We start from the raw sequence: 72,089 nt of genomic DNA on the forward strand, positions 1-72,089 counted from the left end.
TATACAGCTAATAAAACAAATATTTTCATTACTTGTGAAAACTGAGAGCATTTTCTTCACACAGTCTACACCGTATGCAGTTAACTCTCGGCAGAATACCCCCTAGTGCTACTTTTTAAAAAAATAATTAATTAATTAATTAATTAATTTTTGGGGCTGTGTTGGGTCTTCGTTGCTGCACGCAGGTTTTCTTTAGTTGCGGGCAGCAGGGGCTACTCTTCGCTGCGGTGTGTGGGCTTCTCACTGCGGTGGCTTCTCTTGTGGCGGAGAATGGGCTCTAGGCACGCAGGCTTCCGGAGTTGCAGCACGTGAGCTCAGTAGTCGTGGCTCACGGGCTCTGGAGCGCAGGTTCAGTAGTTGTGACGCACGGGCTTAGTTGCTCTGCGGCATGTGGGATCTTCCCGGACCAGGGATTGAACCCGTATCCCCTGCATTGGCAAGCGGATTCTTAACCCCTGCACCACCAGGGAAGCCCCTTTGTGCTACTTTTGAAAGTGAAAATTTTTGCCTTTAATGAAAATATGTGCAGCTGGTTTATGTAAAATGAAGGCTAGGGAAATTATTTCAGGTGGTTTCAGACACTAACTTTCTCAGTAATTTTATTTTATTCGTCCTCAAAAATTGCCAGAGAACAGCATAACACAAAATACAGTATTTTGTTTCTATTGAGAATACCAAACTGAAATACAGGAGACTAAATTTTAAACACTGCTAAATATTTCCCACTTCTTTCATTTTAAATTAATGGAAAAAGTAAGGGATTCACATCTGAGAAATGCAAATCAAACCCACAGTGAGATATTTCCTCATACGTGTCAGAATGGCTATCAACAAAAAGACCACAGATAACAAATGTTTGTGAGGATGTGCAGAAAAGGGAACCCTCCTACACTGTTGGTGGAAAAGTAAATTGGTGCAGCCATTATGGAAAACAGTATGGAGGTTCCTCAAAAAACTAAAAATAGAACTATCATATGAGCCAGCAATTCCACTCCTGGGAATATATCTGAAGAAAAGGAAAACACTAATTCAAAAAGATACATGCACCCCAATGTTCACTGCAGCATTATTTACAATATCCAAGATATGAAAGCAACATAGTGTCCATCAACAGATGAATGAATAAAGATGTGGTGTGTGTGTGTGTGTGTGTGTGTGTGTGTGTGTGTATATATATATGAATATTAATAAAGAATGAAATTTTGCCATTTGTAACAACATGGATGAACTTGGAGGGTATTATGCTTAGTGAAATAGGTCAGAGAAAGACAAAGACTATATAACTTATATGTGGAATCTAAAAAGATAAAACGAATGAATAAAACAAAACAGAAAGACTCACAGATATAGAGAACAAACTAGCGGTTACCAGTGGGAAGAGGGAAAGGGGAGGGGCAAGATAGGGGTAGTGGATTAAGAGGTACAAACTTCTATGTATAAAATAAATAAGCTACAAGGATATATTGTACAGCACAGGGAATATAGCCAATATTTCATAATAATTTTAAATGGAATATAATCTATAAAAATACTGAATCACTATGCTGTACACCTGAAACTAACAGAATATTGTAAATCTTCAATTAAATAAAAAGGAAAAGTGATTCAGAATAAATCTTTGGAAGTACAAGGTAAGATATGACCCTCATTGGGTATTCTTCATGATTTGCCCAAGGCCATGGCGGTGCGGACACTGAGAACTTGTTTCTCCTCAGTACCACTCCCAGCTGCCACCTCACCCTCCATCCACACCTGAGGAGTCATGGTGGTGACAGAAGTAGGGCCAGGACACAGGAGGTGGGGCTTTAGGTGCTGGTTGCATGCTGACATGACATATGGTTTTTATTTGGAGAAACCTCAAAATAGGAAATGAAAAAGGTAGATGCAGCGGGGTCTAAATAGGTAAGAGATTTGTGGTAGGGAGTGGCCTGTGGCAAAGAGGACCTGAATTTACCTGGAGAAGCCGGGTGAAGCGCTCCTAGGACGGAAATGAGCATTTGTTAATCTCAGTGTGTTCACGCATAAAATGTTTATTGTGTCCCCCTTAAGACCCAGACACAGTGCTGGGCACCGGGGATACACAGATTAATAAAACATGGTCTCTCTGTCAAAGAGTTGGCACCCGAGTGGGGAAGGCGGGGATGTAAGCAGTGAAGAGTCTGAAGCAGCCATGGTACAAGGTACAAAGGTGGAGCCCAGCAGGAATCGCCCAGCCCTGCCGGGGAGGGTCAGGGACCGGCTCCTGGGCTCGCTACATGCGCTCAGAGTGCGGCAATGACCCCTGTCCAATGTGTGCACTCGTCTCAAATGGCTCGAAACTTAAATATCGTATTGTTGAAAATCAGACCTTGATCCGACTTCAGGGGTTAAATATTCAACTGGTGATGCGCAGATTAAAATGTGTACACGTTGAAGCACTGAGAAGAAAAGCATTGGATGCGAGAGGACCAAGTGAGAGGCAAACGAGGCAGTGGGTCCCCGCGGCTCCAGGTCTCTCCGGGCAGAGTAAGCTCACACACACCCAGTGTAACCCGAGCCCGGCCCCTCCTCCCCCGCGCGCGCCCCGGCCGGCCGGGCAGGTCAGGGCGGTGCGCTCTGAGTCACCGGAATCTAGGTGGGGCGGGCGTCTCGCGCCCGCGGCCAGCCCCGAGCCGCGTCCTCCAGGAGCCGCCTCCCCGCGGCCTCCTCCCTTTTGTCGCGCTGCCGCCGCTCGAGGGTCACTCTCCGCCGGCGTCCGAGCCCCGCGCGCTCCTCTCCTCTCCGCCACCACCGTCGAGATGCTGGGCTGCGGCCTGGCCTGCGGGCGCTGCAGGTGGATCCTGCCCTTGCTCCTGTTCTGCGCCATCGTTTTCGACATCATCGCGTTGGCCGGCCGCGGATGGCTGAAGTCGGACAATGACAGCCAGGAGTCCTCGCTGTGGTTGCGGTGTACCTCACAGGGCCCCTGCGACAGCCTCATGGAGTATGGTGAGTGCCGCCTCCGTGAAGTCCTCCGGGCGGCTGCTGGGCGAGCGCCGGCGCCCTGGGAGTGCGGAAGTCGCCCTATGAGAATGGACTAAACAGGGTCGAGAAGGGACTGAACAGGGTCGGGGGTAATGGGTGATTCAACAAAAATCTCTTTAGAGCCTAGGTTCATACATCCGAGCCGAACAAAATAAAGCAGTAGCAGCTTTCAGTGGCCAAAACCAGGCTCGACACTGGAAGAAAATGGCCCTAGTTCAAACTACATTTATTCGTAGGGTCTGTCGGTACAGCCAAAGATGATTTCAGCCATTTGAAAAGGGTTTGATGAGTAAATATAATGAACAAAGTATATTTTCTTGGAGACCTACTGAAATTTCTTCCCATTTCGCCACCTATTTTATATTTTAAAATATGAAATATGCCTTATATTTTAAAATGTAAGTATTTAAAATGCGTACTTTCCCTAATGTTGCTGTATTATTCGTTTAACTTGAACTAAGTGAAAGCATCCCTTCTTCCTTTAAAAAAGCCCTTTAAGTCAAAGTTTCAGCAGTGACGATTTCAGTAGGTACTGCAGTGTTTAATGCTTCAGGCTAGTTCTTGTTGGTGTGTCTTTTTGGCTTAGGCCAGGCATTGTTTAGAAAACTTTATTTTAATCTGATTTGAAATCTAAAAAGCAAACACATCTTCTACACCAGCGAAATGAAGCAGAGTTGACAATTTAATATATCGCAGATAGAGTATTTTATTTTTCCAGCATGCAGGAAGCCTCAGGGACTACCTGTTATTATTACGCGGGACTGGAGAGGAGCTCGCTCTGGGCTGGTACCACCCCCTGCTTTCTCGTAGACGGGAAGAACAGCCAGGGTCTATCGTCATTAGGATTGTGTGAGGGGTCCGGGAGAGGAGGGTTTAAGTATGAGAATAATCAGAAGCTTAAAGACAACTACTACTGAATGGAGCCTTACCAACTGAGTTTAATAGTTTAAAACTGAGAAAGAAGGCTACCCTGCTTTTTTTTCCCATTCTCTGCTAGGATCTCTGACTTGCCCCGCACCTCCAGAGTGGCCCAGGGCTTCAAACCAAACTCTGTTTATTTCTGGGACCCTGTATCAGGGGCTTGGTGCTTTATCTTATCTACTGCGGAATTATTTGGAAGTTCTCCCCAAGAATTTACCCCCCAAAGGAGGCATGGTTCTCCTTAGCAGGTAATAAAATGTAAAGACTAAATGGAATTCTTACTTTCCTTGAAGTCTGTGTTTTTCCTCTCTTAAAGCACAAACAACACACCTGCCAGGGTTTGTATTACCCCAAGTCTTTAAGGTTTTCGAAGGGAATTAATTTCTTTGAAATAATATGTCTCTATCTTCAGGTTAAAATGCAACAGAGTTCAATATCTTGTAGGGGATTTAATAGACTTGCTTAAAACAGATGTGTTTTTAAACAGACTTTGATAATCGTATCTCACTGCAAAGACTAATACAGACCCAAAGAATATTCAGCGATCCTGGGCATATGAATTAAGAAGGTTAGTGTGCCGGCGGGGAGAAGGGTGCAGGCAGAGCCTAGATCAGCACTATTGCTGGGACATGATCTAGCCTGCACAGCTCTGGCTGTGACCACAGCCCTCTTGTGAAAAACGCACAACGCAGTTTTTATTTTTCTTGATTTGCAGGATGAACTCACCTTCCTAGGGTGTGGCTCTTCTAACCTCAGGCTGATAGAGTGCTTTGATATAGAAGGGAGTAAGCAGGTTTTGTTTGTTTTCTAATTTTTCTAATTTTTTAATTAGACAGGAGTCTAAAGCATTAACTTCTTTTAATTGTAGAGAAAAGACGGATCCAGTGTACAGTTGATGTTTCAATTTGATATAGAAATTGGTCTTTAGAAAAGTTCGGTTTTCCAAGTGAGTCTTGAGGAATCTAGTACTGCCTTTGTGATGCAGCAAGACTGATTTTCATAAGTGGTCGGTGGCTTTCACATTCCAATTTGGTTATTCCGGTGACCTTTGCAAAGATAATCAAGTGCCAAGAACGTGTTAGACGCGGCTTTTGCTCAAGCCCTAGAATCAAATCATGAATCTAGCACCCACTGTCATTAGGTGACCTTGGAAGAAGAAAACAGCTATGAATTCACCAGGAGAGGTCCATCCCAGGCTATTGAAGTCAAAAGTGAGTTGGAGTGATTATTATACTTCCACTCCGTCTCCTGCCATGGACAGTTGGCTAGTTTTGCCTCACAGGTGTAGACATTGTGTATTCCTATCCCGTAGGTTGATTATCTAGGCGTCTCTGAACTTTTGAGATTTTCAGATAGCTGCAGTTAGGCCTTGCCAAAAACAATACTTTCACATGAGGTCATATTGTATCTAAAATACAGTAAGCAGTTTACACATACTCCCACGTATGTACAAACACAACAAGGAGTAAGGTTGATGGCTCTAATTAAAATGATATATCAATATTGAGAATTAACTGTGTATATCCACTTTTTAAAAAATTCTTGCTATGTGCTAGAAAATAAACCTTGTGATTTACCACTGTAAACTACAGTATTAAGAAAGTATACCTGTTTATTACAAAGTGCTTCACTATCTCTTTTATTTGCTAACATTTGTAACAATATGTTCATTTTGCTGGCAGGTATCAGCAATAATACTAAATAATAGAGACTTTTTTTTATAAAGGTAAATAGTTCCATAGAATTATGTAAAAAGCAGAATGTTATATCCTTCACTGTCATTAACTTTTTTTTAAAGAATTTCAGATTACCATATCACCTCATTTTTCCTCATCAATGAATCAAATTAAACACTGAATATTTTCTTTTACATAATAGTAACAACTAAATAAATACAAATTCTTGTTTGAATTTTTAAAACAGTCATGGTTTCTAGTCCTCAAAATTGGAAAAGAAAAATCTAGATTTAAACATTGAAATGATCATTCAAATTTCATATATAAAGAAAATGCAAAGTTAGGACTTCCCTGGTGGCACAGTGGTTAAGAATCCACCTGCCAATGCAGGGGACACGGGTTTGAGCCCTGGTCTGGGAAGATTCCACATGCCGCGGAGCAACTAAGCCCGTGGGCCACAGCTACTGAAGCCTGCGTGCCTAGAGCCGGTGCTCCGCAACAAAAGAAGCCACAGCAACGAGAAGCCCGCGTACTGCAACTAGAGAGAAAGCCTGCGCACAGCAACGAAGACCCAACGCAGCCAAAAATAAATAAATAAATAAAAGAAAATGCTAAATTAAATTTGAATCCATGTTCACAGATAGTATTTTTGCACTCCTGGCACCTTCTTTTACAGTTTTAAGAAAGAGTACATCAGGAGGATATTTTCAGCATCAGAGTTGTAGATTTCAAGTCCTAAGCAAGCTCCGACTTGTCAGGGTAGAGACTAATGAAGATAAGTTTATGCATAAATTACAGGGACAGCCGAGATGAATTTATGCTCCAAGAATGACGGCGGGGAGTCAAGTGTGGCAGCATTGGAGAGCCTTTGCCTTGAATTTGAACTCAGAAGTGCAGAGCCTCATTTTTACCAAAGATACCACATTGATTGTTTTTTACATGAAATCAGCCTTGGATAAGTCAAAGAATCAGGTTAATATAGGAAATATTTTTAGATCATCTAGTCCTATGGTTCTTAAATGTACGAGAAATGAGAAAAATATCAATAAGTGTGAAGTTAATAGTTTTACATTAGCCTAAATTCAACTTAAAGGATTTCATTTTGAGATTATGTTCTTGTGGCTTTTTTGCAGAGGGGCAGGGGCAGGTATTCAAATGCTCTTATTTTATGAAATTAGGCATTAGTAGATAGATTAATCTTTGCGGGCATGTGTTCACATTCACTCATAGTAAAACAAAAAGTTGGACACTCTCAATTGATTTTCATAATTAAAAAAATATATATGTTGATTTATAAAATCTAGACGTCTAGGAACCAGTGATCTTGACCATTTTACTCCACATTTGCCGCGCTTAGCACTACCAGAGAGCCTCAATTCCTGATTTGTCTTTTCTCCTTGTAAATGGCCAGAGACTCCTAGACTATTAGAACTAGGAGGGATGAATAGTGCACCTACTCAAGCTTTCTCCAAAGCCCACCTATCAGCATCGCCCTTGGTTGATCTGAACTTCTTCCCTTTGTTCAGCAACTTAACTCAATTTTCTCCGCGATGCTATTTGTTTAAAAGTACCTCTCTTACACTGACAAGAGGTGAAATGTGCTTCTCTGTAAATTCTTCTTTCCAGCCTTCTTCCAACGGACAGATTTTCAAACATTTGAGGGTAGATTCCAAATTTGCTGCTAGTTATCTTGTCTGAGTTCACACAGAATTTCCTGTATTTTCCCATCTTCCCGTGTAGGATGGTTTCCCCACTCAGACTTTAAAGAAGGCCATAAAGGGGTAAAGTTCCATAAAAACCAATGGGAAAGGGTTATCATCTGGCTCAGTTTCAGGGGAAAATGTAGAGCATGTAAAGAATCTCACACCTACTGTGGAATTTCTCCCCAGAGACCCCGGCATCATTCTTCCTTTAAGCCATTCCTTTCCTGCCTTCCAAACCATCTGCAGAATCATTCTTCCTGTGTCGATTTTTTTGGAGGCTTTTCCTGAGTCATCCTCCAGATTTTTGCTACTCGTGTGTTACAGACCAGCAGTATCAGCATTATCTGGGAGGTTACTGGCTACTCAGCATCTCAGGTCCCACCTACTGAATTGGAATCTGTATTTTAACAAGGTCCCCAGGTGATTTGTAAGCACTTTTTTTTTTTTTTTATAAAGAGGCTCCAAATTTCACTCTGTATTGGTAAGGAATATTTAAAGGTCAATTTTTTTTTTAAATTTATTTATTTTATTTATTTATTTTTGGCTGTGCTGGGTCTTCGTTTCTGTGCAAGGGCTTTCTCTAGTTGTGGCGAACGGGGGCCACTCTTCATCGCGGTGCGCAGGCCTCTCACTGTCGCGGCCTCTCTTGTTGTGGAGCACAGGCTCCAGACGCGCAGGCTCAGTAGTTGTGGCTCACGGGCCTAGTTGCTCCGCGGCATGTGGGATCTTCCCAGACCAGGGCTCGAACCCGTGTCCCCTGCATTGGCAGGCAGACTCTCAACCACTGCGCCACCAGGGAAGCCCTGTAAGCACTTTTAAGTTTCAGAAGCACTGGCCTGTATTACTGCAGATCTCATTGAATTGAATATGCAACAGTCTTTTTGAATATATCATCCCCGCATGTTTATATTTATTTGTAGATAACATCTTTTTTTTTTTGAACGTGGAGTATATATATATATATATTTTTTTTTTTTTTTATTGGAGTATAATTGCTTTACAATGGTGTGTTAGTTTCTGCTTTATAACAAAGTGAATCAGCTATACATATACATATATCCCCATATCTCCTCCCTCTTGTATCTCCCTCCCACCCTCCCTATCCCACCCTTCTAGGTGGTCACAAGATAGCATCTTTTTTATTTTTTCAATTATGGTCTTGTCCCATTTTCAGTTCTGCTTGTGTATGACATAAAGAACTTTATAGAAACAATAGGAAGGAATCTGACAAAATCTTGTATTCACTGGGTAGGGCTTTCTGTATTGTTCATAGATGAATCCTTTGTTCTGGAAAGGAACCATCCTCTAGTTGGGTGACAATTTGGAATCTGCAGGGCACTGAGTAAGGGGCTAGGCCACAGACTGTTTTGGTCAATGTTTGGTGCCCACATGTAAAACTACTGAAGAATGCAGCAAATCCATTAAAAGAAATACTAATTTGGGATGAAAAAGTAATGACAGTCTCCAAAATATCACCCACGATATAGCAGTAGTGCTCTCCTTGTCTTAAAATAAAAGTTTATTTATTTTTTCTTTTCACAAACTTAACTTTGATTTATGGTTTCTAGCTTGATATTCAAGGTATTTATTTATTTTTACTTTTATTGCTCTTTTCTTATCAGTTGATTTTGCTGGTCTTTTCCCAGCTGTATTTGCCTTGTAACATCATGTTTTAGTATATAATCTCTGGAAAAACGTATAGCATTATCCCTCATACAAAAAACTTAAAAACATTTTTTAGAAAAAACTCAGAATTTCATTAGTAACCAGTGAATGGTTTCCATGTTGTTGACTTATGTTGAATCTTTGCAAGCAATAGCAAAATCTGATAAGCCATTCATTACCTAAATGGATCTTTAATGAATCTTATCTAAAAGTGGATTTATAACGTTGCTGGTTTCTTTGATAACATAAATTTCTTCAAGTGGTACTTAGAAAATAAACTTAGGACAGAATAAATTATATATATATATATGAAACACCAAATTTATCTTCCCTTAAGGAAACAAAACAAACAAACAACATTCCTGCACAGAAACTCTGTTTACCTGGAGTGCAGCATGCATTTGTGGTCTCAATTCAGAGAAAGATAATTGACAATGAGAATCCTTCCCCAATCCCCTACACACACACACACACACACACACACACACACACACACATTCTGCTTATTTGAATTTAATGATAGTATTTAATTGAATTTAATGATTGGCAGTAACCATGAAAAAAATCTATAGAAATGAGACTATAATTGACAGTAGGTCACATACTGAAAGTTACATGCTCCTTTTTGGCAGTGCTGCAATCTGTTTTTAAAAGGAGATTAATCATCTATCTTAGTTGTTCTCAGATTTTAGTATGGATGTAAGAAATACCAGTAAAATGCAGATTAGGAAAGGCAGAAATTTAGTGTATAAAATATTAATGAAGGACAGACTTGTCTTCAGAATAGATGAAGATGGACTCTCTTCAAAGAACTGAGGACCATCTGTTGATGTTGAATCATGAAAGAAGTAGCTTCAAGATAAGTTTTAAAAATTGATGTTTTTCCATTGGGGCTGGTAAATAGAGTACAATTTAGACCAAGGTATAATATAAAAATATAAATATATAGTTCCCAAAGGGTTGGGTAAATTTATAGATATTAGACTCATTCTGGGTGATTAAGAGAGACCAAAGCACTTAGCCTACAGATTTCTCTTTTTTTTTTTTTTTTTTTTTTTTTAAGATGAAAATTTTAACCTGTGAGCCTTTTTTTTTTTTTTTTTTAATACTTTATTTATTTATTTATTTATTTATTTATGGCTGTGTTGGGTCTCTTAGTTTTCGTGTGAGGGCTTTCTCTAGTTGCGGCAAGTGGGGGCCACTCTTCATCGCGGTGCGGAGGCCGCTCTTCATCGCGGTGCGCGGGCCTTTCACTATCGCGGCCCCTCCCGTTGCGGGGCACAGGCTCCAGACGCGCAGGCTCAGTAGCTGTGGCTCACGGGCCCAGTTGCTCCGTGGCATGTGGGATCTTCCCAGACCAGGGCTCGAACCCGTGTCCCCTGCATTAGCAGGCAGATTCTCAACCACTGCGCCACCAGGGAAGCCCCCAGATTTCTCTTAAGTTTTCAAAATGTATGTCATGGAGAATTGCCATTTTGTTAGTCTACATGGCTGTTGGTTCCCTTCTCAGGCAGAATATTGGGCTGGGAGGACCCTGCTCAGACCTGGCAGGATCCATCTCATCATCTTACAACAAAATAGTCATGGACATGAGACAGCAGATTGCCTTCCTTGTTATCCATCAGTCAGGACCTTCAAAACCATGTCAAGATTTGTATCTTAAATGATAGTTAAGTGAATCAATGTGCGTGTTTCCACTCTCAAGGAGCAGGTTTTACACGTTCTACTTCCAAGGCAGCCTTTCTCCAGACAGACTGTTGCTTAACTTTCCATTTTGATTTTCTTTAGACTCAGCATTTTAAATAAGGAAGACGCTAATCAAGTTGATTTAACGTAACATAGGAAAAGTTCTTGAAATGATCTGTTTATATTTACTTTCACCTGTTGGTTTTAGGTTAGGTGAATTGGCTTACTATTTCTTTTATTTAATTCCGTTCAAGTACCTGCAACTAAATGTAAATTACACCTCAGCGGTAATGTCAGCGGAAGCAGTAATAGCAATAATCTAACTTTGTATTAATCTTCCTCAAATAAACAGGTAAAATGATTGATGTTACTCTTTATAGCAACATCATACATCATTTATTTAGCTATACTTTAAAAACCTGAATCTGTGATTGTTAAAGTTTGAATACTAAATATGTTCCCTGTTAGGATGTTTCTCCTGTTTTTATTGAAAACTCACATTCTGCTATACAATTGATCTTCACTGTCTGCATTCCTCTGTATGCTTATATAGCTGTGTTGCCTTTTCATTGAACAGTTTCCAACATGTGAACTCACCTTAAAAGGAAAACTCAGTGTCTGCTTATTGGAATTTAATGATTGTATTTAATTGAATTTAATGATTGGCAGTAGCCATGCAAAAATCTACAGATATGAGACTGTAATTGACAGTGGGTCACATACTGAAAGTTACATGCTCCTTTTTGGCAATGTTGCAGCTACTTTTATAAGAAGATTAATCATCTCTCTTAGTTGTTCTCAAACTTTAGTATAAATGTAAGAAATACCAGTAAAATGCAGATTCCTTTCCAACTCTGATTCAGTATATCTGGAGGGATGCATAGGAATCCATACTTTTTATAAACACCACTGATGATTTTGAGTCAGTGCTTTATGGGCTAGACTTTGAGATGGTCTGATTAGTTAATGTTCTTTCCAAAGCATGGTCCCTTTTCTCTGGAAAGTTACCTTACTCGAAGGACAAGACAAAAATGAGAAAAAAAATGAGACTTGCTCAATCTCACATTTTGGCTTTATCCATGTCTATTTTAAAATAAAACATTTCTATTTTACCTTGGTCTTACTGATCTCACAGGAAGACCAAGACATGGAGGAAAGTAATAAAAATTCTAAACATAAAACTAGGCCCGCTAAGGTTACTGTCATGCCGCCATCCTGACCAGTGCCACTAAGGGGTAATTTGTGTGAAAACATGGTATTTGAGCATGTAAAAAACATTGAGCATGTGTCGTTTCCTTAATTACCTATTATACCCCAGTCATCCCTGAATCTAGATGAAGATTTGGACGGAGTGTGGAGGCTAGAGAAGGGAACAGGGGAGCTCAGCCCAGGTTTGTCTCTAACAGTTGAAGATGTAAACATGCAGTGGAGAACTGAGGAAGAGTCTTCATGTGACAGTGTAGAACCTTGAAAAGGTCGAATAAAGTGAAAACTTGAGGTACTGGAGAAAGCCACAGGAATACATGAGGACATTTTTGAACAGAGAGGGCTGGAGAATTAATAGCTCCGTGACTTTTCACACAAGAGCTCTCAACCTCACAGTAATCTTGAAAGAAGGCATTTTAGCCTTGGTTAACAGATGAGCAGCCCGACAGTGGCTAATAGGTAATAGAGGCAGGGTATAAATGAGGGCGAGCTGGCTCCCAAGCCTTTGTTCTTTCTGCTGGTCCTTATCTTTGTCTAACATTGACCAGTCCAATGACCCAAAATTAAGTGAGGATATGTTTGCCAGCCAAGCTCGGTTAAAGCTGGAGTAAAACCAGTGCCGAGGTACACGCAGCTCTCCTTTTCAAATGCAATAAAGAGAAATAGGTTAAGGTTGCATGTTCATCCATTAATGAATGAGTGGGTAAACATAATGTGGGCTATCCATACAATAGAATAATTATTGGTCATAAAAAGGAATGCAGTCCTAATCCATGCTGCTCCAACATGGGTGAACCTTGAAAACATTATGCTAAGTGAAAGCGTAAGACAGTCACAAAGGCCACATAGTATATAATTCCGTTTATATGAAATGTCCAGAATAAGCAAATTTATAGAGACAGAAAGTAGACCAGAAGCTGAAGGAAGAGGGGAGGAGGAGGAGACTGCTAACGGACATGGGGTTTCTGTTTGGGGGGATGAAAATTTTGGAATTGTAAGTGGTGATGGTTGCACAACCCTGTGAATAGAGTGAAAACTACTGAATTGTACACTTTAAATGGATGAATTTTCTAGTATGTAAATTATATCTTAAAAAAAAAAAAAAAAGAGTCCTGTTCTGGATTCAAACAGTCTGGAAATCAAACTTGGCTGCCAGCTGTGTGGCTATGGGCAGGTTATCTGGACTCTCAAAGGCTTAGTATAATCTCACTTCTAAAATAGAATTGATAACAGAGTGTGAACCTTAAAAAGTTATTGTGAGGATTCAGGTTGCTAAGGCATGGCGGGTTCTTAGCCTAGTGCCTGGCACAGAGCGATTACTTCCTACATGTCAGTTACTACCTCTAGAGAGAAGGTTGTGTGGGAAGAGATTTTACAAATCAGTGCAGTTTGAACAATATGAACTATTGGCTGGAATCCTTAGCTTGGGAGTCATGACTCTTCTCTTCTCACAGGGGCGGAGCAGAATGACCCAGGGCTAGAGCTGCTCACGTAGATCTTCAAACCTAGAACTCAATTTCCACCTCATTCTTATTGTTCTTAGGGCCCATGTCAATAATTGAGAATTATTGTGCAATAAATTCTGAATACTTCGCAAGTTAAAATTTAGGCAAAAATTTAGAAATGTTGTTTGCACCTAAACTTGTTATAAAAAGCACAGCTACTTTACAATTAAATTGTTTTATTTTATATCTCTGCCTAGTCATAAGTACTATGAGTTTTCAATAATTATTTTTGCATGGGACCAAACCTTAATATGGAACAAAGATCCTTTTAAAGGTATTTGAAACAGTTCCTGAAAAGATTGTAATTTGGATTGTTCCATAGTAAAAATGTTGTTTATTGTGGTCATGTTATCGTAGAACTTGAGTGACTCTAAATTTTAAATATACCTGTTTATATGCCAGTTTATTAAATGAGATACAGTTTAATGTAGTTTACTTTTCATTTCGGAGGTATGAACATTTGCCCCAAAACCGAGGGGATAAGGCATTACTGCATATCAGTCTGTTAATGTCCTACCTATGAATTGCCTATTCTTCCCTTAAAATATGGAGATGCTTAAGTATTGTCTAAAGAAAAACTGTTCTTCCACCCAAATACAATTAGTAGAAAGAAAAAAAAAAACCCCATTGATGCTTTGATAAGTAATTTTTCAGTTTGGCTTGTCTGTCTTACTAATTGGCTGTTTCTTTCTCGCAGAGTGGGGAAAGGCAGCTGCCGCCATGCTCTTCTGTGGCTTCATCATCCTGGTGATCTGTTTCATCCTCTCTTTCTTTGCCCTCTGCGGATCCCAAATGCTTGTCTTCCTGAGAATGATTGGAGGCCTCCTGGCCCTGGCTGGTAAGACTGTGCGCCAGCAATCCTTTCTTCCTATCTGCAGTGGACATCAATATAATAATGTCCACGCCACAAAGAAGATCTCTGACAATACAGTTCCTGCTCTGTTCTCGGAAGATGTGTCACCAAAGGCAGAAGTAACAGAGGAGAGATGTATTTTAAGAGCTGGATCCCTTTTATCCTCTGCCTGAGACAGTGTTCCATGCCCCCCATCCAAGTGAGGAAGGTTGTCACTCTACCTGCTGCTATCTCTTGTAGATGACCCCATGTCCTTGACAGCCCTGCCCCGAGGGACCAGGGCTGGAAGTGCAGTGTCTCCCTAGTGGTCCCAGGCTGGCCTCCCATGAGCCCCATGCCGGAGGGGACTGGAATGTCCCTGAACCATTGCACTTGTTGAAGGCGTTCTGCAGTCTTAGGATGTGGTGGGTCACAGAAGGGTTTTCTGCAGTGGGATGGGGGATCTGGGCGGGGCCAGATCTGGAACTGCCTCTTTGCAGCTTACAGCCAGGGTTGGGGGATGGGAAACTTAGTGATGCAGCTGGGTGGGGCTCGGAGAGAACATTTATTAAGGGAATATAAGAACTAGGAATCTAGGAGCAAGAATCTAGAGGCAAGAATTATTTGAAATTTTAGGTGGGCACCTGGCAGTAGGGAAGTCTGCCAAAGGAGCAGGACCCCAGCCACAGAGCTGGATTTAGATGCACATCTGGATTTCCTGAGGCGGGGAAAGAAGAAGAAGATGCTGATAAGGGCAAAGCGAGGCGGCCATAGGCCATTTCTCAAGCTACCAACTTAGGCTCATGGAACCAAAGCCGAAATCCAGCCACAGACCTGGGGTATAAATACAAAGTGAGCATTTGGTTTTGGAAACAAGTAAGAAGCCTTGTAACTAGAGGGGTCCGTAGGATCAAGCCTGAGTCTGAGCGGGACCACCGTGCGCAGGGTTCCCTGAGTACAAAGAAGGTGATGGCAGGCTCTAGGGCAGGATAAGTGAGGACCAAAAAGGCCCTGGCTGGGAGGAAGGAGGCAGCCTCCGAGAACTGGTCAGTGAAGGTCTAACCGTCCCCTGTACATTTAAACATGTCTTTTGATTCAAAATAAAGTTTACTCGAGTGTTCCTCATGTTTCAAACTTTGCTTCTGGAATAATATTTTAGAATCAGAAATGGCTAGGAATCACAAAACATATGAGGAATCTTGTTGAATCCCACCTCCACTTTTATTTGGTGTTTTGTAGTTCAAATTTACAAGACCTTATCAAAGAAACAATTTGATGTAGCTTCCTATCACATGTCTTAGAAGACTAGGTAGATGCCTATACAAATCACCATTAGAAATAACACTATGACATTAACGTTCATTGAAAAATCCTTTAGGACCCATCAATTCCACTTCTAAGTATATATCCAAAAGAACCAAAAGCAGGGATTTGAATAGGTACTTGTACGTCCACGTTCATAGCAGCATTATTCGCAGTAGCCAAAAGGTGGAAACAACCCAAGTGTTCATCAGCAGATAAATATATAAACAAAATGTAGTCTATACATACAATGGAATATCATTCAGCCATAAAAAGGAATGAAATTTTGATGTGAGCTACAACATGGACGGACCTTGAAAACATTATGCTGAAAGAAATAAGGTAGATACAGAAGGACGAATATTTTATGATTTCACTTGTATGAAGTACCTGGAATAGGCAAATTCAGAGAGACAGAAAGTCGATTAGAGGTTACCAGCAGCTGAGGGGAGGGGGTAATGGGTACATATTGTGGATGTTGAAAATGTTTTAGGTATGGATAGTGGTGATGATTACACAACATTGTGAATGTATTTAATGCCACTGAATCGAACACTTAGCAAATGGTTAAAATGATAAATATTATGTTGAGTATATTTTGCCAAAATTAAAAGAAATCCTAGTAAAACTCTTCTGTCCACCTTAACATTAAAACATTAAGATCTAGTAATTGCCATCTGTAGCTAACAGGGTTGCAGGAGTTATTGTAAAAAAAACTCGTTCTGTTGAGTTTCGATAGATAAACAGCTGAACTGTCCTGCTTAATCCTGTGTTCTCATTTTACAATTTAATTCTCCTCTTCTCCTTCAGAGTTGGACAAGTGGAATGGGAAATGTTTAATAGAAAAATAAAAAGCCTAGAAATCTCAATATATTTTTAGCGGTAATAATGTTGAATAAGCCCTACTTGATTTTTAAGATATATTTCATAACAATTATTTTTAATTTGATGTATATTATTGGGTTAAAATCAGAATAATTGAACACCAATACAATTTAGATTTTGTAAAAATTGATCCAGACCATTACAAGAACTTTATGTGATGAACCAAAATGGGTAAATAACAATGTTTAACATTTATTACTAGGCATATTAGAGAAAAATGCAGAGAAGTGTTCCTTTTGTGTCACACACAATGATTTGCAGAAAATGACAAACTTAACTAGTGAGAGCTTGTTACTTAAACTAGACAGGAAGCGGGACTTCCCTCGTGGTCCAGTGGGTAAGACTCTGCACTCCCAGTGCAGGGGGCCCGGGTTTGATCCTTGGTGGGGGAACTAGATCCCACATGCATGCCGCAACTAAGAGTTCGCATGTTGCAACTAAGAAGTCCACATGCCACAACTAAGAGTCCGCATGCCACCACAACTGAAAGATCCTGCATGCTGCAACTAAGACCTGGTGCAGCCAAAATAAATGAATAAATAAATATTTAAAAATAAAGTAGACAGGAACCAGAGAAATATTTAAGATCTGCACCAAGATTGCCCTTCATAAGTTGCCAAAGAACAACATTTTAAGTTGGGAAATAGAAGCAACAAATCAAGATGTGGAAACATCTACAGCCTTTCTAGTAATTAAAAAAAAAAAAAAAAGAAAACTAGTTAAGGGTATATCTGTGGAGCTAGTAGAAAAAAATTAAGGTGAAAGAAAAGTGGTGATAAGGACTATTCACTCCCTGACATACTCCTGGGAGCACAGCCAGCTCATCCCTCTTTGTGAAGAGTAGCGTCTGAGTGTCACAGAGCTAAAATCTGCTTATACCCAAAGTCATGGCAATGCACATACTAAATACTAGGTAAAAAATGCATAGCATAGCATAGCATGTATATACTCATTAGAGCTTTATATAATTATGCATGTTCATTGAAAAAGACTACAAAGTAGATTTAATAAATTCCTTTTATTTTTAAGCAATGTAAATTGTTAATACATGATTAATAATGATTGTAATAATGTGACTCATATCAAAGAGTTTAGAAATTTTTTTGACATATGTTTTCCTTCCCATATCTTCCCTTTCACTTTTTAAAGCACTGTGGTTATTCCCCTCTTTTACTTCTATTCCCCCAGGCTGGAATGCTCTTCTTCCTGCCCTCCATCTCTTCATTTCTATTTATTCTTCAGATTCCCCCTTCCTCTGCAGGCTTTTCTGCTGATTCTCCCATTGATCATTCGCATCATTGATTCATTGTTTTATTTAGTCATTTATTCACTGAATGAATATTCCTCTGTGTCTGTGTGTGCATACACACAGACATATGTATATGTACATATATGTTTTATTTTGCTAACACTGATAATATTAACTTATGTTTGGCACAGGAAAAGCAAAGATGAAAAAGTAGGCTCTCCTCTACCCTCTTGCTTTCTATTGCACACCACAATTCAGCACGTTTTACTTTAGTATATATAATGCTTACATAGGTACATGAATCTCTAATTTTCTGTCTGTATTTCATATACTCAGTATTCTACTCAGTGCCAGGTATCTCTGACACACAATACTCAGTCATCTTTTTTTGGCTTATGATTAACTAGACTCCCCCAGCCCCTTTTATCAGCATTATTTAGGTGGATTTAATACTTATTTTAAGGCAAAAATGTTGTGGAAGAGGAAATAATCTGTTGTTACCGTGCATTCATTCATTCATACATTCATACTTTGTATTTTTTTTTTTTCCTTCCTTTTAGCTGTGTTCCAGATCATCTGCCTGATAATTTACCCTGTGAAGTACAACCAGACCTTTCAGCTTTCTGAAAACACTGGTGTCACTTACATCTATACCTGGGCCTACGGCTTTGGGTGGGCGGCCACGATTATCCTGACTGGCTGTGCCTTCTTCTTCTGTTGCCTCCCCAACTATGCAGATGACCTGCTGGGCAATGCCAAGCCCAGGTACTTCTACACATCTCCTTAAGGTGGGGAATGAGCTGAAGAACATCACTGCTGCTGAGATGGATTCCAGAGAAAGAAACTGTTTCCCCCGGAATACTTTGAATCTATGTTTGGGGCAGTGTTCATATCATTAAACTATAGTCAAAATGCTAAAATACTTTGGGAGAGAATATTTCTTAACTAGTTTTAGAGTTTCATATTCATCTTTTATCTATGATTTGTAGAGTTAAACAAGACTTACTTCTTTTAACTAATTACCTAATTACTAATATGCCAGTGTTTCCTTATATCTAGCCATACCATTTATATTGCATTTGTAAAAGAATATGAGAATGAAACTAACCACATAATTTATAAGGTAAAAATGAGAAGGCTTCAGAGATTTGAGTTATCTGATCAGGTTTCTGTTTTTCCCAGATGGAATGAACTGGGTCTATTAAGGACTAAGGAGAAGAGGAAGATATTGGTAAAAATTGCCAGTGACCAAATATTCTAAAAGAAATGCAAAAAGTAAATATTTTTTCAAGCCTTCAGCTATTTAAAGAAGCAAAATCGTTTCCTAAATGCATATCATTTGTGAGAATTTCTAATTAACATCGTGAATAATTGATTTGCGGCTAAGCTTCCCGTTAACTTGATATGGCATCTAGGGAAGTATTCTTTCATGGCCAAAGCCTGTTGCAGTAGTAAGGCCTCCTTAAGTAGTGAAATCTTAAGATGAAATTTTCTCTTTTAAAGTGGTTTGTAGGGTTGGGGTGTGGTAAAGTGCTACTAATAATTCTGCGCTGTTTGGTGTCTATATGTTCTAGACTAGGGTAGACTGGATTAAAAGATGGACTGGTCTAACTCGTCGTAACCTCTAGGTAGGATTAGGTTGTTCAGTAAACCATTAGGAGGGCCATTCCCATCACAAAAGTAACATTAAAACAGCCTAAAGAGAAGAAATGGCTTGAATTTTTCATCTTAGACTTGACCAGGCTCTAATCATGTAGACACAGCTTCTGATAGATTGCAGCTGTAAGCAAAAACTCAAATACGGTTAAAAACCTGGTTTCCCTTGGTAAACAGATTAAAAATATCTGAGGTAAAACATGCAACAGGAGCATTCAGGGATGTGGGATTTCTCTGAATGGCAAATATGATATATCATATGGATTTTTAAAAAAAATATTTGTACTTAAGTAAAGAAAACCAATTCATTTTATGTATCAAATTATTATCTTGTAAGTTGTAAAAATAAGCAGTTGCAGTTTTCATTATGAATTTTTCCCAATAAACCAGGTGTTCTAATCTTGTTTCTAGTTTGCAGTTTATTTGGTTTTGCTTCTTAGCCCCCGCTCCCCCCACCTCCACCACCAATCTGAGGAAGGGGATTTTTTTTTTAACATCTTTATTGGAGTATAATTGCTTTACAATGTTCTGTTGGTTTCTGCTGTATAACAAAGTGAATCAGCTATACATATACATATATCTCCATATCCCCTCCCTTATAGTGTCTGGCCTTACATTTAGGTCTTTAATCCATTTTGAGTTTATTTTTGTGTATGGTGTTAGGGAGTGTTCTAATTTCATTCTTTTACATGTAGCTGTCCAGTTTTCCCAGCACCACTTATTGAAGAGGCTATCTTTTCTCCATCGCATATTCTTGCCTCCTTTATCAAAAATAAGGTGACCAGATGTGCGTGGGTTTATCTCTGGGCTTTCTATCCTGTTCCATTGATCTATATATCTGTTTTTGTGCCAGTACCATACTGTCTTGAATACTGTAGCTTTGTAGTAGTCTGAAGTCCGGGAGCCTGATTCCTCCAGCTCTGTTTTTCTGTCTCAAGATTGCTTTGGCTATTCGGGGTCTTTTATGTTTCCATACAAATTGTGAAATTTTTTGTTCTAGTTCTGTGAAAAATGTCATTGGTAGTTTGATAGGGATTGCATTGACTCTGTAGATTGCTTTGGGTAATATAGTCATTTTCACAATGTTGATTCGGGCAGGGGATTTTTAAAAGATGTTTTGAGTGGGGTAGTAAGAACAGTGGATAAAATGAAAAGTTGCTTTTATCATTTTCAAGTTTTAAGGGTCCTGCTCATTTTAGGTGAGCATAAAAAAAACAATTTTTGAATGAACTTGAATGGATTCTAGGAGTCTACTCCCTGAACTTCTTCCTCAATGACCAATACTCAGGACACAGATATCAAACAGTATTTATCCAGTGCTGCCACCAGAGGGAATGGACCAAGAGCTTTCTGGTAGGTCCAGACACCCGGGAACATGAGTGTGGTTTAGTTGGTGGTTCTCCTACCTTCCGCAGCACAGCTTCCTGCTTGAGATGGGATCTTCTTCCATTCAGGTCATGGGACTGCAAGCAGTCTCTTTACTTCTTTTCCTCACGTCCATCTTCCATTTGCCGGTTGATAGGTTTTTTTTCCACGATGGCTCGTAAGTGAATTCTCCTCTGGTGTATATAAATGTGAAGAAGGGTTGCAGAGTAGCATGGTGGGAGAAAGAGGATATTTCCTCTTAGTGCTTCTGTTGGCCAGTTGGTCCTTGGCAGTGACTTTTTCTTCTGTGCGTTTCAAAATTTGAGGTGAACGTTTCTCATCATAAATCCACAAGGATCTGGTCTGGGTGATTGTTTCCACCAAAATTAAAACAGGGTTTGAAGTGATCATTAACAATGTTTAAAATGCCATCTTTTAAAATAATTGCATAGCTAATTCAAGAAGATAATGGATATCTAGAGATTCAGAAACTGGGTCTCCCATTAGACATGAAAATGACTCTCAAATACAGGTCCTCTAAAGCAAGCACTTTTGTCTTTGGATATTTTTCCCTTCCAACTTTCTTCTTCTCCTCCTAAACAAGTAACACACTAGATCCTAATGATGCACATTTAGGAAAAAATACAGCTTCCTGGAATCCATGGTCTGTACTAACAGAAACATTTCTACTGGAATGTTTGTGACAAAGACAGAGGAGGCATCATTACTTTGGTTAAAATGTTCCGCTTCTTTCAGCCTTGTTCCAGAATAGAGATCCTCCATTCCTTGTTAGTTCATGTTCATTAGAACAGAAACCTTTCTGTCATAAACAGAGCAGGAGAATTCCAGGGAATTCTGGAAAGTAATGGAGAATTTGACTGAGAAGCCATCTGAGGACTAACAATGCACTGCATGAGATTTCCCATGATTAAGCCAAGCTGGTTTCTAGCTCTGTAATTATATTGAGTCCCCAACCTTTAAACAAGCAGTTCTAGGTTCCCAAACAATTATCTCACGCTCCCACTGTAAGTAGTCAGATATGCCAAGTGCCATTTAATGTGTCTAGGACTTTGAGGTCTCACACAAAGTAACTATGAAGTGTAATTACTTTTAGCTTCAAAACCATACATTGCAGGGCTGACATTAAGGTTTGATAGGCTTTCCTTTCTTAAGAGAATCAAAACAATGGAAAAATATAGTCATAATAACCTCATTAGGTTGATTTTTGCTACAAACTCCTGCTGTCAGTCCTATTAATATAATAAACAAATGCTGAATCGACTTCTTTTGTTTTCCTAGGAAGACCTGAAAAGGGCATATTTGAATCTCATCCCATTGTTGGCTCTTGCTAGCTATGCAGGAGTTTATAGCGTGAGTGGTTTACCACCCCATGTGTTTCATAACCTCATCTGTAAAATGATTGCAATGATCCTTTTTCCTTCAAAATTCTCTGATTCAGTATGTTTGTATGTGTAGCTGCTCATTTATTAATTTACTCAAATATTGTTGGGCAAAGGAAAAATGGTAAAGTGATGCTATTTTTTGGTGTGTTTTTTCAAGTTGATTTTCATAACTAGAGACAATGATTAACATCTTTTTAATACTGTGATGGAATTTTTTTCTTTAATTGAAAATTAAAGAATATTCCTTTCATTGGAAGATCTACTAAATAAGTGTATATAGACTCTATCATGAGCATAAGGAACCCTGAAGCCTAGAAGAAAATCTTTATATTCCACGGAGCTTCTGATTCAAGATGGTGGAACGGACTCTTTTAATAATCACTTCTGACCAGGATAGAAAAAAGTGTAGAATAGTAAACAAGTGCCAGAGGAAATAAATCCATAACCAAAGAGGGATGTATCAGCTGACCATAGATTCTGTAAAATTTCTGGAAGATGAAAAATGAGCGACATTGTCAACATAGCACTGGAGCTGCCACCCAGAATAAACTCAAGCTGGCCATCAGGCAAGTAACAGCTGTGCTGCTTGTTAAGTGCCAAAGAAGTGCCAAGCTTGACGTTGGCAGGGAAAAGTAGGACTGGGAAAGGATGAGGGTGTAAATCAGGGGGATTAGTTAGAGGTCTGCCCCATGAGGAGTTTGCCAGTTGGCCTGGCCTTCCATGCCCCCACCAGGCTGCCACCTGAAACTTACAGAGTGAAAGAACCCAAAGATGATGGTCATTCTTCCTAAATAGCATGCTCTAAGTGCTTCCCATGCACTAACCCACGTAAACCTGGCCTAGACCCTCTGATATGAACTTAATGATCTTAATTGTTCAGAGAAGAAATGGAAGCACAGGAATGTGAAGTAATTTTCTCAAGGTCAGACAGCTAGTAAATAACAACGGTAATTATATATACAAAACACACCGTGTTGTGGTACTGTTTGGTGCAGTAGGGCACAGTCCAGTAGGTATTGATACCATATGAGGATTCCAGGCTTCCCTCTCCTTCCATCGTGTCTGTATGGGTCTCTCAACCCCTTCTACTTCTCCATACTCCAGGGAGGGTTCTGCCTTGCCTGTGTGTTCTGGGGGCATTTTATTGTATAATGGAGAAGCATGGGGGGCCAGAGTGTAAAGGACTAGGCCTGGGTGAGGGCTGGTTCTTCAGAGAGAATTGGGGGTGAGAGAGGAAGATGAAGGAAATTAATGGGAAAGAGAAAAAGGGAATTAAAAAAATCTTCTAGGATCTCTGCATCTCACTGCACCACGTGTGAGAAACACAGTTCACAATGTGTTGAGTTTTCATGGTTCGACTATCTTCTTTTGGGCACTTCTCTGTGCTTGGACCCTTACTTCCTGAGTCATGACTTCATGAACATCACAGGTAGGAGCCATTTTCCAAATCATCCCAGGAGTGTGGCTGATTTTAGAGGGGCCAGTCTTTTTTTTTTTTTTTTTAGGAACTTACTATATTACTGATAGTTTTAGGCTCTTAAATTCTCAAGTCCTATGAACAAATTATAAGACGGATATTATCATCACATTTTTAGATACAAAGACAAACATATTAACAAGTAATAGTAAAATTAGCATACAAAAGTGGGCCTATTTTGACTCTCAAGGTAAGACTTTCCTAGAGGGGCCAGTCTTGATGGAGAGGGCATTGTAAAGAAAAACCCTTTCATCTTCTTTCCGAAGCACTAATTTTTAGACTTTCTAAAATGTGCTGCTTTTGATATTACAGATTACTGGTCCTAAGTGAAGTACAATTTTTAAAAAACAATAGAGTCATCCATACACTGTATAGAATGCTGTGCATCTTCACTGTTGTAAAAAGGATATTTTGAAATACTTATTACAGAAGAAAACACAGTGAACACATGATATTCACATAGATCATAGAGTATATCAGTATAGATACACATCTCATCCTTTTGGCTTTTGTTACACTGTGAATATTCCTGATCAGAAAAAGAAATGCATGGAAGAAGGGCTCCTTTTCACTTTCCTACATCATCATCCAAGTACTGCCAGGAGAGGAAAGTGAATACATAACCCCCAGTTTTACCTTAAGTTTTTTTTTTTTTTTAATTTATTTTTGGTTGCATTGGGTCTTTGTTGCTGCACGCGGGCTTTCTCTAGTTGCGGCGAGGGTGGCTACTCTTCGTTGCGGTACGTGGGCTTCTCACTGCAGTGGCTTCTCTTGTTGCAGAGCACGGGCTCTAGGTGCACGGACTTCAGTAGTTGTGGCACTCAGACTCAGTAGTTGTGGCTCATGGGCTCTAGAGCGTAGGCTCAGTAGTTGTGGCGCACGGGCTTAGTTGCTCCGTGGCATGTGGGATCTTCCTGGACCGGGGCTCGAACCCATGTCCCCTGCGTTGGCAGGCAGATTCTTAACCACTGCACCACCAGGGAAGCCCTACCTTAAATTTTTGTACAAATGTTTAATCTGAAATATACATTAAAATATATATTAAAAACATATAATTTTTTTAACCATAAAAATGTTTCAAATCACAAATCAATTAATTACTTAACCCTCCACCTTCAGTCCACAAACTTTCAAATAAAATAGAATGACGTGAGTGAAGCTTGTCCCATTTGGGGAAGACATTGTTTCCTTAGAGGCAATTATCTAAACTCCAACTCCTTGACTTTAATTTAGGTGGAAGATACAAATAAACGTTTTTAATAGTCCTCTAAGACTTCATTCCCTTCTGTAGAAAGAATTCAAAGTATTACCAGTAAAGGGCTTCCCTGGTGGCGCAGTGGTTAAGAATCCACCTGCCAATGCAGGGGACACGGGTTCGAGCCCTGGTCCGGGAAGATCCCACGTGCCGTGGAGCAACTAAGCCCGTGCACCACAACTACTGAGCCTGTGCTCTAGAGCCCGTGAGCCACAACTACTGAAGCCCGCGCGCCTAGAGCCCATGCTCCACAACAGAAGAAGCCACCGCAATAAGAAGCCGGCGCACCGCGATGAAGAGTAGCCCCCGCTCGCCACAACTAGAGAAAAGCCCGTGCGCAGCAACAAAGACCCAATGCAGCCAAAAATAAAATAAATAAATTTACAAAGTATTACCAGTAAAACCATGATAGGAATTCAAACAATTTTGACATCTAAATTGGTCTGAAAAAGCGATGACTTTGAACGAGAATATTCCTACAATTATGCAGTAAGGATGTAATTGAAACTGTGGCCAATGTTTCTGCCAGGGGCAGGAGCAGGTTGCTTAAGAAGCTGGGGTGAAGAGATTCAGTGCCAGCTCTCTCTTTTGAAATCCCTTCTCTTTTCCTTGATCTTTCTGCAACAGTTATTTTTGCAACAGAGCTTTAAAAACAGGTTTCTTGGGGGCAAAAGATGGCTTTATCTTATCTCTGTAGAGTGGTTTCAGATTTTAAAATTCCTGAAGACAGACCGGGCTTGGGACCCACTGGTGGATGATCAGAGCCCTTGGCTTTTGGAGATTATTCTTCAGTGAGCTTGGCTTGCCCTGTCATTCTTCCAGTGCATTGTTCCTGGATTTCTCAATTCTGGTAAGTATCTGGGTGTGTTTTCCGGGTGTGGCAGAAATGAGTATAACACACCTGAAGTGTGGGAAGAGAAAGCCAAAAAGGGAAATTAAAAGAGGTTCAGATTCTGTCCCACTAATGATGTTCCACTTGTACTATTCTGTGTTTTGCTGTAAATTTTAACAACGTACTCTCTCCAGCTACAGAAATAAAGGAAAACTCAGAAGTGTGTGTGTGTGTGTGTGTGTGTGTGTGTGTTTAAAGATAGTTCTCTGGTGAAAAAATGGAATCCTGTTGATTTAAATGGCTTAAGGTTGTCTTAGTGATAATAAGTCATCAAATAATCATAATAGACAGTTGTATAATGGTTTGCTCAGCTAGTTTTTCCCATACAAAGATTCAAGTGAACTAACCTGCTAGTATCAACTGTTTTTGAATAAGTTACTTTCAAGAGGGTACTCACTTGGAAACTCTGAATTTAATCATTAAAAGTAAATTGCTGAGTGAGACTTTGAAAGCACGTTTCATGTGCAAATCCTCTGTTTCCCTGTTCTATGCTTTCTCTTCAGCGGATATTTTTAAATTGAAATGCTTCTGTGAAAATTCATATTTTCAAATTACACCTCACTCAATTCCTGGTCAAGCAACATCTCAATACCTAAACCTTTTTTTAGTAACAACAACAAAAAGAAAAACTGGTTTCAGTGCAGATGTAGAAGGTTAATAAACTGAAGTGTGTATAGGAAGCCGGCATTTGCCATGATTAATTTCATGTTGACAGAATTTACCATTGGAATAATTTCCTCTTCTGAAGATGTCTAGTGGGTCAGAAATTGGGTCTCAAGACTCGAGATATCAGTGTGATAAAATGAATTCCCGGCTGACACCAAACAAAACACAAACTGCTTTTGTAAATCAGCCTCCCGGCCCTCACTCTGGAGGGATCTTCCCAGTAGGGCTGTTACAACTTAGGAAAAGAACAGATGCAGCCTCCCACCAGGAGCAACCTGGGCTGGGTGCCCTCGTGCAGGACACAGCTGCACAGCCCCACCAGGGGCAGCCCTGGCTGTGGGATCAAGGCATCCCAACACCACAGTGGAATAGCCCTCACTCCAAAGAGGAGCCCTGGTACGGATGAAAATTACTACCAGAATAGTTTTAAGAAGTCAGCCATGCCTCCTTCCATCCTCTCTGCACACCTCCCTCCCCAGATGTATCAATAACTTCTATAAGGCTCAGAAACACGGAGGCATCAGGGACTTAGTACCAGGTGAACACACTAAAGGGTAAATTCAACATCTGGAAACATCACCAGTTAAGTTGAAACTGAGTCAAACGATTAGTCTTATTCTATCCACATGTGCTGCAAACACAGGGACCTCAAGGGAAACTATGCCATATTAAAAAAAAAACGAAAAGAAAAGAAAGAAATACTGCATTGAAGTTCCTCAGCTCAGAATGCTACTTCTGAACCCCCTGACTGAGCAGATTAACAATAAGCTTCTGGCTCTAACTGGCTAATTCCTAGCCTAATTGTCCTGGTGGGGCTCTCTGAGAATCACTGGAAGAGCCGCGACTTTCACACTTGCGTAGATTGGCACTGTCCTTGTCCCACGGCAAAGGTGAGTTGTTATGGGAAAGCCATTTCAAGCAGACAGCCTGCCTTTGGGCTTCCACCGGAGTTGTCTCAATTCAGCCTGTTTGGTACTAAGGGATTTGTGTATAAAACATGCCTAGTTGTTCATGTTCTTTTACTTGACAGTTTTTTGTTCTGAGATTAGAAAACTTTTCAGAATTTATAGCTGTGTAATCTTAGGGCTGCTTTTGGAAATGAACGAAGAATGGGGTGATGTTAAGCACGAGGCAGCCTGTCTTCTGTAGTTTTTCTTTGCACAGGTCATCCATGAGGAGAGCACTGTGTGGGGCCCTATGTTTTGGTAACAGAGCAGCCCAATCTTTTCCTCAACCTGCGCAGTGAGTCATCACAGAATGAGTTAGGACTGGCAGACCCGGTGTAGACAACTTCTACACGTTAAAACACAAAACTTTCAAATTAGGAGTTTGGGATTAACATACACACATTACTAAATATAAAATAGATAATCAACAAGGACCTACTGTATAGCACAGGGAAGTATACTCAATATTCTGTAATAGCCTATATGGGAAAAGAATCTGAAAAAGAATGGTTATATGTATGTGTATAACTGAATCACTTTGCTGTACACCTGAAACTAACACATTGTTAATCAACTATACTCTAATATAAAATAAAAATTAAATTAAAAAAAACACAGAGCTTTCTCCTGAAACACCTTTTTCACTGAACAAAGAAGTTTGGAAACGTGGACAAAATGAGAATCGTCAAAGAAGCTTCCAAGGCTTATATTCCATGCCAAGCTTACCTGTTCAACACAGGCTTCTCCTTTGCAGGAATTAACTGATACAAATGCTTTTTTTCTTTTGAGTTCTACAAATGCCTTTAAAACTTTCGTAGAAGAAAAGTCACCATATAGAATCATGATTTAATATTCTTAGCACAAGATGAGAGGTTGATTTTCCCTAGAGAAATACATACAAAAAGCTCCAAAAAATATTTGTGTTCCAGATGTTAATAGCTGTTACTAAAAAAGATGCTATAGTCACATAACTGCAATAACATCTACGTTTTATCACTTTCTTACTACGTACCAGGCATTTGTTTGACCTTAACAACAATCCATTTAGGCAGTTACATTATTACCTCAATTTTAGAGTTTGAGATCCAAAGGCTTAGGAGAGGTGAGTGACTCCAAAGTAAATAATGGAGCCGTCATTCAAACCAGGTTGGTTTGATTCCAAAGTCCATTCTTTCAACCATACACAAATATGCTGGGGAAATACAGTGGTAAATGCAGTGTAAAGAATTTTGTCTTGTTTTTTATTACAATACAAATTTCAGAACTATTAAGGTGCTAAAATGAATTCTAAGTCATCAAGAGGAGCTTCTGACAACAGAACACTTTGTCACGGCACACTGCCTTAGTTTGGATTCCTGAGACAAGGACTGGGGGTAAGTAGTTTATTTGGGAGGTGATCTCAGGAAGTACCAATGAAGGAATGAGCAGAGTAGAAGAGCTTAGGATAAACGACAATCAAGCATGTGTTTATAGTCAGATCACCGACTTGGGGCTCAAGATCGCTGAGGATCTGTGAAGAATGCACCTCAACGTAGTTCTACTGCAGGACAGGGCAGCTGGGCTATTTATCCAATGGCTGCTGTCCTTTATTGTTGATATTTGCTCTGGGGTTGAAATCCCAGCACATTTGAGCTCTCCTGTGTGCAGGCTAAGCAAATTCCCATGGCGCCAGGCAAAGTTCTCAGGCCAAGGGGCGGAGAGACAGACATTTGGGCTGGGAAGCTGTCAGTGAGCAAGGCCACTGTCCTGTAGCTGCGGGGCCAGATGAGTGCCAAGGAGACACGGTGGGACACTCCTGGCTTTGCTCAGGGTATCCCTGCCCCACACTGAGCAGCTCCGATACTGATGCCTCAAGGTATTGAAGGCCATGGTCTCTAAGTAGACTTATAAATGGGAAGATGAGTGAAATGAATTACAGTCCCCATAGCTGCAGCCTTTGCTGAGGCTTTAATCGATATTTTGTAACAACAACTGTTCCCTTCTGTGATGATCAAGGTCAATTAACACCAGTACAGTAACTGATTATTGGCCCGTTGGTCCACCTACATGAGGAGCCCAAAATAACCCTTGGCAGTAGCTTTAGGTTCAGTGGAACGCTTATTATGTCCCCTGGTCGAAGCACATCCCCACAAAGACGTAGACCTCGAATTCTGCCGACCCTAAAATTCCTATTACAGGTGGCATAAATTCCCCCAAATTGGACACTGGGAGTGAAGGTACAAGGGCCTGACCCCAGCTCTGAAAGGTCTGTGAGTTGCTACCTTAGCTGAGACTATAAAAGGCCGTTTTAATATCTCATCAATCTGGCAGCTTCTGGGAGATGCAGTAAATCGAAAGACCAGTGGATCTCATGGTCATGTGCCCATTGTCACACCTTGGCTCCCTTAGTTTAAGGAAATGTTATACAGGATCTCATGTCAATATCTCAAAAACTCCATAAATCCTTGGATGTTGGGCTTGCAAGGGAACTGCTCGCAGGGAAGAGAAACTGAAATAAACGTCAACCCTGGTAGGACGAACTACTGCCCCCTTTGGGATGGAAGGGCCTGATGTAATCAACTTGCCTCTAAGTGGGTGGTCTATTTTTTTTAGGGGTGGTTCATTCCACCAACCAGTCTCTCAATCCAATATCCCCAAAGTCCATTCTTATACATGTTCCCTCAGTACCGACTGGGACGTATCAGCCAGGTCCTGCAGCTCTTTTGGTGGATAAGCCATTTCTTCCTGTAGCTTTACTTTCCTTTTCAGGATATTCTAAGACCTTAGCCTAGTCACTGGTGTAGAATCAATGAGGGAAGGAACAATGAGGAGGACACTAGCATCGTGTGAGGGGCATCTGCCTCAAGAGAGGCCTTTGTATGGTTCCAGGACGTGGGAGGTTGCTTGCCTCTGCTAAGGGGAAGGGGTCCATTCTGCCAGTCTGGAGCTTTCCACCCAATGTCCGAATCCCAGGTCTTAGAGTCCAACTCTTGTCCTATCAGAGCCTGATTTTTAACATGGAAGACCTCCTAGGACTGTGCTTGCGGCTTCTGTTGTAGGTCTGTTATCCTTAGAGCAAACCCTAGACCTGATTTTCAACACAGTGTTGCCCTACAGATGCAGGAGATAAAGACCTCATCAGATGCTTCCATCGAGGACCTCTGGCTTTCACAATGTGCCACCATGAGTTGATGGTTGGTTGACCCGAGCTTTTTATTCACTTTCTTCAGTTAACAATTCCATGGTCCTTGTCACTGCCATTGCCCCCATAGGTTATCTTTCAAGTGCTACAGAGATCATACAAGCTAGTGCTTCCTCTTCCGTTCCAACCCCTCACAGGTAGCATTTCAGTAACTGTGCTCCTCAGGCTGTCAGGAGCTATCACAGCTGCAAACACCACCAACGATGCCGTTCTCGTTATGGTCTGGCTGGAGGGAGCCAATTGTACGCTCCATCCCGAGACCACTTCCCGAACCACTTGTCTTAGTTTGGTTTTCCCAGAAGGTGAACTTGAAACATTCATCCCATTTACTTCCATTGCTTCTCACAGCCTATAGGATTAAACTGCAACTCAATAGCATGGCTTAGAAAACCCTGCATTATCGGGCTCTGTCTGCTTTCCTAGGCTCATGTTTTGAAAGTCATTCCTCTCCCAGCCACTGCCTTTCCCCATACACACACACACACACACAAACACACACACACACACACACACACACACACACACACAGACACTATCACTGCAGTCTACGTTTTGGCCATAGCCAATTTCTTGCATTTCCCTGATATTTCATTTCTCTCTGAGAGCCTCCTCATTTCCTCTGCCAAGAATGACCTTTCACATACTGACTTTGCCTATCAGAGACATTCCAGGATAACGGAGGTGGTTGTAAGACATTGTGAATGTACTTAATGCCACTGGGTGAGACACTTAAAATGATTAAAATTATAAATAAATTATCACCATAAAAATGTATTTACAAAATACAAAGTATGCTGGACCCCTACTCTACCAAAAAATTCCCTTGTGTCATTATTTAGCTAAAGTAGCACAGCTCCTAGGAGACCACCTCCCACAACTGAATTGGCCCTTCTTCTTTCTGGACCTTGTATTTGAGCCGATATCATCTGCTGCTTTCCTATCTGTGATGGTTAATTTTGTGTATCAGCTTGACTGAGCCATGGGGTGACCAAGTCTTTAGCTAAACATGACTCTGGCTGTGTGCGCATTCCTGGATGAGATTAACATCTGAATCAGTGGACTGAGTAAAGCAGGTTGTGTTCTCCAAAGTGGATGGGCCTCATCCAATGTGCTGAAGGCCTGAATAGAACAAAAGGGCTCAGCTGGAGAAAATTTACTATCTTTGCCTGACTGTCTTTAATCTGGGACCCTGATCTTCTCTTGCCTTTGGGCTTGGACTCAGACTAGAACTTATACTGTTGGCTCTCTTAATTCTAGGCCTTCAGACTCAGACAGAAACTATACCATTGGCTCTCCTGGGCCTCCAGTTTGCCAGCTGCAGATCTCAGCCTCCATAACTATATGGGCCAATTCCTTATAATAAATTATACACAACTCCTGGTGGTTCTTTTTCTCTGGAGAACCCAAAATAATATACCATCCCTTGCATTCTAGGAAGAATTCTCTTAAAGAAGACACATTCAAAGGCTGGAGAAAGCTCAAAGTAATCCTCCCCCAGGTTTCATCAAACTCCCTTGGACGTAATTCTTTCTATTTCCCCTCTGCCTCCACAGCAACCTGACTCCTATTTTGTCCCCATGCCCACCTGGGTGCAGAACTAAACAGTTTTTAATGTTTCTACAAAGCCTTGAAGAGCACCAAGAATTTCATTGATGTTCATGACCTTCCCTGATGATTCGGGGGAGAGCTGGGGATGTGGTCACAGTGAAGAGCATTCAGTCATCTTAACCATTTATCCTTCCCTATCCTCTCTCTTTTGGATTCTCCCCAAAGATCCAAATTCTTCTTTCATATTATCCAGAATTGTATCCCCCTTTCCGTGAAGCCCTGACACTAGCTAGCAGCCAAGCCCTGGACCATGTAGGCTCACCACATCATTCTTACTCCATCTCATTGCTTGTCTATGAAGCAAAACAGCACAGTGATTGTGAGTAGTGATGTCAGACATCTTTGCTCATTATTTGCTGTGTGTCATTCAACAAATATTGAATATCTTTAAGACTCAGTTTATTTATCCGTAAATTGGGGATGATTATAATGTTTGTGATGATTAATTGAAAGAATATATGAAAAGAGCCCAGGGCTTCCCTGGTGGCGCAGTGGTTAAGAATCCGCCTGCCAATGCAGGGAACACGGGTTCGAGCCCTCGTCCGGGAAGATCCCACATGCCACAGAGCAACTAAGCCCATGCGCCACAACTACTGAGCCTGTGTTCTACAGCCCACGAGCCACAACTACTGAAGCCTGCATGCTTAGACCCCGTGCTCCGCAATGAGCAGCCCGCGCACTGCAACGAAGGGTAGCCCCCGCTCGCCGCAACTGGAGAAAGCCCAAGTGCAGCAACAAAGACCCAACTCAGCCATAAATAAGCAAACAAACAAACAAATAAATGAGCCAGCACAGTGTCTGACACATACCAAGTGTTCAAGAAATTAGAGCTCCTGCCATTTGTAGATAGTGGGGATAGTGTTTTGAAAATTTTTCTAGCATTGTTTTCTCCCATAAACCTTGTTTTACTGGGGCTTTTCCTTAGGTTGAGAATAGGAATCAAGGAGGGGTGGAAATCACAGAGAAATAAAGAGGCTGTGTATAGCACTCACCTCTTCACAGACAGGATATAAAACACCAAAATAAAGAGGTGATTGGTCAGCTCTGAATCTGAGAGCTGACTTTCTTGAGTCTCCTGAGTTGTGAAATCCACCTAATTGGAAGAAAAAAGGAATTTCTATATTCTAAGAGTTCCCCTTACATATCAAGAGCAAAGCAGGAAGGTCTTATTACAAAGTTCTACTTTAAGCCTTAGACAGGGAGAACTTAGTATGTGATTTATGTTAAGTTCCCACTAAACAGAAAGAACAAGAAAGCCTTTTGCTAGAAAAGAGGAATTGTGGGTGGAAGTAGAGGGTAGACAGAGGCAAGTGGTCAGGTTTAAAAGTCCTACTTACCCTCTTAGGATAAAGATCTGGGTTGAGAAGAGGCATCAGGAGGGATAGAAATTGCAGAGAAGTAGAGAGGGAAGCTCAGAGTGAGGATCTCTGTGTGTGCGTGTGTGTACGTGTGTGTGTGCGTGTGCATGTGTGTGTGTGTGCGCGTGTGCGTGTGTGTGTGTGCGTGTTTGTGTGTGTGTGTGTGTGTGTGTGTGTGTGGCATTTATCACGTGCCTCACTTTCCACTGAAAACTTCAGAAGGAAGCCATCTCTCTTAGCTTGCCAGGTGGCATGGAAGGGACCCAAATCCTCTCCACCACGCCCCACAAGGTTACCAGGCAGTGCTGAGGGTAGATAAAGGGGCCATCTAATTATCTGGTGTCTTCTGGGGCTAGAAAAATGGCTCACTTTTATTAAGCATGTATTATATTGCAGATACTGTTCTCTGTGACTTTATATGCATTATCTCCTTTCAGCTTCCTGACCACCCAACAAGGTAGACAATGGTTTTTCTTGTACCCATTTTATGGATGAAGGAATCAAGGCATATAGAAGTTAAGTAACTTGCCTAGAATCACAGAGCTAGTAAGTGGCAGGGTTGGGACTCAACCTCAGGCTGTCCTATGCTTTCAGCCTCTCTACCACATTGCCATTTAAGGGTATAGGTATTTACAGCACAAGCTAAAGACAAGAAGGGCCATGTCAGCAGCAACTGATGGCCAAGGTCCCTGAGAAACTGCATCCAAGCCTGGCTAGAACCAAGAAGACAGACTACCACTCCAAGGATGGGCCTTTGTTAAGGGAGATAGAAGCACATGGGGATCAATTAGGGAGATCATGATTCAGCAATTATGAAGACCACTCCTCCCCACAAGCAGGTAAATGCTCCCTGCACCCTGTTGTCTTCCTGGGAAGGGGGAGATGGATGGGAGAGCCTTGAGGAAAGGATGAAACAAAGAAGTGTGAACTTTGGATAACTAAGTATTTGCCTGTAGAGGATTAAGTTCCCCTAAGAGAGACTATTAAACTAGAACAGGCTACTTTACCTTTCACTGTCAAGTTTAATTTCACCTTCCCTCACTCTCCTGCCATTACCAAAACGCAAGCTGAGATCAGTTATGGAAAATACAAGAGCTACATTTGTTTGTGAGGCACACTTGCCTCACTCACTCACAGTGTGTTAATTGATTTTTCTGCATTACGTGTCTGTTGCACATGGTAATCTGCCAACTCCCCAAAGGCGCTGTGCATGTCTTATTTGTTTTTTATTTCGTGGTGCATACAGGTGCAGCTCTGGTGCATACAGGTGTTCATTATTGCCTCCTGAACAAATGAATGAATGAATCCCTTAGAGTATTTGCCTCTGTAGTCCCACAAAAAGTCACTTTAGTCAACTACTGAGTCATTTGTCATCATTGTGGATTGTCTTCATTCACTAAAGAACTGTTTTTTTGTTACCCAGGAACAGCTGTAGCAGGGAATTCCTTGAGAAGTCATGGTTGTTAATTTTTCTGTTGCCTGCGTTATCAGGGGTGTCTTAGTAAATTACTCCCTTATGTTGGGGACTTAGGTTTTTATACAATACCTTTGCTATTATCAATACATGTTATAATAAATATTTTTGTGTATTTGCATTTATCCACTAGATTTCTTTCTTTGAGAACAGATTCTTGGGAGTGGAACTGGTAGGTTATATTTTAATGAGAGCTAGTGTGGTGCTGTAAAAAAACACAGACTTTGTTATCAAATGCAGGTAACTCTTGAACATCGCAGGGTAGATGGTGGTTAGGGGCACCCACCCTCTTCAGTCAAAAATCTGCGTATAATTTATACTCAGCCCTTTGTAACCACGTTCCTCTGTATCTGTAGTTCTGCATCCCGGATTCAACCAACATCAGATTGTGTAGTACTGCAGTATTTACTATTGAAACAAGTCCCCCTATAAGTGGACCCACACAGTTCAAATCCCTGTTGTTGAAGGGTCCTACCTTTTTCACTGGTTACTGGCATGGCCCAAGCAATGGGTTTGACTTCACCGACTTTCAGTTTACTTACACACAAAAGGGAAAAATATGTCACTCTCACAGGTTTGCTAAAATGATAAAATGAGGTATTCCAGTACCTGCCATAAAATAAATGCTTGATAAGTGCTTCCCTTCATCCTATAGTTTTGAAATATACTGCCGTATCGCTTCTAAGGTCTTTATGGTGCTAGCAATTCTAGGTGTTATTAAAATTTCCTCTTTGTCATACAGTCATTAAAAAACATATATATATATATACACACACACACGCACATGTGCATGTTTGTATAAAATAATTAGTATGTAATGATTAAAAGATTTCTATAAATGAATTAGAAAAAGAAAATACATAAGAAAAATAGGCAAAGAACATGAATAGGTAATTGAGAATCTGAATGGCAGAAACAGGAAAGATAGTTAACTTCATTAATTTTTAGATAAATGATAACCAAACAATGATATGCTATTTCACACCCACTAGACTGGCAAAATCAGAAATTTTAAGTTGAAAATACTTAACTTACTTCAGAGGGTTACTAACACTGCTCATAAACTGCTGGTAAGAGTGGGAATTACCTCAATGATTTGGAAGAACAATGTTGCAATATTAAGAAAAGTTGAAGATATGCATATCCTATGACCAGAAAGTCAATTTCTGGGCTTATTCCCCAGAGAAATACTCAGATATGCACAATAGGAGACAGGTAAAGACACCTCCTTTGAAGGAATTTTTATAATAGCAAAAAAATGGAAACAACCTAGATAACCATCAACTGGGGAATTAACACATTTTAAATAAATAAATGTTAAATGATGGAATATTATACAGCAGTTAAAACTAATGAACTAGATCTACGGGTATCACAGAGGTGAATTTAAAGAGTTTTATGTGAAAAATGCAGTTGCAGACTAATTCATGCATTATGAAAATATTTACAAAAGATTAAAAACCCACCAAGCATATACTACATTGTTTATGGATACTTTTGCATGTAACAAAAGCATAAAACATTGACTAGACATATACTCAACAAATTTATGATATAGCTGCCTTTAGGGAGGGTGAAAGGGAATGAAACTGGAGGAGAATGAAAGAGACTTCAATTTGTCTATAGTACTCTATTTCTTTTATATATATATATATATATAAAGAAAAAAACCTGAAGCCAAAATGACAGAATGTTAGGTTTTTTTAAAAATTATGGTTGATGGACACAGAAATATATGTATTATGTTCTTTGTATGTCTCTACATACTTAAAATGTTTCCAAATAAGATATGTGTTTCTATAATAGACAAAACTGAAATTTTGTTAAGCAGTTTGCAAACATTCTGCAGCTTTCACCATTTAAAAAATTGAGAGCCCTTCCATGACAGCACTGTAAATGCAAGAATATTGGTATCATTTTTTTTTAAACTTAATGTCTATTAACTCATTCCCAGAAACATTGCAAATGTTTTCCCAAGTTTTTTTATGTCCTTCTAAAACACAAGTCAAAATGATACATATGCCGAGTTAAAAAGTCATGTAACACAGAAAGTTTATCATGAAACCAGTAGGCTCCGCCAATTCACTCCTCATTCTTTGTGTCCAGGCTTATGAAGCAACCATGGGAAACTGTTTTAGCTATTTCTTCTGATATTTATCTCCATCCTTCAAAGTAATATGCCATTTTTCCTTACGTTTTTAATTTTATATTGACTTCTTACTGTGGAAGATATGGATATAACTCTTTTATATCCATCCTAGTCACCCCTGCACACACAGATACACACACATGCACAGGTACATATGCACACATACAGATAATTTCTCTTCCCAGTTTCCCAATGGTCTTATGTCACTATTTTGGTTATATCAATATCCATATTTTATATTATTATGACTATGTAAGGGTAATCCTCAGCTGAGCCTCACAGTAAATGATTTTATTCCCTTCTTTTACAACCTTTTGTTTTTATTGGAATAAATTCTTGCCTCATTTTTCATTTGCTTATAATTTTAGGTTGGAAATAATTTCTCTCAGAATTTGAATGTTATTTTTCTCAGAATTTTGAAAGCATTCCTTCTAGATTCCAGATTGTTCTTGAGAAGTCAGATGCCATTTTGATTTCCAATCCTTTGCTCGTATCTCATTTTTTCACCTCTAGAAGATTTTAGTATTTTCTCTTTATTTCCACCTTCTGAAATTTATGACGTGTCTTAATGTCAATTTTTTAAAAATAAATTTTATTTATTTATTTATTTATTATTTTTGGCTGCATTGGGTCTTTGTTGCTGTGCATGGGCTTTTCTCTAGTTGCAGCAAGCGGGGGCTACTCTTCATTGCGGTGCGTGGGTTTCTCATTCGGTGGCTTCTCTTGTTACACAGCACAGGCTCTAGGCGCGTAGGCTTCAGTAGTTGTGGTATTCAGACTCAGTAGTTGTGGCTCATGGGCTCTAGAGCGCAGGCTCAGTAGTTGTGGCGCACGGGCTTAGTTGCTCCACGGCATGTGGGTCTTCCCGGACCAGGGCTCGAACCCGTGTCCCCTGCATTGGCAGGTGGACTCTTAACCACTGTGCCACCAGGGAAGCCCCTTAGTGTCAATTTTATCCCCTTGTAGTGCCCCACTTCTTTGTTCTCTCTTTCTGTAACTCCTATTTGCCATATGTTGGATCTCCTAGTTACATCTTCTAATTCTCTGTGTCTTTCTCTCCATTTTCAGATCTCTTTTCTTTTTGTACTTTCTCTTCCATTTTCTATCTCTTTGTCTTTTTATGTTTCCTCTGCAGTGATTTTCTCAATACTAGTCTTTCAATCTTTTTGTTGAATCTAAAAGTTTCTCTTCTATCAAATATTTAATTTCCAAGAGCTTTTTCTTATTCTCTAATTATTCCTCTTTTTAAAAAGGTTATCATCCTGTCTTATTTTGTGGAAGCAAAATCTCTCATTTTTCCATAAGACATTAATAATAAGTTTTTGATGTTTACTTCCGGTCCTAACCATGTCTCTTTTTTCCTTGAATTCCATTTTTTGGTACTTTATGTTTGTATTTTGGTCCCTATTTTTAAATTTTGAGGCTTTTCTTGGATGTTTGATGATCCTTGGTTATTCATTTATATTTCAGAGTAAGACACAAAAAATTCTAGTTTGGAAGCTCCATGTATGTTGATTGGGTTCAACTATGGTCCTCATCATAGGTTAAGGAGGTAAACCTGGTTGTTGCCTAGGAGGACTCCAACTTGCTATTATACTTAAGTCTTTTCTCTTGGGCTGATCAGTTTTCCTGGAGCAGGATTTTCCTATCTCTTGCCTAGAAGGTAGAGCCTGGTTCCTATTATTCTAGAAGCCAGTCGGGGAATTGGCTGGGACTTTCACCATTGAATATGTAGCCTTTAACATAATCTACCTGTTTTCAGCATGTGCCTTATTTTGCCTTTAGCCATGATTTATCCTCAGTACCTCTGGGCCAAAGCTGAGGAGAAGTCACTTAACTAACTGTAGGGGAGAAGCAAAACTGGGCTTCTATATGCTTCTTGTAAAGACTTTAAATCTATCCTCCTGTGTTCAACCCCACCCTGAGTCCTTGCCTTCAGAGATACAGTCTGTCTTTAATTCCTAAACTTCTCTTAAGCAGGAATCAGCTTGCTTTTTGTTGGCTTACTTCTCTCCCTACCCTGTAGGCATTTTAAAGACTAAAAAGCTCTTAAAAATTTCATCATGTTCTGATGGGAAAATATCAATATATTCTGAAATTTAAAAAGGCAAGCTTAATTTCTGTGATCTTATTTCCCCATGTATATGTATATATACACATATATAGTAACACATACATATATATATATATGTTATATATATCTTATATATGTGTGTGTGTATATGTATGTGTGTGTGTGTATGTGTGTATGTGTGTGTGTGTGTGTGTTTATATAGACAAAGGAAAAGCCATGGAATAATATATATCAATCTTAACAGTAGTTACTTCTGGGAACCAGATTGAGTGGGGTATGACTTTCATTATTTACTTTTTACTCTTTTATTTTTTAAAAAAGCATATTTAAACTTTATGATAATTATTATTGATATAGGTAGATGTTCAATAGCTATTGCCAGGAGATAAAAGCAGGCTATAAAATAGAATGTACATTACATATATTTTATCATACACATGCACACACAGCTAGAGAGATAGAGCGAGAGTGAGAGAGAGACAGAGAGAGAAAGGAGAGAGGTTAAAAGAACACATCTGAAAATATATAAAGAGTGGCTACCTGTAGATAATGAGGTTAAACATGATTTTTAATGATCTTCCATGTTTTACAAGTTTTCTGTATTTTCCCATTTTGCCATTTATTCTCCCAGCACATATTTATTGCATACTTACTTTGTAACAGGTACTGGAGATGCAGAGGTGAAAAAGACAGGCAAATTTCCTACCCTCATGAAACTGACATTCTGATGGGTGGAGACGTCAGCAAACAAATAAAATAAATGATTTTAGGCAACATACTTCTTACTCATTCATGAATCAAATGGCAGTCATTGCTCCTATTTATGTACTTTGCTATAAAGTGGTAATACCTTGGAGGTGGCCAAGATGGTGGAGAAGGAAAACCTTGAACTTACCTCCTCCCATGGATACACCAAAATTACAACTACTTACAGAGCAAGTATCTCTGTATCTACGAGAACAACATGAAGACCAGCAGAAAAGATTTCCTACAACTAAAGACATACAACACGAAGTTAATGGAAGACAATAGAGAGCCCAGAAATAAGCCCATGATCATAAGGTCAATTAACCTATGACATAGGAGGCAAGGATATACAACAAGGAAAAGACAGCCTCTTCAATAAGTGGTGCTGGGAAAAATGGAAAGCTACATGCAAAAGGATCAAACTGGACTACTTTCTCACACTGTATAAACAAATAAACTCAAAATGGATTAAGGACTTAAACGTAAGACCTGAAACCATAAAACTCTTAGAAGAAAACATAGGCAGTACACTCTTTGACATCAGTCCTAGCAATATGTTTTTGATCTGTCTCCTCAGGCAAGGGAAACAAAATATAAAATAAGCAAATGGGACTACATCAAACTAAAAAGCTTTTGCATAATGAAAAAAACTGTCAACAAAATGAAAAGGCAGCCTACTGAATGGGAGAAAATATCTGCAAATGATATGTCCATTAAGAGTTTAATATCCAAAATATATAAACAGCTCATACAATTCAATATTAATAAAAACAAACAACCCAATTAAAAAAATGAGTAAAAGACCTGAATAGATATTTTTCCAGAGAAGACATACAGATGGCCAAGAGGTACATGAAAAGATGCTCAACATTACTAATAATCAAGGAAATCAAAACCACAATGAGATACCACCTCACATCTGCCAGAGTGGTTTTCATTGAAAAGATAACAAATAACAAGTGTTGGTGAGGATGTGGAGAAAAGGGGACCCTTGTGCACTGTTGGTGGGATTGTAAATTGGTACAACCACTATGGAAAAGAGTAAGGAGCTTCCTCAAAAAAATTAAAAATAGAAGTGCCATATGATCCAGTAATTTCACTTCTGGGTATTTACCTGAAGGAAATAATACTAATTCAAAGACATATGCACACCAATGTTCACGGCAGCATTATTTACAATAGCCAAGATATGGAAGCAATATAAATGTCAAATGGATACAGAAGGTGTGGTATATACACACAGTGGAATACTACTCAACCATAAAAAAGAAATCTCACCAATTATAACAACATGGATGGATCTAGAGAGTATTATACTAAGTGAAATAAGTCAGACAGAGAAAGACAAATACTGTATGATCTCACTATATGTGGAATCTAAAACACAAAACAAATAAATGAAACAAAACCATACTCATAGATACAGAGAATAAATGGATGGTTGAAAGGAGGGGAATAGGAGGGGTTGAAATAGGTGAAGGTGATTAAAATCTACAAACTTCCATTTATAAAATAAAGAAGTCACAGGCATGTAATATACAGCATAGGGAATATGGTCAATAATATTGTAATAACTTTGCATGTAGACAGATGATTGCTAGACATCATAGTGATCATTTCATAATGCATGCAAATGTCAAATCACTTCGTGGTACATCTGAAACTAACTTAATATTGTATGTCAACTATATTTTAATTTTAAAAAGACAAAAATAAATACATAATATGTTTATGTTTTCCACAGTAGTCAGAAAATTTAATCTTTCTGAGTAAATTCATGTAATTATTCAGCTTAGTAAGGATGGACAAAATATGCTTAGGGTTCCAAGAAATACCTTCCCTGAGAGACTACACTATAGCATTGTGGTACTCAACTGGTATGCTGAGGCGCATTGATGGACCACAATTCTGTCATTGGCTTGCAACCAAATTTTGATTAATGCGTAAGTTGCTGTGTGTGTGTGTGTGTGTTTTTTTTTTTTTTTGCTATAATTAATGACATTGGACATACCAAAAAGGTAAAGGAATAACAACGCACTTTACATCAGAGAAAGATCTCATCTGCTAAAACATGTGTGAGCTTTAATCCTAAGTTTTGAAGGGAGACTTGCTGAGGCAGTGAGCACTTTCAACAAGGGTGCCAAGACCACTCCAACAAATGGTACTGAGAAAACTGGATATTCACAGGCAGAAGAATGAAACTGACCCCTTAGCTTATACCATATGCAAAAATTAATACAAACTAGATTAAAAACCTAAATGTAAGACCTAAAACCACACAGCTCCTAGAAGAAAACATAGGGGAAAAGCTTCATGACATTGGATTTGGCAATGATTTCTGGATATGACACCAAAAGCAAAGGCAAGAAAAACAAAAATAGATAAATGGGACTACATCAAACTTCAAAACTTCTGTGCATCAAAGGTCACAATCAAAAGAGTGAAAAGGCAACCCACAGAATGGTAGAAAATATTTGCAAACCATATATCTGATAAGGGGTTAATATCCAGAATATATAAACAGCTACAAATCAACAAAAAACTCAAATAAATCAGTTAAAAAATTGACAAAGGACTTGATGGACATTTCACCTAAGATGATAGGTAAATGACCAACAAGCTTGTTAAAAGATGCTCAACATCACTTATCATTAAGGAAATGCAAGTCAAACCACAATGAAATGTCATCTCAATGGATAAAGATGTGGCACATATATACAATGGAATATTACTCAGCCATAAAAAGAAATGAAATTGAGTTATTTGTAGTGAGGTGGATGGACCTAGAGACTGTCATACAGAGTGAAGTAAGTCAGAAAGAGAAAAACAAATACCATATGCTAACACATATATATGCAATCTAAAAAAAAAAAAAGAAAAAGGTTCTGAAGAACCTAGGGGCAGGACAGGAATAAAGACGCAGACATAGAGAATGGACTTGAGGACTTGGGGAGGGGGAAGGGTAAGCTGAGACGAAGTGAGAGAGTGGCATGGACATATATATACTACCAAATGTAAAATAGATAGCTAGTGGGAAGCAGCCACATAGCACAGGGAGATCAGCTTGGTGCTTTGTGACCGCCTAGAGGGGTGGGATAGGGAGGGTGGGAAGGAGATGCAAGAGGGAGGAGATATGGGGATATATGTATATGTATAGCTGATTCACTTTGTTATACAGCAGCAACTAACACAACAATGTAAAGCAATTATACTTGAATAAAGATGTTAAAAAAAAAATGTCATCTCACACCCATTAGGATGGCAACTATCAAAAAAATAGAACATGGCAAGTGTTGACAAGGATGTAGAGAAATTGGGACTCTTTTGCACTGTTGGTGTGAATTTAAAATAGTGCAGCCATTAAGGTAAACAGTTCTTCTGAAAGTTCAAAATAGAATTACAATACGGTTTAGCGATTCCACTTATGGGTATATACCCAAAAGAATTAAAAGCAGGATTTTGGAGAGATATTTGCATTTCCACATTAATTGCAACATTATTCACAATAGCCAAGAGCTGGAAGCAATTCTAGTGTCCATCGACAGATGACTAGATAAACAAAACATAATATATACACCCAGTAGAATATTATTCAGCCTTAAAAAGGAAGGAAATCCTGTCACATACTACGACAGGGAAGAACCTTAAAGACATCATGCTAAGTGAAATAAGCCATTTAAATAAAGACAAATACTGTACAATTCCACTTGTATGAGGCATCTAATGTAGTCAAATTCATAGAAACAGAAAATAGAATGGGGGTTGCCAGGGGATGGGAGGATGGGAAAATGGGGAGTTATTTAATGAGTATAGAGTTTTAGTATTGCAAGGTGAAAAATTTTGGAGATCTGTTGCACAACAATGTGAATATATGAACATTATTGAACTATATACTTAAAAATGGTTAAGATGGCAATTTTTCATTATGTATTTTACAACAATTTTAAAAAGATTTAAAGAAGTGTGCTATATTCCCCAAAGTTTGGAAATCGGTGATGTGAAACACTAAGTGGTATGATTCTCACTTCTTACAGCACCACTTGCAGCTCTGTTGTTTTGGGTAAAGAAACTCAATGTACCTTGGCCTCAGTTATTTCTTCTGTAAGATGGGGATATTATCTCTGTAGGATATGCAACTTTACTTAATAAGGAGAAAAAATGCCAAACCTCTTAATTAGGTTGTTTCCTTGAAAGAAGCATTTCCTGATGGGGAGGTAGAGCTGGGCCATACTACTTTTGTTTTGTATCCTGAAATTTGCTCTCCCCCTCAAGCTTCAACTTACCACAGACCCTGCCTCTAAAGGAGTCCTTCCTCTCTGACCCATCAGGGTAATGTGGACCTATGACTCTTCCCTCAAGTCTGGGAAGCATTGCTGAGACAGGCTGGAACATTCAAATAAGGCTTTACCTACACTAGGGGATAACACATGGAAAATAAACACAGATGGGCCTATGGGCCTACGTAACCTGGTTTATAAAACAAACCTACCTCTGGTTTGAAAACATGCCCTTTCTTGTGGAATGAAGAGGAAAGACTCCAGGATTATACCTTTGCTTTTCAAGCTCCCAGCCTGAGTACATATGGCTGATGCCATCTTATTACCCAAGCTCTTAGGAATTCAATCCTTGATTTTTGATCCAATTAAGAGATGTCCACTGTAGGGTTAACTTCATGATGGCGGCTGGAGGGATGATGCAGAAACACTGTTCTAGAAACCTCTTTTTCTGAATTAAAGTAATCTGAACCAAATTTCTTAACAGATATCAGAAACTGGATTAATGAAACATACTATCACTAAAATTCAATAATCAAATAAACTAATAAAATGCATTTCTTTATTTAGTATCTCTCCATGGAGTAAGGGAAATCACGTTTTGGTCAAGTGTTTTTTTGAAGGTATTGAGCACTGCCTGTGTCTCCTGAGTCTGATGTGAGACCAGGATCACCACTGAGGAGATAGTAGAACAGACAAAGAAGAGGAAATTCAGCACTTGACATTTGCTTGTCTGTGATGTATTCCACCTTGCCGTTCCCCACAAAATTTCTGGCTTCTGAGGGAAAGCAGTGAATGGGGGAGCAGTATATTATGATGCCTCTGAGAAAGTTTAAGCTACTTTCATCTTGCTTTCTTATTTATAGCACGTGTCAAATTTATCAGTCCCTTACCTGTTGGGATAACCGGGAAGGCGATGGCTCTGAGGTTCTGGTCAGTGTGCGAAGTTTCTCCTAGGTGGTACTCTTCTGTTTCATTTTGAGAGAAAACACAGGTAGGAAGTAAAAGAGTCAATTTTGCAATCTTAAACTCTCATTAATACATGCTCCATGATAGTTGTTCATCTTTTACAAACATTAATCCTTGGAAAAATTACATTTTGATAGTAGGTCTAGAACTAATGGAAAATAACTGCAGCACAGAGGGCTTTCCGGAATATATTATTTTTACAATAGAACTCTAGTCTATGCTGATCATGGAAATTAGCTAGAAAACTTTAAAAAAATATCCCAGGTACCTGCCTCTCTGACCTGGGGCGGGGAAGGGGGGGGGGATACTTTTTTTCCATCTTGTAACAAACATTTATTTGGCAAACTATTTTATAGAAATAGACCCTAAAATCAAAACCTGGGTGTGGCTTAGGAATTATTTTTAATTTCTTTAGTTCTTCAGGCGACTCTGAAGTATGGTAATTAACTACTGGTCTAAACTAAAAGGGAGACTGACCGTTCCCCCTCAATTCCTGAATACATTATTCTTAGTTTCAGCTTCCCGTCTGAGGCCCTCTTCTCTACCTGAATATTGACACAAATGAGCTTCTTAGAGCAAAAATAGTTTGAGTTACACTATTTATGAGAAGCTTCTAAAACCAGCTTCAAAGATAATGACTAATATGATGCTCAGAAAGAAGGCCCAATGTGCTTCTGGCAAAATACCTCTGTCAAATGACATGAGGGACATTGCACACAGGAAATGGCTTTCGACATGGAAGAACAATTAGCATTGGGCATTTGTGGGCAGATATTTTGCTGTAAGTTTAGGGAAAATACTAATAGAATCTGTATGATGCAGTTCTTACTAATGTGTGATTGATGTATGGAGAATTGCTTAATGGTGTTTTGGCCAGTGTCTGACTATAAATCTGTGCAGTTTTAATTTAGTTGCTATTATTCTGTGAGCTCTTCCTCGGTGCCTACTGAGCCCAGTGACTTGGGCAGCAGGAGGGCTCTGGCCCCCGCAGCAGAAAGAAGGAATACCTCTGAATGCCAACCTGGCGCACAGCTGGTGCTTCTCAGGATGCCTCTTGATGGCGATTCAGTGATGGAAAAATGCTACAAGCTTTGCCCCAGCCAGTCACCTCAACTGAATGGAGTCATATTTTGTTGGGGGTTAGTGTCTAAACTCAACATTTGAAGGAAAAGCCCGGATAATCAAATTACGAAATCAAATTACGAAATTATGAAATCAAATCGAAAATTCTATCCTCACACTGAAATCCCAAAGCAAGTTATTTTGGTTTCTGCTTGTATTTTAACTGTGGCCTCCATCTCCCCATGGGAGTGAGGTCAGCATCAGATTTAAATGGAGAGAACTACAGAGTTGATAAAAGGATAGTTTTGTTCCTCTGATTTCTTTTTTGTTCTGTTTTCTACCCCCAGTTCAGATAGTTTAATTCATGTTGGTTTTCTATGCCATTCACATATCATTCTTCCCTTTCTCTCAGTTTTTTTTTTTTTTTGTTTGTTTTTTGATGTTGGAGTAACATAGCACTTAGGTATATAGGTCTTGGAGTCAGGCTTCCTGAGCTCAAACCCAGGTCCTACAATTTATTAACAACACCCCTGGGCAAATTACTTAATCTGGGCGAGCCTCAGTGTCCTTGTGTGTCAAAGGGGGGTACTAAGTGTGCATACATCATAAGGTTGTGAGGATTAAACCAGTCAACACGTGGAAGCCCTAAGGACAGTCTCTGCTAAGAGTAAGGAAGGGCTCAAAAGGCAAAGTTATTAATATTTAGTGGTGACTGTGGGGGGATTGGTTGACAAGGCAGTGTTCAATCTTGAGAGACCCACCACAGAGCTGTGAGGATCCCAGGTGCTTTATGAACATAGGTGTTCTCTTCAGGCGAGACAGTGCAAATATTCTTATATGACTCCAGTGATAATTTTTTGAATATTACCCCACTGCAGCCTAAATAGCCATGATATCAGCCTCTGGCTAAAGGAAAACCCACCATGAGCAACTGTTCTCTCTTTGAACTCAGTTGATAAGAGTCCTAGAGCCCCCTTCAGGGCATCTCAAGACCTCCTGTCATTCCTCCTCCTGGGTGATAGACAGGCTGGCACATTCTCATTAGAGGGAGTAAGTAGCACTTATTGTCCTTGTTTCCAGGAAAATAACGTGTTCTAAGACATAACATGTGTAAGTATTGCTTGAGCTTCTTACATGATGGTGACATGGCCTAGAAAGTACGTAAATACTCATTCGTGGAAACGGCACTCAGAAATCAGCTGGTGAGAGATCAGATCAACTGGCTTTTGAAATAGAGGCTACCTCGTCTTTGGTTAGAAGACAGGGTAAGTGACTAACAACCTCAGCAACAAATGGGTGGCTCATTCAGTTATAAGATCAGGGTCTTGTCTTTCAGCGTCCCTGCTTGTATGGTTCATGGAAATTTTATTACTTGGGACCAATCTACATGGCCTCCCGATTGGCGAGTGAGGTCAACTTCTGAAGGCGTCTCTTTGACGTTGGGAATCTGTTGGCTAGCTAAGTGGGGTCAGGCTGAGGAGGCCCTCAAAAGCCAGGTAAAGGAATAGGATGCATCAAAGCAGGGATGCATCAGAGCAGGGCCAAGTGTAAGCTATTTTTGTTTGGTTGGTTTTTGTTTTTTTTAAGTGTAAGTTATTGTGTCGGGTTGGTCATCCTGCAACTCTTGTACCTTTAATGCCTCATCTGGAGCCCCCTCCATTTCTCAGGAAGTAGATAGCTCTCATGCCCAGCCTCTAGTCTAGGGGAATAATTGTGAGAACTAAATCAGCATGCACACAGAAGCTGAAATGGCTCCTCCCTTCTCTACCCAACCCAGGTTTTGACAGCGTTCCCACCTCCACCTGGGGCCCTCTACGTGAGCCCTTCCCGTGAGCTGACTCAGGAAGGCTGGCCTCCACACTCCCTGGAGGCCCGGGAGGATGGCAGCCCCTCTGCCCATGGCTCTGTGCCCTCTGCTCAAACAAGCAAGGCAGCAAAACATAATTCCCTGGCTTGGTAACTCTCTTGAGATGATTTCTCACAAGGTGTGAAGAAGATTTTTCAGATGATAGTTTCCAATTTCTTAGGGAGACTGGTTTATACAAGGATATCTTGCATAAACCAAGGATATCTTGCATAAAACTAGCAAGGTAGAGTTGTTCTCAGGATAGCTGCAGTCATTTACCAATTCACCATATGTTTGCTGAGCACTATCTGTGTGCCAGGCAGACACTGTGTCAAACAAAGGCTGAACAAAGATGAATAAAATGTGGTCTTTGTTGTCAAGGAGGCCTATGCTAAATAGCGGAGGCTCACGCTACTCAGATGTCAGCTGCCCACCCTCCTACCCTCCACACATCTCTGACATCTAGATGGGCGTGGCTGGACCTCCAATTCATGGCTGGGAAGTTCTAAGCCTCCCCAAGAGATAACTATATCTATCTATCTATCTATCTATCTATCTATCTATCTATCTATCTATCTACCTCGACATATAAAAATATAAAAGGATTTATCTATATACACAATTAATTCCAAAGGGTTTGCAATCCCACAATTCTTCTGTCTCTGGGTCTGTGTCTACACATGTTGCTTCTGATTCCTTTCAAATAAACCTGGATGCCAAATCCCAACTCATTTCTGCTTTCTAACAACAATTTATTTATTGTAAGGCTGGTTGGCTTTTCCAGGGGAAAGGATCTCATCCTAGAGTGTGAGGTTTTTTGTATCTTGGTGGCTCCACTCTTCCTTTCCCTGCCCATATGTTTCTCCTTCCTTTATTCTCTCCCCTTGCTCTGAGGATCAAGTAGATAGCTCTCCTTGTCTGACGCGATCTTGACCTTTTCTCTGAGGTCTAAGCACCAGATGATATTTCTTGCAGGAACTCACTAAACCCAAGCAATCTTAAGAAAATTTTCCCAACAAAAATGCTTCCTGCCCTAAGAGAAATCTCATGCCTGCTACAAAGGAAGAGAATATTCTCTACCCTGTTACATATATTACACATTAAATATTATTATAGTGACAGGTGTCTTCATAGAGACCTATCCAGGGAACTCCAAGTTTACCAAGGAAGATGGCCAACTTGGCCTGGGGAATTTAGGAAAGCCCGCATAGAGGATGTGACACAGCTCTATGCGGGGTGGAGGACAAAGGTGCTGCCGTGCTGATCTCAGCGTGGGGTCAAGCTTTCATTCTAGGCAGCATCACAGCTGAGGGGTCAGCTCTCAGGAGGTGGCTGGTCCACCTGTCTGGGGACCAGGCATACCCATCCCAGGGGCTCAGGGCAGAGGCTGGGAACAAACACAGCTGCAAGCAGTGGGGAGTCCCGGCACGTGGAGCATGGTATGTGAAAAGGATGGAACTAACGCCAAGTGGCAGGTCAGGGAGGTCTACCCAGGCAGCTCAGAGCTCTGGGAGGGGAGCAGACCGTGGGGATATAGTAGTTGAATGAAGACAATCTGTGGAGATGTGGTCAGGTGGATGGTCTGACAGAAGCCAACAGGATGTAACTGCAAAAGGGGCTTCAAGATCAAAGCTCTCATCCTGGGAGGGAGAGAAGGGACAGGCAGAAGCTAAGAAGGTTATGAGCTCAGAGGAACTGGGAGGCAGCTTGGGGTTACTTGGAGCACAGAGTCGGGAGAAACCTGACATTAAGGCTGCCATCTAAGTGGCTGAGTGGCTTGAGGCAGGGCCCCTCCAGTTCTGTCTGATGAGGTTCAGATGCATAGCTGGACACCGGGGGTGGGCCCTGAGCAGGAGGAGACTCTGCTGACAGTTAAGGATGAAGGTGCAGGAAGCTGGGTAGGGTGCCAGGCAAAGCATTGCTGTCTGATCCTAACCTACTCGTCTGTCACCTCGCAGCATCAAAGACTCCTCTAGGTCTTCCAGAACTTGGGGATGTTTCAACTCTTCTCTTTTCTGGACCTGCATCTTTATCACAATTTCAGGGCTTAATTCTAGGCCAAGAGGTACTATTCTTATTTTCTGTTTTTAGTTGTATTTCTCACTGGTGCTGAGTGAGACGTAGCAGCATTGGACCCTGGCATATGGTCTTCCCTGGGGAAAAAGGCCCCACCCATGTGTAAGCTACCAGGCTCTGAGGCAGGACAGCGTGGGTTTGAATCCTGGCTCTACTACTGACTAGCTGGGTGACCTTGGACAAGTTACTTAACTTTTCTTTGTCTCGTTGTCCTCCTCTGTAAAATGGGGATAATAATAGTGCCCACTTCATAATGTGGTTGAGGATTAATTAATGGGGATATTATAAGCATTTAGAACAGTTCTTGGCACCTAATAAACAACTAATAAATGTCAGTTATTTCTCCAATAAGGAGGGAGCCTGAGAACGGTCCTAGGCTGATCTGAGGGTGTTATTCACTCAATAAATATATTTTGAGTGCCTTCCATGTGCCAAATATTGCTCTAAGGTTTTGGGGTATATCAGTCAATAAACAGACAAAACCCCCTGCCCTATGATGTCATCTTTTTCTGTTGACTCTGAAACACAAAGTAGGATTTTCAGAACTGCTCCCTAGGGGAGCTGCAAGAATTCCTTTTCATATTTTTTTTCCTGTATAATCATTTACAAGGATTGAAGTAGCAAATACTAAGGCCAATCTGAAACACAAAGTGGGATTTCCAGAACTGCTCCCTAGGGGAGCTGCAAGAATTCCTTTTCATATTTTTTTTTTTTTTTTTTCTGTAAAATCATTTGCAAGGATTGAAGTAGCAAATGCTAAGGTCAATCCAAGGGCCTCAGCCAGGACAGACCTGACCCACCATGACTGCTTCCCTCCTGTTGGGAAGCACTGTTACTCGTGACAAACCTCCTTAGAGGAAACCCAGGACAATGCTCTGCTTTCTCTTTTATTTTTTGGCCATGCCATGTGGCATGCAGGATCTTAGTTCCCCGACCAGGGATCGAACCTGTGCTCCCTGCAGTGGAAGGGCAGAGTCTTAACCACTGGACTGCCAGGGAAGCCCCAGCGCTGTGCTTTCTTAAGAGCCAGGGATCACTTTGTGGATCTCCTCTCCCTGCTTTTCCTCAATGTAGGATTGGTGACATACTCTCTCTGGATCAGGGCTTCTCAGCCTTGGCTCTATTGACATTTTGTGCCAGATAACTCTTTGTTGAGGGGAGGCTGTCCTGTGTGTTGTAGGATGTTTAACAGCATCCCTGGCCTCTACCTGCTAGATTCCAGGAGCATCCTTCCAGCTGTGACAACCAAAAATGTCTCCAGACTTTGCCACGTGTCCCCTGGGGGTAAAATCATCCCTGGTCAAGAGCCACTGCTGACAGTTCCGCAGTGGATGAGGCTGCTTGTCACAGCCTCAGTGCCCACATGGCTCTAGTCTCCATTGTCAGTGAAGCTTCTTTGGTACCCAGAATCTGAGCACCTCTCCTGGCCCAGGATACCCTGTGCTGACGGCTCACGGCTTCTACACTCTTATCACGCAAAGGGGCAACCCTAGAAGCTCTCTGACTCCGGTTCACTCAGAATGGGTGGTTTGTGGATGGGGGAGTAGACAGAGGAAGAGGCAGCTGTTCCCTCCTTTGCATTTTTACGGGTCTCAGACCATACTTACAGATGGAAACCAGGCCAAGAGTAGCATCCAGCTCTTTCCCAGACAGAAACTGGGCTCACCGCACTTGGGCAGAGTCAGGGATGAACAGTGGCACATTTGTTTCCTGTATGTTGTTCCTCCTCCATGTCACAATACTGTCTAAGCTGGAGTCAGCTCATCTGCGTGTGTTCTGAACTGGTTTGATCTAGCTCGGGGGACCTAATAGCTAGTTTTGAAGTTCCTAAAAACGCTGGCAGAGAGTGGTCATCCCAGGGAGCTGTGGCTCAGGCAGGGCTCACAGGTGAGTGCTGGCTCTGAGAGGAGCTGAAAGGCCCATGGTGCCCTGCATCCCCCAGCACGTCAGCAAGGATATTCACTGGCCCTTCTGTGTAAGTGCCTCGTTCAGTGTGCAGCTCTGGAATGGTATCTATTCTCGCAAGGGGACTGCCACATGACTGAATTATTTTAGAGTTAGAATTAAATCTAGAATATATGTTGGGATATTGATTTTGAGGGCACACCTTGTCCTTTAAAAACATTTTTTTTTAAATTCAAATCTCGTTTCTTTGTAAATTGCCTTTTGAAAGACGTAGGCGTGCAAAGCTTGAGGGACTCCATTCTTGCAAGTTTGTAAAATGATTTTCCAGCTCAGTTGGACTTTGCTCTAGTGCTGCCCTTGACAGCACAGTTCTTTACCCCGTTGCTGATGCTTCTGGTTCTTTCTCCAGCTCAGACTTTTTAAGGGGGTCCACCATAAACCATTACCATAGGGTGTTTTTTTAAAAATATATGGTTCGGGCTTCCCTGGTGGCGCAGTGGTTGAGAGTCTGCCTGCCAATGCAGGGGACACGGGTTCGAGCCCTGGTCTGGGAAGATCCCACATGCCGCGGAGCAACTAGGCCCGTGAGCCACAACTACTGAGCCTGCGCATCTGGAGCCTGTGCTCCGCAACAAGAGAGGCCGCGATAGTGAGAGGCCCGCGCACCGCGATGAAGAGTGGCCCCCGCTCGCCGCAACTAGAGGAAGCCCTCGCACAGAAATGAAGACCCAACACAGCCATAAATTAATTAATTAATTAATTTAAAAAACCCCAATCTGTTAAAAAAAAAAAGAAGTGAAAAGATTAAAAAATATATATATATATATGGTTCTAACGTTATGGGCAAGAAAAGAACGAGCGAAACAAAAGAAGCAGCCACACTGAAAAGGTACACTGAGGAAGAGAGGTAGCGGAGAGTTTTGAAATGATACGTGTCTTAGAGGCAGGGCCTGCTGGGAAGCCGGGCGCGGCCTGCTGTCTGGCCGAGGCCCTCTCCTCCCACAGGGTCCCAGCCACAGAGGCCTCAGAGGAACAACTTCATACCGAAACTTCTTTCCTCCTGAAAACTTCACTCAGTTATCTTTCAGTTTAGTTCACTCTGAGTCGGACAGCTCAGAAATGTGAAGAAACCCTGAGGATGCGCTTTGCTCCAGGTGACTCAAATCAGTGGCTCATAATACACGAGAAGTTTCTATCCTGGGAATTGTTCTTTGTCAAGTCACCTGACTGGGGCTTCCTGTCACGGCTTTACAAAGCCTTTCTCCAGCCCTTGCTACACTTGACAGAGAATCAAGTAGATTTTTTCGTCCTTTCTCATAGAATGTGCTGGTTTAGCTTCTCTGTTCTCTGGTATTAGCACAGCCCAAAGCCTAGAGAGCTTAGGGAATGGGACATTTTAGACAGTTGTAGAGAGACTTTTTTTTCCCACTTTCTCAAAATAGCACTGCTCGTAGCTATCTTTCTCAAGAGCATCCACCTTCTCCTGGGAACTTTCTGTTCCTAATGGTAAATGGTCTGTAGGAACCTGCCCAATCTTGCTTCACAGTATGTCTACATCACTTAGGAATTCAAAACGAGTGCACCATAGGCAAGGGTCACGTTCTAATTATTTCACAAATGTCAGACCAAGTACAGAGTTGGGTTCTAGGAAATACTTTCCAGCTCAGTTTTTCCTCCTTCAACATGAAACTTACAGGAAGAGCTACTTTCAAAACCCATTTTTTTCAGACTTCTGGATTGTATACTGGTGAGTGACTAGATTGCAAAACAACCAGGTACAAAAAGGAGCCAATAAATTCAACGGAAATGAACCGTTCAGCTGAGAAAATCACCACTTGGTGATAATACAGAAAGAATAGAAAAATGGTCTCAGAATTGTCCTCTAGAATAAGAATACTACTTGCTAATGATTGCAGACATTTGAAAAAGTAAAAGGTTTCCAGATAACTCTGCCTGAGGGCAAGGTCAGTCAGTTGTCCGGCTGATAGATGCATTGCAGTGACCGTGGCCTTGCAGCCCAGCTCTGCCTTGCTTCACCTGCACAGCCCCTTTCCATCCTATTGATACATCATCTCACGTAATCCCAGCCAGGCTGGCCTGAGCCTTCCAAACACCCAGCCAAAACTGGACATGGCTCTTCACTGCTTTTTTCCTTTTTTCTTGTACTTTTGAAATTAATTTTCCCACGGAAGTAGCTCCTGGAGATTTTCTATGGAAAGAAAATATATAAGATGCCATATGCAACAGGCAATTTCGTCCCTCTCCAGCCCCTCTCCTTATCCTGTATCTATTGTCATCCAGGTACACATGTGAGGTTTCATTTTGCAACTCAAGTTGGAGGGAAAAGATTTTGGGGAATAGGATTTGGTTGGAGGGTATAAGAGTGAGGTCTGCTTTTTCTCCAATCTGAGTGGAAACAAAAATGATAATACTTTTCTCACGTGAGACTTCAAATTCTGGCAAGGGGCAATGGCTAGAACCAAAGGTTTGGGAGAGCCGGGCACAAGCAGAGAGCAGCCCTGGGGGCCAGGTAAGCCGTGTGGCGTGGAGTGAGGGCTGCAATGTGGGGCAGGGCTTCCTGAACTGCAGTGAGTTGTGCTTGATGACTTTTAGGGGCTCTTCCAATTCTAAGAGTTGCCTGTGATACTGAAGTCTCTTAGTAATTTGATAGTCTATGCTGTTAAAAACACATTGCCATAAGGTAATACTTCATTATATTTTTCTTCTTGCAACATTGTCCTATAGATTTTCAATAATAGATTTAAAATAGGGATTGCTTAAGGGAGAATAAAAAAGAATCCATTTTACTTGGCCTAGCAACAGAAAACGATCTGTATCCCAAGCTGCTGGCATACTTTACACGGCACAGCTGCGTTCAGATTCCAAATGGCTGCAGTCTCCATCCTAATTGAAAGACAGCCTCTCATTGCTCATGGTCAGAGGGCTGGGGCAGGTCTCCAGCACAGGTCACGGAGAAGCTAGTAATATCCTGATACCCACTGTAGCGGTTCCTACCGCTGCACAGGAAGCTCTGTGCAAATTCGTGGTTGAGTTATGCTACAGAGGAATGGTTCCCAAACTCTGAATGTGGACTCCTGCAGGTCTGTTCTGACCAATTGACATTTATCTGGAGTGAACTGAGGAAAAGAACAAGGCAGTAATTTTTTTTTTCTTGATGTTAATTTAGTCAAAGGCTCTCCTTTATTTGAATCATGTTCTTCCCATCTTTAGATGTTAAAATTTCCTTTCATTTAAGATACAACGGTGAGAATAAATGGCAGGGTCTTTTGTTTGCTTGTAATGCCTATACATGACAAAATAAAATTCTGCCATTCTCTAAAATTTTGTTTTGTCTTTGAAATTTCCCTAGCCTGGGAATCCCTGTTATAGATTCAGTTGCCAACTAGACTTCCGAGGAGCGAGTCTTATAGTTCATGTTTCTATTGATCCCTGGGCTATGAGCTGGTCACTGACAACCTTGGCAAGGCCTTCTGATGCCTTTAGTACTTTGTTAAAAATAAAAATGATAATTAAGTTATGATCACATCTCTCGTCCCTCCAAAGCATTATTTTCACTTAACTGCATTTTTTAGTGTTTTTCATTCTGGAGGAAAAAATGGTGGGGTGAGGGGGCTCCTCTAGGGCTCATGTAGGGAGGAAAGCTGATGAGAAATGTGGAGTCCAGAACTGCATTCACACGGTCCACGTGAGATAAATTACGAGGAGGAGAAGTGCCTGGCACTCATTCCAGATGAAACAAGGAATGGCTCCTAGGGAGTGGGACCTGTGGCATCATTTGATGGGCGGGACCCGCTGGATGGGATTGGGTCACTCGCCCCAATGCTGTGAAGCACCTCTCACCAAGGTACAGGCTTTACCTGTCTGGTGGCTCAGGGAGCCTGGGGCACTGGCTGAGGATCCCTATCTAACCATCAGCACCCAGTCTACCATGAGAAAACCCGAAATAAGATCAAGCAAAGCCAGAGCAGGAAGAATCCGAATAAACTTTGTTACCCATCCTACGGGAGACTCACAGAAGATTCACATTGCCTTTCTGGGGGAGAGCCTATTGGACACGCCCTGCAACTGGAAAGGACTTGAACACTAAGTTCTTTTGCTTGAGCCTGCTTTGCCTGGGGGGCTTTGGTGTGTGGGGAATATTGGAGTCTGTTAAGTACCTTTGTGTTCTGATGTAATTACTGTAATTACTTGGGGGTCAGAGACAAACTACTGAGGCTGTGTTGGGTGGTGACGAGTTTGGGGGGAGGTGATCTGGGATTTCCCCTTGAGTGAGTGGCATTGTCGATATGGATTGTTGGGTTGGGAGGAGTGGGAGATGGATTGAGAAATATTTATTCGCTCAGCTCCCTTTCCCATTGGCTACATATTGGTCCCATGGGACATGAATTCTGAATTTCTGGGTGGTGATTGCATGAACCCCGAGAAGTTCTCCTGGTGCTTGATTCCTTAGCATCAATAGGAAAGCCAGGGGAGGAGGTAAAGAGTATGTGGCACTGGCATGAGACAATTGCTATTGGGTAGTGGCTGCTTGAAGTTCAGTGCATACGTGGAGATGTGGAAACTATGCCCAAAGACCTCAGAGACAGGGGAGGCTGATGTGGCACCTCAGTGTTTTACACGTTGCACCACTCAGATTCAGTTGTGCTATGTGTCTAGCACCCAGAACTAAAATGTGGAGACTCCATTTTTGTGAGAACAAGATTTTCTCACTTATTCCTCAGGAGAGAAAGTGTAAGTTCAGTTGGTCTTGGTGTTCAGACCAAGAACACCAAGAACGTGGGTGTTCAGTACACTGCTATGCTCCTTTATCCACTAGCTTTCAAGGGGTCACATTCCTGAAATTTGGCTTTGTAGGTTTTAATAAATCATGTGAGTAGTTGTAAGATAAATAGCTCTTTTCTGTTTTATTGTTTCCAAGCATAAAATTCAATCATGTTTTCTAATAAAAACTTTCTTCTACTCACTCTCAAGGGTCAAGCTATCACATATGGCCCTAGCTTTGCTGCTATTTGTTTCCATAACCATAAATAGACAGGCAATAAACAGATAATAGTTGTCTATCAAAAAAAATTGTTTCATGCCATTTCAGTAAAAACTGTATAAAATTGTAATAATTCAGAAGTTACAATAATAGATAAGTAATATTTGTATAATGTTTTTTAATTTATAAAACACTTGTATAAATGCTTTTCCCGCTCTCTCATATCAACCTTGTGAAGAAGACAATATTTCTGCCCCCATTTTATTGACAAAACATGCTTTAAAAAGTTGAGATACTTCTTGCTCCTTACTTAGTGTTCTTTTACTGCATTTAAACATTTCAAGACTTTTTTTTGGTTTTTGAAAGTGGTTTTTTTTTTTTATATGTTAGGTTGAACATTTTCCTATAAAGATAACCATAAAATATTTACATTCAGACCTCAAAAGAAAAATGAAAATAGACAATATTTTAATTATAGTTTTTACAGTTGAAAAGAACCACTGAGTTTACCTGATAAAAATCTTTACTTCAGCAGCATCCCAAGAACTAGCCAAGGAGCTTTCACTTAATACTCCATTAATGGTAAATTCATTATTTTACTAGGTAGCCCATTCCCTCTTGTACCAACTATATATTATTGATGGAGCACAAACCATTTCTCTTTCACTTTGACCACTTGACTCTCATTTTGCCTTCCAAAGTTACACCATGTTAAATCAAATCTCTATACCATGTGTCCAATACTGTAATTTTTGTGTAGACGTAGTTTTGGAAAGAACACTGAACTAGGAATCAAGAGACTTGGGTTACTGTTGCATCTCTACTATGAACTAGCTTTTTATCCTCAACATCCCTGTATTTCTTTTTTTTTCTCTGACATCTAAAATTGCAGGGTGCTGGTAGTCAACTAAACTGAACCTCTATGCATCTCTTTTTTCTGTGGTTTTAGTTCTGCTAAGCAGTCTGGGAAAGGTTGAGGAGAGTTTTTTATGTGTCTTGACTGTGACCTTGTGGCATAGAAAGTTGTTGCTCACCAATATTTGTGTTTCTAAACACACTGAAAGACTATCTTTCCCAGCCCCTTATAGTTAATGGGGCTTTGCAACAGAATTCTGGCCAAGGAGATGTAGATGAAAAAGGAGAGGTACCACTTCCAGACCTGGCCTCCAAACCTCACGTGTTCTGTGCTCTCTCTCTGTCTCTCTCTGTATTTCTCTCTCTGTCTCTCTCTCTCTCTCTCTCACACACACACACACACACACGGTATGTTTCTGTTTTATATTAGCATGTATATAAACACTAGGGGAGAGAAATACAAATGAAACAACAGTGATATAAGATTTGGGGCCATAAATAAAAATTATTAAACAGACTGGCAATACAAAATGTTGGGAAAGTGTGTGGGCAAAAGGCTCTCTCATATACTGCTAGTGGGAATGTAATAGAAAAGGTATTTTAGGGGCCAATTTGTCAATATTCATTAAAATCAAAAGCGAATATACTTTTTCCAACATTTGCTCTTTCTTGATTCTACCACAGAGAAAACTCTCACTTGCCATAATAAGACATAGGAAGGCAAGTTTATTCACAGCAGTACTTTCTGTTTCAGAGAATTGGGAACTGTCTTTATGGCAGGCAATGGCAAAATGATTAAGTAAAATCTTATATTATTATACTACGTAGCAGTTTAAGAGAAGAGGTATATCTATGGCAAATCCCCAAGTCAAAACGCTAAGTGAAAAATAGGTAAGTTGCTGAATAATAGATAAAATGTTACATAGATAGATATAGATATAAATGTAGATATAGCTACATCTTCCTGTCCATATATATCTATGTACATAGATTGGCTATAATTGTACAGAAATATAGATTTGGAAGAATATTCACACTACTGAAAACAATGGTTAAATCTATAAAGGAGAACGGAATTAGGAAAGTTCATTAAGAGAACATTTTTTTTTTCTTTTTCATATTCTTTTCCATTATGGTTTATTAGAGGATATCGAATTTAGTTTCCTGTGCTATACAGTAGGACTTGTTAGTTATCTGTTTTATGTATAGTAGTTAGTATCTGCTAATCCCAAATGCCTAGTTTACCCCTCCCCCCCTTCTCCCTTTGGTAACCATAAGTTTGTTTTCTATGTCTGTGAGTCTCATAAATAAGTTCATTTGTGTCATGTTTTAGATTCCACATATAAGTGATATCATACGGTATTTGTCTTTCTCTTTCTGATTTAATTCACTTAGTATGATCTCTAGGTCCATCCCTGTTGTTGGAAATGGCATTATTTCATTCTTTTTTTATGGCTGAGTCGTATTCCATTGTATATATATATACCACATCTTCTTTATCCATTCATCTATTGATGGACATTTAGGTTGCTTCCATGTCTTGGCTATTGTAAATAGTGCTGCTATGAACATTGGGTGCAGGTATCTCTTCAAATTATAGTTTTCTCCTGATACATGTCTAGGAGTGGGATTGCTGGATCATATGGCAGCTCTATCTTTAGTTTTTTAAGTAAACTCCATACTGTTTTCCATAGTGGCTGCACCAATTTACATTCCCACAAACAGTGCAGGAGGGTTCCCATTAAGAGAATATTTTTTATATTTATATATTTTTTATAATTTTGCATTGATATTTTTAAAATGATTGATACAGTCACACGTTTTATAAGGATTCATACTTATATAACACTTGTGAGCTTAAATATTTTTTATAATTTTGTATTGATATTTTAAAAATGATTGATATATTCAGACTCTTTATAATGATTCATACTCATATAATACTTGTGAGCTTAAAATTATAATGAGAAATACCAGGTGATTTCTCCTCATTTGTTTGAGAACGGAGAGGAGTGACTACTTGTGCTGTCCCTTGGTAATCCTAGTACATCCTGGTTCTACTGTTGTCAGGTCACCTTGGTTGACCTGGGCATGTCACACTGGTTTTCTTGAGTGCCAGCCTCACATGACACTGTCCCCACAAGCTTAAGCTGAGTGGCAGGAAGCCAGCTTGGTCCCACTCCATACTTCTCAGGAAAGACTAACTTTTGTGGTAAAAATAAACAAGGTGCAGAGTACCTCCAGCACACATTCTGGTTTATCTTGTAAAATCTCTGGGCGTCCGTTCATGCAAGTCTGGAAACGTCAGTCCTCCCAACAGAATTGACACCTGTTACTGAATAATGCCAGGTCTCAGCCACTCCCCCTCAGCCCTCTCATTTGGATCAGCTTTACCTGTTTGTCCACCACATTTTCAGCCTCACTGGCTGCATGAGAATAGGGATGCGTGACTGGGATAATTGGGCCAAGGCTCTAATCCAAATTTTCTTAAATTCAACTACAGACTCACCCTCAGAAATGATAGTAACAGGGCTGCCTTGTGAATGGCCAGTTCAAAGCTGTGGTTTTTAATGGCAGAGTTTTGATAATACAGAAACATGTCGAAACATTCTTGGGACTACAGACCCATCAATTTTTTTCACAGAGTTAATCTTATAAAAACCATATTAATCCTTGAATAATGATGTTTTGTCACTTTCAATGAAAACAATATCAGGTCCCCAGAGTTTTCTAAACAATTATTTTTTGTGGATGATGTCCAAGTGTATTATTGTTCAATGAACTCATCTGTATGTAGTTGTCAAAATAATATAATGGCTACCTTCTCTGATTCTTTTTTTTTATTAAAGGTATCCTTTACAAATGGATAATTCATATTAATGGCTTGGTTTTTTAAAAATTTTATTGGAGTATAGTTGATTTATAGTTAGTTTCAGGTGTATAGCAAAGTAAATCAGTTATACATATTTAATGGCTTGTTAATGACTTGGATTCCTCAGGCAGTTTCTCTAATTATTATTTAAGCACTTAGGCACTGGTCAGTCTGGGACCATATACAAATAATAATATTCAAAACTTCTAGCGGAGGCGGGGCAATGAATTCTTGCTTATAATGTAACCAATGGCTCAGTACATCAGCATCCAACATTATTCTTCCTGGATCATAGTCTACTCTGCACTTAGCAAAAGAATCTCTCATCCCTTGTGTGGTAATTGAGTCAATGAGAGGGTTTGCAAATCCACTGCATGCTACTTGCCACTCCACCAGCTGGCGTCCACCACAGTCATTGCTAGTTGATCCTAGTGTTCTTTCCAACTGAGCCCAGATATGTCTTCAGAATCCTTCCCAAAAGATGCTCTGACACAGCCCCCAACCAGCAGAGCTGGCTCACGAGATTCATTTTGTAATAGGTTTATCCTATTATGTTATGGGCTGAATTGTCTCCCTGAAAAATTCATATGTTGAAGTCCTAACCCCCAGTCCCTCAGAATGTAACTGTATTTGAAGAGGGGGTCTTTAATGAGGCAATTAAGCTAAAACAAGTTCATTGGGGAGGCCTTAATCCAATGATTGGTGTCCTTATAAGAGGGAATTTAGACACAGACATGTACAGAGGGAAGATGATGGGAAGCCACAGAGATAAGACAGACATCTACCAGCCAAGGGGAGAGACTTGGACACAGCTTTCCCTATGGCCTCAGAAGAAACCAACTATTGTCCACACCTTGATCTCAGACTTCTGGCCTCCAGAACTGTGAGAAAATAGATTTCTGTTGTTTAAGCCACCTAGTCTGTGGTACTTTGTTACTGAAGCCCTAGCAAATGAATACAAGTCTCATAAAAAAGGACAAAATAGAAGTAAAATGGTGGAAGTGATTAAGAAACTTCTTGACTTCTATAATAATAGAAAGGAATCCTTTGCAATTTTTTTAAATATTCACACTCAAGTTAACATTATCCCTCTGGGTTGGACTATAAGATATGGATACCCCACTGTTATCTGGCTTGTGGTAGTTAGTTCCAATACCATAAAGTCTCTGTAAAAAGGAACAAGGTTTTATGTACATTATAAAATTCTAGAACAGACTTGGAATTCAGAAGTTGAATTTGTAACATGATGAGTCTAAAAATATGAAATGGCTCTATGGTAAATGGAATAATGGTTCCCAAAGATGACCATGTCCTCATTGCCAGAACCTGTGACTATATATTATATTACATGGCAAATGAGAATGAAGGTTGTAGTTGGAATTTTGGTTGCTAATTGAGTGACCTTATAATGGGGGAGATTATTGGGGATTATCTGGGTGGGTCCAACATAATCACAAGGTCCTTAAAAGTGGAAAAGGGAGGCAGAAGAGGAAGTCAGAGTGACACAATATGAAAAAACTGGACTCACCATTGCTGGCCTTGAAAATGGAGGGAGGGGGTCCACGAGCCCAGGTATACAGGCGGCCTCTAGAAGCTAGAAAACACAAGGAAATGGATTCTCTCTCAGACCTTACAGATAGGAGTGTAGCCCTGCCAACACCTTAATTTTAGCCCAGTGAGACCCATGTCAGACATCTAACTTACAAAACTGTAGGATAATACAGTTGCATTGCTTTTAAGCTACTAAATTGGAGGTAATTTGTTATGGCAGCAATGGGAGACTAATAAAAGCTCCAATAACTGATTAAATATACCTGCAATGCTAAGTTTAGAAAGATGTTGCTGAAAACGATTTGCTCCTAAAATAGTGGCAGCTCTTGTTTTATTTCTGAAGTAGGAGCATCATGGACTATCTGCTCCTTATCTTTATCTTCAACTTTGCTCTCTAACCTTTCCCCCAGTCCTCTACTTTTCATTCCTCCACATCAAGATCACCAGCAGAAGCATCTGATTTCCTTATGTATTTTAACGCATTACCTTTATCCAGTCACCCACACTTAAAACTCTGAGGACGCCTTCAACTCCTGCCCCTCCTTCCCCACCCTCCATCTCATTAGATTTCACATCCTGTCTATCTGTCATCTTGTTTTTCTCACTTACTCCTTCCTTTAATTATACTAGCCCAATTCTGCACTCGACCCTTGATTCCTCTTGCCTTTCTAAGTTTTCTAACTGACCTCATGACCCTCAGTGCCTACACATACCAATCTTCCACCCCCACTTTTGCCAGGATAACCTCCCCATGCGGATCTAAAAATCGGCTTCCCTCAAGGTTGTTTTTCAAAGCCATCTACAGGGAGGCCCCAGCCCCTCTCTCTAGCATCACCTGCACCACCACTCATTAATCCACCTACGCCTGCCTTAGGTGCCAGGTCAGGGGTTCTCAACTGTGATGCACAGGAGAGTCACATGAGTAGCTTTCAAAAACACTGATTCCCTGGCCAATTAATCAGAATCTCTAAGCCTGGGGTGTAGGAAATGGATACCTTTTAAATTTCCACAGGTGAGAATAATATCCAGCTCAGACTGAGCTGCCCTGGTCTAGCGAGGTGGTCCTCAAACATGAGTGTGCATCAGAATCACCCAGAGAGCCGGATAGAACACAGGGTGCTGAGTCCCATCCCAGGGTTTATGATTCAATAGGACTGGAGTGAGACCTGATAATTTTTTTTTTCTTTGAGATATAATTCATATATTATAATAGTCACCCTTTAAAAGTACACAATTCAGTGGTTTTTAGTATATTCACAAGGTTGTGCAACCTTTAATACTATCTAATTCCAGAACATTTTCATTACCTTAAAAGAAACCCATTATCAGCCACTCATTATTCCCCCCTTTTCCCCAGTCTCTGGAAACCACCAACCTACTTTCTGTCTCTGTAAATTTGCCTATTCTGGACATTTCATATAAATGGAATCATATAATATGTGGTCCTTTGTGACTGGCTTCTTTCACTTAACACAAGGTTTTCAAGGTTCATCCATGTTGTAACATGGACCAGTATTTCAGTTCTTTTTATGGCTGAATAACATTTCACTGTATGGATATAGCACATTTTATTTATCCATTAGTCAACTGATAGAAATTTAGGTTGTTTCCACTTTTTGCCTATTATGAATAATGCTGCTTTAAACATTCCTATATACATTTTTGTGTTTTCAATGATCTTGGAATATAGATCTAGGTGTGGAATTGCTGGGTCATATGGTGACTCTATATTAAGACCTGAGAATCTGTATTTCTAACAAGTTCCCAAGTGATGCTGAAGTTGATGGTCCAGGAACCACATTCCAAAAACCACTGCTCTATACAAACTGGACTACTAAGTCTTTCCTCAAATACCCTGCATCTTTGACATCTGTATCTTGTTGGTCACTTGGTCTGATGTTCTTTCCTTCTTATCTTTACCTTGTGAAATCCTACTCATTTTTTAGGCCTAGCCCGAGGCTGTGTCCACCATAAAGCCTATGAAACCATTATCTGTGTGTGTGTTTTTCTTCCTCTGACTGATTGTAAACTCCTTATGGCCATTGAGTTCATTTGAATCATCTTGATACGGAAGCCCTGAAGCTAAGCCTAATGCTCATATGTTGCTGTTCAGTTGAACAGAATTACAAGTCTTCTGATGTGGTAGTCTAAAGACAGGACACTAAAAGGTGTGACTTTACATTTTTCCCTTTCTCTAACACCTGATATCTGATAAATTTCAATAATTTAGTACTCCTGAAGGCCTTTGACAAGTTCCTCTCCAGCTGGTCTCATGATCAGGAACCAGAAGATTAAATTATAAAGATCCTTACAACTTAAAATTCATTTTTATGAAGGCTTCTTGGACATTAATATAATTGTAATCCTAAAAGTCAGGGTCTCTATGGAATGCTAGGAAATGACCAGGGAAGCAAAATTTGCCTATCGATAGATTACTTCAGATGTAGAATAGCACATCTATTTGTACACCTTTTCATGTAACTTTCATTGGTATTCAGTGGAATATTGCATTTCCCAAGTTTTCAGCAATGCTGGGAAATAGCTAAGACACCAAACAAGCCCTCTATTGGCAAACTTATATTTAAGGGTTAATCATACTTCAGAAGGCTGTGATGGGGGCTCAATAAGAAAGTGAATATAAAGGAGCTGGCCCCCCTTCAGTTCCCAATATACGGATTTGCTATTAGTAGTAGCAGTAGTTCCCATCTCCTCGACTCTTAGTGCCAGCAGATTTTGCTTATAATTTACTATGAAAACAGAACCATGAATGAGAACTCTGTCTTGTCCTGTTCCACATCTACAAATGTGTCTGCACCTGCCCCCAATCCTTTCAACTTTCTCTTCCAGAAGGTGAACTATGCCCTCCTATGCCCCAGAGTCCCACCCCTTCTCCTTACTCAGGAACTAGACTCCATTTATCATCCATTCCTGTCCCTCCTAGCAGGGGAGCCAAGCTTGGCATTAAGCATACCCTTCCCTTCCCCCATATAGAACCTAAGGAGAATCTCACCCAAGTCTGAGTTCTTTTTAAGTATCTCATCTCAAAATTTCTCTAGTGTAACTAAGGGATTATAACATTGTGTCTTATTGAATCCAAGCAGAGAGGATTCTGGAAACTTATGAAAGAGTTAACAATGTATTTTATTCCCCTCTGTAAGTCTATCCTTTGAGAGTTAATGTTTGTTTTGGGAGACATGTGAATAGGTGCCAACAGATGTGGGGAACCCCAGAGGGGATCTGACTTGGAAGGCCCACACCCAATCCTGGCCACACCTGCTTTTCTTCTTCCTAAACCACATTTTTGAGCACAGCTTTCAGTTTCCTCCTACACAATATAATCCCCACTTCATTTCTCCAGTCCTTTAGAAGAGAATGACATATACACCCCTATAGTCAGATGTGGAACAGCTGGGAAGACCTAAGAGGTAGGGTATAAGTTGGAAGAGGGGTGGTTCTCTTCTAGTCTTGAAGGAAGAGGAGCCTGGGCAGAAAAGGCTGCATCCAGCCTCACGCGGGCGCTCTCAATGGACTTGGGAGAATTGGGAGGAGCCCAGAACACAGAGGAGCAGATCTGTGTGGATACTCAGCTGGAACCCAAGAGAGTTAAACTTTCCCACCTTATGTTAAAAAGGGTAAAGACCAATGGGTGGCCTCCATAATGGGCTCCATTAATTCCTGACTCTACATCCCCTCACATCTTCTTCTTGGGGGCGTTCCTCTGCCTCTCTCTTCTCTACATCCCCTCACATCTTCTTCTTGGGGGCGTTCCTCTGCCTCTCTCTTCTCTACATCCCCTCACATCTTCTTCTTGGGGGCGTTCCTCTGCCTCTCTCTTCTCCACATCCCCTCACATCTTCTTCTTGGGGGCGTTCCTCTGCCTCTCTCTTCTCTACATCCCCTCACATCTTCTTCTTGGGGGCGTTCCTCTGCCTCTCTCTTCTCCACATCCCCTCACATCTTCTTCTTGGGGGCGTTCCTCTGCCTCTCTCTTCTCTACATCCCCTCACATCTTCTTCTTGGGGGCGTTCCTCTGCCTCTCTCTTCTCTACATCCCCTCACATCTTCTTCTTGGGGGCGTTCCTCTGCCTCTCTCTTCCTTGTTAGAGTCTAGCTTACCGAATGCATAATTCATGCTTACTGTTTGATCCTCAGCTCATTAGTCTCTTCGCGGTTTTCTCACTAAGCCCTCTCATCTAGGTCACCAGGAACTTCTATATTACAAATATAATGGGCATCTTTCAGTCCATATCTTTCTCAACTTGTCTGTGGCATTTGCACTGTTGATTATGTCCTCCTGCTTGAAATGATCTACCACTCTTTAGCATCCGTGACATATTCATCTCCTGGTTCTCCTACTAATGGATCACTCATATGTGGCCCCCTTCCTGGAAACCTCATTCTCTGCCTCCCCTTAAGTATTGCCCAGAGTTCTGTTCTCAGCCTTCTTTTCATTGTAAAAGCCATAGATCCAACTCTATGCTTAAGTTGTGATCTCTTTCCACGGCTGCATATTAGATACCCAGACCTGGATGTCCTTAAACTCAATGTTCATTATTCTAGAACTCCTTATTTTAGAGAACAACACTGTCATTCTCTCAATGACCCAGGCAGAGACCTGAAACGTAATTTAAAATATCTCTTCTGCCTTTTCCTTATACTTTCCTTCATCCATACCCCATATTCAATCATATCCATCTATCCTCTATATCTCTCAAATTTATGATCTATCACCACCATGAGGCCCATACAGAATAATCATTAAGGACAAGTATCGAATCACATATCTTCTTGTCCCTAGCGCATAGAATACTGGCACAAGTTTAATATATTGTGTAGAATATATGAAAGATTTAACAAGTGGATACACAATTCAATAAATAAGTAAATGGATCAATCGCAATTCAAATTTAACCCTTCTGATTTTAAGAAATGCAGACTTCCATAACATAAGTCTAAGTATAAAGGAAGATGGGGCAGTAGGGTGGGTTTATTATTATAAGGAAACACATGGAACCTAGGGAGATGAACCAAAGTAAAAAAATAAGAAACACCATATCAGCCAGCATCTGGTAAGGCAGCAACGTTTAAGAGCCTCGACAGCTGGAGTGTCTGAACCTTCGCTCTGACTCTCTTCCATGCTATTTTCTGAGGGTTTGCTCTGTTCACCTCTCACTACAACTCATCTTTCCCCTCTACTCTGCATACCTTTTCCCTGCATCATTGACTCTGCCTGCTCATAGTTTCTGCTATCTCATGACTGGTTGGCCATGGTTCATCATGACCGCAACCTTCCCTCCTGGCTTTCTCTATGTGTCCCATCAACTTTAGCTCCTGCTGCCAATTGCCTGCTACTCTCTGTCCTTCCCAATTCACGTCCCCAAGCGAAGAGCCTGATGGGCCTGGCTTAATTTCAAAATGCCAGCCCACTGACGAACTGCCCTTGAGTAGGTGCCCAAGCTAGTCCACCATAGTCCAATTACTACCATCCATTGGTAGGTTAAGAGTCTCATGGTATGAACCGTGGCTGCCCTGTGTTGCATTTGGCAAAAGCTGTGGTCAGAGCAAAAACTCTAAGGCATCAACACAGACGTGTGATCACATTGTTCTTCCTGGGGATATTAAAAAACTATAAGAATTCTTATCCCCAAAGAGAATGGAGGCTCACCCAGTACTGTGGAAAAGCTGGAACTCCAGAAGTTAGCAAAGTCCAAAATCACTGAGGTGTATTGAGAGTGCAGATGACAGGAAGAGATTCCAGAGATTCAAGAAATCTTGAAGGGGACCATAGGAGGCGATTGGGAAGGAATCAAGGTCCAGAGAATTTCTAAGGATACTGTTTTCCACCTCTGGCTTGCCATGTACAAAGACTCAGAAACTGAATGAACTGTAAATACCAACAAACTGATTTTTCTGCTTCTAGTCTGGTTCCTCCAGCTGACATTTTTATGTTCTAGGTAATGTATTTTCCCCCTGATTATAAAAATGTTTATTTAGAAAATTTGGAAAATAAATATTATAAAAGAAGAAAATAAAAATCTGTGATATTTTTACTGCCTAGCAAGAACTGTAATTACTATTTTATAATTTCTTTTGCTAGTCTTTTTCTCCATGTTTTTTCCTGAAAAATTGTGATTTTCATGGTACATAGTTATATATTGTGCATTTTCCTTTATTTATAATGTCACTAGTAAATAATACATTCCCTAAAAATATGGTTGCAAAGATACTGTCATAGGGTGGTATAATTTATTCTACCATGTCCTACTGGTGACGTTTAGACTTTTTCTGATTTTTCCCCATTATAAATTAAGGAGTTGAATAAAAAATTCCTAGAAGTAATATCCTGTATTAAAGGGCAGTATTATCTTATAAAAACACAAATTTGATCATGTACCTTCTCAGCCTAACATTCTTCAAAAGTCAACCTTTGTCTTTAGGATAAATTTTTAATTCCAGCAGTTACCATGAGAGATGCCGCATGATCTGGCATTTTCTTGCCTCTCCAGCTTCACCTCCTCCAAGTCCTCAGATGTACCCTTGCTGTCCTGTCATCCTCTGCTACTTGTGGTTTGACGAAATGTGCCATGCTCTTGTGTGCCTGTAGGTATCAGCTCATACTGTTCTGCTTAGAACCCGTTTCTCCTCATTCTTCCCCCATTAATAATTTGTCCCAGCCTCTAAGACTGAGCTCCATTGTTACGGATTCTAGGAAGCATCCCCATCTTCCAGTGTGGGTGTGAACCTGTACAAATTTGCAGTTCAGATTGCAGTCAGCTGCTAGTCAGAGAAAACATGACTTATGAGCATATATACAGATAAAGGAAGCTTCTGTTATTTGTTTAATACTAGAGGCTAGAGCTAGTCTATCTATGATTCTCTTGGATTTTACTTCATGGTTACAAAATGATTGTAGCAGCTTCTGGCAGCTGCCTTGGGCTCCAGATAGAAATAAGACAGGCTGTACCAGTCATATATATATATATATATATATATATATATATATATATATACACATATATATATGTATATATATATATTATGTGTATACATATATATATGTGTGTGTGTGTGTATATATATATATTTTTTTTTTTTTTTTTTTAACAGAAAAAGCAAAAGCCTTTTTGGAAGCTCCCAGTTGATTTTGGCTTATATCTCTCATGGGTAGAACTGTCTCATTACCACTCATAGCTTCAGGGAGGCCGGGGAAAAGAGTGTCTAGTTTTCTGGTCACTATACTGGATGCAGCAAGGGGTTTGGAAAAGCTTGCTGGATTAGCCCATAATCAGTGTCTGCACCCATCCCCCTTCTCTGCGCTCCTCCCTGATGCCGCTGTCTGACTCCTTTCCTTCCCCCTCCAGACTCTAAGCCTCTTGAAGTTAAGCGTGTTTTTCAACCTTGTTTCCTGAGGGCCAAGCATGTGCCTTGAACACATTACTTAGTACATGTTTTTGAATAAATGAACTACTTTTAGAGACAATCTCCCCCCACAACACACACACGCCAGGGAGGAACTTGGAATGGGACAGCAGAAGGAGAAGCTTCCCCAAAACACACTATCCAAAAATGGCAACATCATTCTAAAAGGAATGTACTGACCTGACAGCCGTAGAGCAGATGATGGAACTGTGAGGGCAGGAGTGCCTGAGAGATAGCTACCTGGATGGGGGTCGGTGGTGCTCAAACATGGCCGCACATCAGAATCACCTGGGGTTGATTTTCAACGTCCCTCCTGCTCAGGCTTCACCCCTGACCATTGAAAAACAGAATCTCCAATGAGGCCCTGTCACCTCACTGGGGCGCTGGGGCTGGCTCATCCTGCCTGTGTTTCTCTGTCCCCAGCTCTGTTCAGGGACATCAGCTTGGTGGCTTAAAATCGGCCACCGCGTGGTATTTCTACCATAGCAATTGGCAAATACTACAAATCACAGATCTGCCCTCCTCGCCCTCCCCTAAGAGCTGGTTCACCAGCACCGTGTTGGTAGTTTAAAAAACTTCCCAGGTGTTTCCAATGGGCAGCCATGCTTAAGACCGACTGGTCAAAAGCAAGCTCTTCTTGTGGCCTGTAGCTTCCTACCAAATGGTGTCTTGGGGCCCCTCCTCTGGCCCTAGGCCTGCCTTAGGTTAGACTCCTTACGTGGTGCAGCCTGGCTTTGCCTCCGGGGGACCCGAGTGAAGTACAGAAGAGAGAGGAGAATCGTGGTTGCATTTTTAGTTGTTACTGAGTTTCTTTGCATACTCCTTGATTTCTTTTAAATCTAGCCAAATCTCTTTCAGGCTACCTTTAGGGCTGGGTCTACAGAGGCATGTTGATTCCTTAAAGGAGGTGGGGAACCTCTGAATAATGTTGTGCAATCAGGAACTTTAATTACCGCCTCCTGAGGTTGTTAAGTCCTCTCTTGGAGGCATAATTGCCGTGTGATTTGCAAGATCTGACTACCCTGGCTGAATCTGATTTGAGTAAAGTGAGTCCCACCCAATCCTAGGGTAGTCTCACTATAGCTGCCACACATCACAATGACTTTTAAAAAATTTTTTAACATCTTTATTGGACTTTAATTGCTTTACAATGGTGTGTTAGTTTCTGCTTTATAACAAAGTGGATCAGCCATACATCAGGATACATATATCCCCATATCTCCTTCCTCTTGCGTCTCCCTCCCACCCTCCCTATCCCACACACTGACTTTTAAAATTTTATATGTATATATAGTATGTATGGTATGTACATACCTCAGTTTATAGATAGGACACTAGACATAGGGAGAGGTTTGTAGCTTTCCTAATATTATACAGTAAGTAAATGGCTGAACTGGATTTAAACCCCAGTGGTCTATCTCCAGGATCTGTGCTTCTAAGCACACTACCTCCTATCCCAGTAGAAGTATTAACACAACACAGACTGACTTTCCTGCACCATAAAGACACACCACAAAATACCCAATCCATTCCTCTCCCACAGGACCCCTTAGTCATCTTTTGCAGCGTTAACTCGAATGAAACTACCACCACTCTGTGATGTACAGGTCTGGCTGGAAAGATTTTGATTCAGCAAACTTGCAAGGTGTCATGGGTACCTGGAGATCCCAGTGACAGAGAGGACCCTTGCAGAGCTGGGAGCCACTTGCTTCAAAAAGTGATGCAGGGACTGTAGAGAAACTCAGAGCTAGTAGGCATCATTGGTCTCGGTCCAAGGAAGCATAAAGATGCTGGAGGGCGGTTCTCAACCGCGACCGAGGTGGGAGTCCTATGGGGATTTCTTCCTGGGACCGGGGCAGCTGAACAGTCCTGCTAAGCGTACACACCTTGGGGCTCTCTGGGGAGATGGGCTGCGAGGAAGACTGTTTCAAATGCTCTAACTTGATTTCTCTCAAAACGTTGTTGCTCAAACATCACCCTGAATAACTTAACAAGAAATTCCTCTTAACATGTTTTTCTTATCTGAAAACTTTCTTGTGATAAGGGAGAATGGAAAATTATAAATTTAAGAATTAAAATATACTGTTCAGGAAAAAAAAATTAAGTAGAGACTTCTGAAGAAGGTTTCCGTGACAACAAATAGGATAGAGCTAGACACTGACTGAATTATAGAAGTGAGGGAAATTTCTAATATGAGGTCTGAACTCTAATGAATGGTTTCTAGTGCCTTATAAATGTCATCATATCCCTCTCATCTGCACCCAGAAGGAGGGCTGAGAACCACCCGAATAAGTCAGCCTGCTGCAAGAAGGGCAAACATGGCCTTTCTATTCTGTTTACCTGCCATCAAAAGACCAGTAATTTATGATTGTA

At 40.6% G+C, this 72,089-nt stretch overlaps 1 protein-coding gene across 1 annotated transcript; it reads left to right on the top strand.

Annotated features, from left to right (window-relative positions):
* The first annotated feature begins 2,619 nt into the window (after nt 1–2,619).
* On the top strand, nt 2,620–19,688 carry PERP (p53 apoptosis effector related to PMP22). The gene is made up of 3 exons (XM_059941913.1): nt 2,620–2,967; nt 14,063–14,203; nt 18,194–19,688. Exons 1-3 carry the CDS (start codon nt 2,778–2,780, stop codon nt 18,418–18,420), a joined length of 558 nt encoding a protein of 185 aa, XP_059797896.1. The 5' UTR covers nt 2,620–2,777; the 3' UTR covers nt 18,421–19,688.
* Nucleotides 19,689–72,089: the final 52,401 nt, after the last annotated feature.

Source organism: Balaenoptera ricei, chromosome 12, assembly GCF_028023285.1.
Source record: "Balaenoptera ricei isolate mBalRic1 chromosome 12, mBalRic1.hap2, whole genome shotgun sequence".
Classification (NCBI taxonomy): domain Eukaryota; kingdom Metazoa; phylum Chordata; class Mammalia; order Artiodactyla; family Balaenopteridae; genus Balaenoptera; species Balaenoptera ricei.

Excerpts from the sequence above, each read along its gene's own strand:
- PERP (XM_059941913.1), top strand. The coding sequence starts at position 2,778 with ATGCTGGGCTGCGGCCTGGCCTGCGGGCGCTGCAGGTGGATCCTGCCC. Across the intron at positions 2,968-14,062 it reads CGACAGCCTCATGGAGTATG|AGTGGGGAAAGGCAGCTGCC; the intron begins GTGAGTGCCGCC and ends TCTTTCTCGCAG. Across the intron at positions 14,204-18,193 it reads AGGCCTCCTGGCCCTGGCTG|CTGTGTTCCAGATCATCTGC; the intron begins GTAAGACTGTGC and ends CCTTCCTTTTAG.